Here is a 72,089-nt window from a genome sequence, read left to right on the forward strand (position 1 = left end):
GGTACATCTGCATATCAACAGGGTTCAGAGATGTAAACAAGTAGGCTTTAGTGCATTTGCATCTTTCCTCAGGGATGGAGAAGTTCATCTCCATATCAGTGGGTAATTACCTGGGCAACAGAGGGCTTATCTGTACCTGAGAGGTGAGGGGGAGGGCCAGTGTGGTTGCGGCTTAGCAGGAGAGAGAGATGGGCCAGACTACAGTTTTGTAAGCAATAAATGGGTTTTAAACTTTATTTCTCCCTTTGACTGATTTGGGTTTTTAGAGGTACTTTGCCAGGGGATTTCCTTTTCCCGGACTTACAGGTGTCATCGCCCCGATGCTCCCATTGCAAGGGATGGCTCTGAGGACTCTGAGAGACCTGGGATACTAAACTGGCAAAAGGCCCAATTAGCTTTTAAAAAGACTTATATACATCTCAAAGACACAAAGAGATTTATAATTTCAAGTCTTCGAAAAGCTAAAGACAAGGGAAGAGTGAGGAAAAGTTATTTTTCCCTTCACACCATGGGAACTTTCACATTTAAAGTTTAGATTTGTGTTCACCCTTATAATCTATGTAACATTCTTTTAAACTATTTTCTCCAACTTTTAAGCTATTTTAAATAGAACTAAAAGTGATATATTTAAAAGTGATATGTTTTGTAACAGGCAGCAGGTAGAACTCTTAAACAAGTGCTTCCTTGACTAAAGACATCTGCTGAGAATTAGTGAGAACACCTTTACAATTTACCAGAAATTATTTTTAAAATCTCACAAAATTTGTTTCTTTCAAACACAATAAAGGGAATTAGCTGTGTTAGGCAGAAAGGTAGACATAAGTGGGTGGAGAGAGAATAAGGCCAGTAAAGCCCACTAAAAGGGACTCAGAGGGTTAACCAGAAAGAACTAGAGACCAGAAGGGACTCACAGAATTAATAAGTTAATTAGTTGAAGTTCCAAAGGCCATGAGTGACTTAGAATGTTGGGATGCTCCCTAGATAAAGAGAAGTATCTGAGCACAGCCATGTCTTCATTGTATCAATCAGATTAAGCCATTGTGAAATCTACTTAGCCTGCAAAAAGACCCAGCTTATTTTTTAACTTAACCTATATGCTGTTTTTTTTTTTCCTCTTCCTCTAGTTCCCTAAGGAAGTTTGTAAGCAGAACAAGAGACAGATCTCCAAAGTGTAAATAAACCTACGTGGACAAAGAATGCTGGGATCTGGACCAACACAATCACCTAAATAACCCTGTTCTTAAGGCAAAACTTCAAAGGAATTATGAATCACCTGAATATAATATCATGCCTTATGCTGACCCTTACTCCAAAAACCTTATAAAACCCCAGAACCCTAATTCCTTAAGTGCACTTCCTCTCTGAGGTTGCCCACACTCGCCTTTCTTTAAGTGTGTCACTGTCTGTTCTACTCCAGGTAAGTAGGGAGAGGCTGCTGAGAGCTCTGATCTGGGGCTTGCAAGTTCTTGTCATACAAGTGACCCTGAAGGATCTGCAGCTAAATGATCATGCTCCTTAGCCTGCCTGAAAATCTCCTTTCCTTTGGGAAGTTCTCAGAACATAATCTCACTGCATCCAGTGCTCTGTGGCTCCCCCAAATCCTGGTATGGTAGGGGTTTAGTTCCTACATGGTGCAGATTCAAGAAGACACTGGACACTAGGTGACTCCGGCTTAAGGAGTTGGCAGGGGGTATGCCCTATGCCAAGTAGCAGTAAATGAGCTTCCCTTTCCTCCCTCTGTTTTTCCTTCCTTTCTGCTTTATTCAGGTAAACCTGCCTTTGTCTACCTTGCCTGTCCTGCTCCTCCCTTGGAGTGTATTCAAATAAAACCTTAACTCTGCATTACTACTGAAGGGCCCCCACCAGTAAGATGGTGAACTTCCGGCTTCTCTTCTGGGTCCTCAGTTCCCGACGGCACCACCTAAAGACCAATCACCTCTCTCCCCCCTCCCAATCCCAGCACCTAGCCAATAGCCACCAGCCCCATAGAAGTAACACCACAATCACGCCATGCCCCTTCCTATATAACCCAGCACCTTTCCCTAATAAAGCGGAATTCTCCGGTGAATTGCTGCTGTGTGTCGCTCCCTTCCTTTCATTGGTGCCGAAACCTGGGAGACGGGACAGCCCAACTGGGCCCCGTCTTCCCCCCGACACCAGCAGCAGCTTGCCCTCGTCCTCTTTTTCCGGTGCTGGCTCCTCACACTCACCACTCCTCTTTGGCCTTAGGTAAGTTTTCCCCCAGAGTGGGCCACTCTTCCCCGAGCTATCGCAGTGCCATTGACTGTGATCGTCCGGCAAGGCCCTGACGCTCGGGGACGAAGAAAGAACTCTCCCCGCCTCCGGCCTTCACGGCTGCTGCAGACCCTCAGGCCCCTCCTCCAACAGCCATAAACGAGGTGACTCCTTTGTGGATGAGAACGCTCCCTTTTCCACTCCTTCCTTCCGTTTTACCTGCCGAAATCCGTTCCGTCCGCCGAAAACTCCTAGTACTAGGTTCCTCGTGACTCCGGCACTCTGCCTTCTTAGAGAAGTCTGGGTGATGACCCACACTTCCTAAGAAACCGACTCGTATACGAGTTTCCACAAACCACCAAGGATCATCGGGGACGCCCTTTGTCTCCTTGCGGTCTGTTCCCAGTCCGAGGATCTCCGTTCGTCTTCCCCTGTTTGTCTCCTTCTCTGTCCTTTAGCCATGGGAGCCTCCTCATCCCTCCCTGAAAGCTCACCTCTTGAATGCCTGCTCAAGCATCTAGCCACCCTCTCCCTGACGCCTGATATAAAACCAAAACTTCTCCGCAAATACTGCTCCCAAGATTGGCCAACATAGCCCCTAAACAATAACAACCAATGGCCCGCAGGGGGAACTCTTGATCCTAACATCACTCGCAATCTCTTTAACTACTGCCAGCGCCTGAAAAACTGGAAGGAGATTCCCTATACTGAAGCTTTCCGCCTCCTCCCCCGCCTCCCCCCAAGTTCTCCTAGCCTGCAAGCCGTCTCTACCACAGAAGCCTCCTGCTCACTCCCTTCCCACTCCTCTCCTACAACAGCCCCTCCCCTTCCTCCACCACCATCTCCTCCCCCACCACACCCCCCTGCAGATCAAGCCTGAGCCTTTCAGCCCCCCTCTAACTAAGTTCCAAGAGCCTCCTCTGTCTTTGCCCCCATCACCTGTTTCTCCCCCACAGACTGAACCAGAACCCTTCAGTCCTCCTCAGACTCAGTCCCGAGGGCCTCCCAAAATTATCGCCCCCCCCCCTCTGAGAAGTAGCAAGATCCGAAGGCATCGTGCGCGTTCACGTCCCTTTCTCCTTAATAAATTTAGCCCAACTTGAGAAACGCCTAAGTTCCTTTTCCACTGATCCCACAACATATATCAGAGAGTTTCAATAGACCCTCCAGTCATACAGCCTTACACATCATGACATTTTCATGCTCCCAGCCAATACTCTCCTTCCTGAAGAGCATAGATGAGTTTGAGACTTCGCCCAAACGCACACCACCTAAACCCACAGGACTGACCCCACCTATCCTCCTGGCCCTACCGCTGTCCCCGAACAAGACCCACACTGAGATTATAACACCACTGTGAGTCTCCGCTCTCGAGATATCTTTGCCTCCTACTTAATAGCAGGTCTGAAAAAGGAAGCTCGTAAAGTAGTCAATTTTCAAAAGCTCCAAGACATAATTCAAAAAAGAGATGAAACCCCCTCCGAGTTCTTAGACAGACTCACTCAAGCCCTATTGCAGTATACCAGCCTAGACCCAGAAACGCCTGATGGAAGACATGTCCTTATGACATACTTCCTAGCTCAAAGCTACCCCAACATTAAAGCTAAACTCAAAAAGTTAGAACAGGATCCCGCTACCCCACAGACTAAGATCTTAACAGTGGCCTTTAAAGTCTTCCATAACCGGGAAGAGGAGAAGGAACGCTGTAAACAAAAGGCTGATCAGGCCAATTTCCAAATGTTAGCCCAGCTGATAAAACCACAACCTGGGCACTCTTTACAAACAAGCCCCCCACAGGAGCTTGTTTCAAGTGCGGACAAGAAGGACATTGGTCAAGGGCATGCTCCTACCCCAGATCTCCTACCACCATATGCCCCAGGTGCCACAAAAAGGGCCACTGGAGGTCTGATTGCCCAGCCACCCAAAGGGGAGGCTGGACGAACAACCCCCATCCTAAGCCCGCCGTAGTGGGACTGGCAGAAGATTGACGGGGCCTGGGAGCTTCTCACCCAACCATTTCCATCACCAAACAGGAGCCCAGGGTTACTTCAGTAATAGACGGTCGCCCCATCTCCTTCCTCCTAGATACAGGAGCCACCTTCTCAGTCTTGCAGGAATACCGGGGCCCTACCATGCCTGCCATTACTCCTATAGTTGGGGTAGGAGGTAAACAGATTTTCCCATTAAAACCCCCCCCTTTTATGCACAATCCAAGACAATCCCATACCTTTCTCCCACTCCTTCCTGGTTATGCCCCAGTGTCCCATCCCCTTACTAGGATGGGACATCCTTTCTCTCCTCCATGTTTCCATAACTATATCCACTCCCACAGCCCCCAGTACTCCCTTTCTGATGGCCCTCATAGCCGACGACCCCCCTCTACCCAATGAAAGCTCCAGTTCCGCCCTCATACACCCTGTAAATCCTAGAGTTTGGGACATTACAAGCCCCTCTGTAGCTCTATGTCCTCCTGCCTCCATCAAATTACGTGACCCCTCTCAGTATATCTGTCAGGCCCAATACCCCCTAACCACTTCAGCCCTCATAGGCTTCCAACCCATCATCCAGGATCTCTTAAACAAAAATTACCTTAGACCCACTCACTCACCATTTAATACCCCCATATTAGCTGTTAAAAAAACCAACAGATCTTTCCGCCTCGTCCAAGACCTTTGCCTCATCAACATGGCCGTTGTCCCTATCCATCCCTTAGTCCCAAATCCATACACCCTTTTATCGCTGCCCTGCCTTAGCCTCCCGAGAACCCTCCTCCCAAGATTTTTTCACCTTCACCTGGACAGACCCATACACAAGACATTCTGAACAACTCACTTGGACAGTTTTGCCACAAAGCTTCCGAGTCCACCTTATTACAATACGTGGACGATCTTCTACTCTGCAGTCCCTCATAAGAACAGTCTCAACTTGACACTGCCTCCCTACTTAACCTTCTAGCTTCCAGAATTTACAGGGTATCCCCTGTCAAAGCTCAAATCTCTTCCCCTTCTGTCACTTACCTCCGATTTCTTCTATCTCAACAAAGAAAGTCCATTACCTTAGACAGAAAACAGCTCCTCTCTGACCTGCCTGTTCCCAAAACCAAGACAGAAATCCTTTCCTTTCTAGGCTTGGCTAAGTATTTTAGAGCGTGGATCCCTAACTTCTCCCTGTTGGCAAGACCCCTGTACGACCTCAGCAAGGGCCCCCCTGAAGAACCATTATCCCCCTCACCCCGACACTCCTTCATTAAGCTCCGTCGAGCCCTTGTGGAAGCCCCAGCTCTCCATCTTCCTGATTTGTCGAAGCCCTTCTCATTATACATTCATGAGAAGTCCAGTCAAGCTCTAGGAGTCCTAGGCCAATATTATAGCCCATCCTTTGCCCCAGTAGCTTATCTTTCCAAGCAATTAGACTCCACAGTTCGGGGATGAGCCCCCTGCCTATGGGCATTAGCTGCTGGACAGGTCTTGCAGAAGGAAGCTCATAAACTGACATTCGGGGCGCCCCTTACCATTCTGTCCCCACATCACCTAAAAGATCTCTTAACCTACAAAAGTTTACAGACTTTCCCTCCCTCCAGACTCCTGACCTTACTGTCCTCTTTCCTCCAAAATCCCATTCACCCCCTTTGCCATCCATACCCGAATCATGACTTTTTCCTCCTTTACCACTCTCTTGCTTTTTCTCCTCATTCCTATTGTCTTCCCCGCCACCCCAGCCTCCTTTGTATGGCGATTCAAAGTAAGACAGACTTACACACAGCATCAAACAAAAGTTACCACCCTCATTGCCACATCAGACTGCCCTCTGAAAGACTGCTCCGAGCCTTTATACCTCCACTTTCCTCCCTCCACCGAAGTGTTCACTAGCAGCTACCTTTATTCTCCCTACCTCTACTTCCTCTATGACCAAAGACAAGCCTATTGCAGGCGATGGCCAGACACCTACAGGGGATGTCCCTACTGGTCATGCGCCATTCACTACATGAGTAACTCCCAGTACCCACAGTATTACTCCTCCAATTGTTTCATGAAATACCCCAACGGCTCATTCTCCTTATCAATCCCAGATCCCTGGGACTCTCGATGGGCTGCCGGGGTCACAGCCTCAGTTTACTATGGGGAGTCCTCGACCCCCCACGGTACCCTTCATATCTCTCGAGAGTATGTTCCCTCTCACTCCCAGATCTCTCAAGTTGCATCAGATATCGGACATTCCGAAAAAGTCATTATCCAAACTCTTGACAGCACTTCTTCATCTTCTTATTCCTCCTACTCTTAGTTACAGCTTATTCAAGACACCACCATCTTTCTCAACCACACCCTTAACACCGCCAATTGTTTCTTGTGCGCATCACTACAGCGCCCATTGCTGGCCGCCGTGCCCCTTAATATTTCCAACTACTCCTTCTATGCAGAAGGACAACCCCTCCGCCCCCTGGCAGACATACTCCTATGGGAACCAGAATACGCAGATAATCTCACCATCCACCACTGTGTAGGCCCAGCTCCACCCCCCTCCAGCGCACTTCACTGCCTCTCTATCTACACCCCTATCTCTGGCTCTAAGACTTTCACTCAACCGGGACACTTCTTTTAGTGTAATGGCAGTCTTTTCAACTCACTGCCTCCCAACTCCGATATACCCTGCATTCTCGTCACCCTAATCCCACAGCTTACACTTTATAGCATGGCAGAATTTCTTGAGCTCCAACCTCCCTTGCCCTCGCGCACAAAAAGGGCTGCTTTCCTTCCCATCAAGGTTGGTATCTCTTTGACCACCTCAGCCATTGGGGCAGGGTTTTCGGGAGGAGCCTTGGGTCACTCTCTATGGGCAATTAAAGATCTCAATGCCAAACTTGAAGGAGCCCTGACATCCACTTCCGATTCCCTGGCCTCTCTCCAAAGACAGGTCACTTTGCTAGCTAAGGTCACCCTTCAAAACCGGCGGGCCTTAGATCTGCTTACAGTCGAAAAGGGCGGCACCTGCATCTTCCTTCGAGAAGAGTGCTGCTATTACATCAATGAATGCGGCATTGTAGAAACTGACATTACCAAATTCACCGACCTTGCCTCCAGCCTCCACTTTGCTTCCAATTCCAACCCATTCTCTTCAATACTAACAAACCCCCTCCTTACCTGGCTCTGGTCCATTGCAGGCCCTATAATAATCATTCTCCTCGCCTGTCTCTTCTTACCTTGTATAGTAAAGTTTATCAAATCCCAAGTCGGTAAAATCTCTAATCAAACTTTCAACCAGCTTTAACTCAGGAACTATCAGCTTCCGGCCACAGAAGATCCCTCACCCTCATGTAACCTCCTCACCACATGCTGAGATGGACCCCTCTCTCCGCTAGAAACTCTTCCTGGAAACAATGACTGCAGACGCCTGGCTTCTAGCACCCATATCCTCTTGGCACTATTGGAATCAACAAGTCCTCGACCTATGGTTACAGGGAACCTTCATTGATTTCCAACCTGAAGAAGTCCACATCTACTCGTCCTTACTGTGGGGAGTCCTATCAACCCTTTCCCCCCAATCCTCAAGCCCTCACTCCCTTCTCTGCCCCCGTTCAGCAGGAAGCAGTCAGAAAGAAAGCAACGTCCACAACCCCATAGAGGAGAAAGGGGGGAATGAAGGGCCCCCACCAGTGAGATGGTGAACTTCCGGCTTCTCTTCCAGGTCCTCAGTTCCCGACAGCGCCACCTAAAGACCAATCACCTCTCTCCCCCCTCCCAATCCTAGCACCTAGCCAATGGCCACCAGCCCTGTAGAAGTAACACCACAATCACCCCATGCCCCTTCCTATATAACCCAGCACCTTTCCCCAATAAAGCAGAATTCTCCGGTGAATTGCTGCTGTGTGTCGCTCCCTTCCTTTCAACTACTGTGTCTCCACCCTTCAATTCTTTGTGGCAGTGAGGACAAAAACGAAGGAGAATAAACTCAACCCCCAACAGATGTATGTCTGGAATTTTGTAGTGATTTCCAATGAATGAGATTTAGTAAGTAATACTTGCAAGAAGTGTTATCTTCCATAGTACTCTATTCTAGTGGAACCCAAGCTACAGAGCTAGATTTTAAAGTCTCACTTTTATTTATGAAATGGGAAAATTCAAATGGGCATATCCCTTTCAAACTGAATCATGTTTAGAGTCCCTAAATTCATTCTTTCAGTAATTCAAAAATTATTTCTTGAATGTCAGTTGTATATAAATCACTATTCTAGGACTGGAGAAAGATTTAGTGAACAAAAGGACTAGATGTTTAAAGGTGCAAATATTGTGATCTTAGAATGTTCAAGGGGTCAGGAAGAAAACAATATTTGCATTTATATAATGGAAAGAAATATGAATTCCTTAAGAAAAAATTGTTAATAGATATTTGTGCATTTCCATATGTTAAAGTACTTCTGTTTGCAACTTTTCCATATATATCCCCCTGAGGTGATCATTTGCAATGTTGCTGAGGCATAGATTTGAATTTAAGGTGCTTCAAAATAGGAGATCTGCAACACATAAATTATTTGATAAGTGTGGGGACCCAAGGGCAGGCCGCTCCAGGATGAGCCATTGTGACAGCAGATTTTAAGCTGAAACCAATCAAGACCCAAAGGACTCAGGAAGCTAGTTTGACCTCCCCACCACTACCCCAACTGCATAAAAAGAATTTAGGTGGAGGAACTGCTTCAGGAGGAGAGCTATCACTATAGATAACTATATTATAATGTAAACTAGGTTCTGGTAGACTGGGAGGGATGTGGCTAGGGATTTACAATTCCTCTCTGTTCCCCCTCACTGTTTCTGTGTGGCCCAGCAAACATTTTGTTTACCAAACATTTGCTCTTTTTATATTCCTGTGAATTACTTCCCTTTTCCTTTGAAGTCTCAGACCCCTCATCCCCTTCTTCATTCAGGGTGATAAATATGCCTCATTCTTCCTGATTGCCTTTGAAATCCTCCTCTATGGCTTCCCTGTAGGGAGTGTTTTTTTTTCTCCTAGTAATCGGTCTCATGTCAATTTGATTCTTAAAACAGTTAGAAGAACCTTGAAGGACAGAGAAAGTTTCTTTCTTCCCAATAGAACTTAGCTAGCTGTTATGAAGCACATCACAGCTTGACTTGTAATTCTCTACTTGTGGTTAAGTATGTAGTAATAATCCTTATGGCATTATTTAGTGTTTGAATTTTTGGGCAAATTTATGTCCATTTGTTGCTCTGGAAGGAGGAGGTTCCCCTCTCTGGGCAAGTCACTATGAATTCAGTGAGACTGAATAAAGACAAGGGCAAGTTGGGAGTTAAAAGGGGTTAATACCATGTTTATATTCATGGTGGTGGCCGAGTTGTGTAGATGCGGCTGGCTCCAGTGCTGCCGCCTCCTGCTCCCCAGCACCTGGCTCTGTCCTTTCCCTCCCTAGTGCTGGGGCTGTGCAGCTGCTTTCTGCTGCTCCCAATCTTGTGCCTGCCCCACCCCCACTGCTCTCTTGCACTCTCTCCTGTTCTTCCTTCCCTGCCCCCAGCACCAGGAGGAAGTGTGTGGGTGGATCTCTATGGTGACTGGTGGATGCCAGACCAAAGTCATGTACCAGGAACTGAGGAGAGAACGGAAGGGGGCCTTTTCTCTCCACTCCTCCCTCGGGCCAGTATTTATCTGACTGACTGGTGGCTCTGTCACTGGTAAATAACCTGCTGCTCTCTTAAGTATTCAAAACAGGCTCTTTCATGTCTACAGTGGGTGATATTAAAGCCAGGTGGGAATCCTGGTCATGGTCATAAATTTCCATTTTCTCTACACCATTGTTTCCACATTTAAGAGAGTTTTAGGATATATCATTTTGTAAGCTGAGGATTTTACAATGCTTTTTGTGATTTATTGCTTCCTTTTGGTTTTCACTTAGAATTTTTAAAGCCATTTTGAAAGTTTAAATACTGGGAGCATAGGGATAAGAATGCCCATTGAAGGTTTTCTGAGATTGTTCATGGTTCAAAACTGTAAAAGCTTCGAAGAGTGAGGAGAGTGGTGAGTAACAGTTGCATGGGTGGTACTAATCAGGGTAAAGGAATCCAAACAAAAGATCTAACAGTGAAGAGGAATCATTACTTTTTGTCAACCATTCTGCTCAAAGAAAGATTATTCACTTAGAAATAAAAGAAGTGGAACTTCTGTTTTTTCTTTTGTTTCTTTCTGTTTAATTTGAGAGGGCATTTCTCATTGTAACTTCAGGGAGAGGAAATCCCGGGCAAAATACCTCTACAACTGAAATCAGTCAAAGGGAGAAATAAAGTTTAAAACCCATTTATTGCTTACAAACTGCAGTCTGGGACCATTTCTCTTTCCTGCTCCAGCAGAAGCAAGCCAGCCCTCCCCCTAAAGCTCTCAGGTTCAGATAAGCCCTAGGTGGCGCAGGTAATTACCCATTGATATGGAGATGAACCAGTCTTCACCCCTGAGGAATGTCCGTTGATATGCATATGCACTAAAGCCAGGTGAGATATTCTGGAACTATTACAATTTAACCCATACTCATAGAAAAATATGCAGGATCTTAATCATTCTAAGAAAAAAACTATATAATTTAATTTAAAATGGTTTTATTCCATTCAATGAGTTATTTGAGTTTGTATTAGGAATTGGGAGGGTTGAGTTGTCTTATTGAAATATTGGTTGTCACTCTTTGGCTTCAGACTCTTTAGTTATTTCTCACTGCATTTACAATAAAATTCAAAGTTTCCAATATGAAATTTTATAAGTTGAATTTGTTCTCCTCAGTTCTTCTCCCAGTTGTAACAAAAAATTGAAAGGCAGAGACACAATAGCAAAGCAGAGCAAAAGTTTTGTTTTGAATACACCCTAAGGGTGGAGTGGGACAGAGTCTAGATAGACAAAGGCCCCAGACTTTCAGGGGAGGGCCTATTTATCATGACCCATATGGGAGGCACTTCTTTGATTGACAGGGTGAGGACATTTGATTGACAGTTCTAGTTATACACTCCTTCCTCTTGGTGTGCATGTCTTTTTCCAAAATGCACACAAAAAAACCCATAGAGTGGGGATGAGGGTAGGGGTGGGGGAGGAGACCAAAACTGCAATTTTTTTAATGAGATAATGAAGTTCTTAGTTTTGTATGATTGTGCCTGTGTTGGGCCTCATTGGGACTGGTTTGTCCTGGTCTCAATAGGCAAGAAGTTATCTCCTGGCAAAACCTTTGCTGTCTTCATATGGGACCCTCTATTTGGGTAGAGTTTGGGCAATTTTTTCCTTGAACCTATCTCCCCTTTCCCAGCTGCTTATGTCTATCTTTCTATCTAACAGAAGGAAAGGCCTTCTGTGGGACAGCCCTTAGCAACTGCTCTTCTCAGCCTTCACCCCCCAGGCCTGCTGAAGTCACTACAGTTCTATATGACACACAGTTTCAGGCCACTGTGACTTTGCTTATTCTTTCTCCATCCTGCCCTCCTGGAAGTAAGTGAGACAGGAAAGGTTTTCTGAGTGATGTGATACCTTAGCAGAAAATTGGTTTAAACAAATGGTTCCCAAACTTTAGTATGCTTCAGACTCTCCCAGAAAGCTAGCTTGCTAAATGACAAATTCCTACATTTCCAGGGGATTTAAGATTCAGCAGGTTTGGGAGGTGAACCCCAGGGAACTGCATTTTAATAACACTCCAGGGGATTTGATGCAGATGGTTCATGATCACACTTTGAGTAAATCTGCCGTAAAAGATGAATAGCCCTTGCCTAGGCAGGAAGGAGGCTGGATAATTGAATAAGATGACATTCCAGATGTAGGCACACCCTGAGCAAAGGCACAAAGACAGTGGTGTGCTGGAGCTAGCTCAGGCTGGCTTGCAGGAGTTGGTTGTTAAATTGTAGGAATTGTATGAGCTATTTGTTCAATGCAGCCATTATTAAAATTAGATTATATAAACTTGCAATTAAATAAATTATATTAAAAGCAAATGTAATAGCATTGAAAACTCATCACTTCCTAATTATTTCACTACATTGTACTGTCATTTATGCTCTTAAGCATTATCTGTGCTCTTAGGGTTATTTATGTCTATTTTACATGTGTGGTGGAACTGCTGTGTAATTATGTGCTATTGTGTATCTCTTCTCAACTCCATGTTCAATAATACCATGTTAGTAGCTTGAAATTCACTGTGGTGGGATTATTTGCAACATAGAAGTTGGCAAATATTACAAATCAGGGCTCCCCCTATATCCTGTCCCTGGCCCAAGCCAATTTAAATCATATCACTGCATGAGGATGGGAAAAAGGTGGTTGTATCTAGTGGAATACAAGCAGTGTGATGCTTCTGGAACTTTTGCTGGAAGTAGCTAAATATGGAGCTGAAGAAATAGGTACTGGCCATACCATGGAGTGCTTTGTGGCCCGGTTTTGAGAAGCATGGACTTTATTCTTGTGATGACAGGAAACTATTGTGTCAGTTTAGACTATAGAGTGTGCTCTTCAGATTTAATTTTGGAAAGGTGGCTCTGTGGAGGATAATTTTGAAGCTGACAAAACCAAAGACAGGGACCATTCAGGAGGCCATATCCATATGGCAGATGATGAATTGGACCAAGGTAGTAGAAGTATAGATGGAGGAGAGGGAATTGGGGGAAACTTGGGAAATACTTAGAAGTTAAACTTGACAGTGGTCAGAATGGTGATGACAGAGTGAGGGGGTCATGTGTGACATAAATTTCTAACCTGGGTGACCAAGTGGGTGGTGGTGCAAGTCAATGAGATAGAGAATTCAGGAGTAAGAGCAAGTTTAGATGGGAAAAATGATGTGTACACTAGAAATTTGTTGTTATACATGTGAATCCTTATTAAGTGCTTCTCTGACTTTTTCATGTTAAGACACCCATAGAAACAAAAATGTGGCACGTAAGCTAACAGGAAGAAGCTGCTGAAGGTTAGATGCAACTAACTTCTGGTTCTAGTCACCTCAGCTGCTGCTCTTCTTGCCTCCGAGGCTGGGGAGATCAATACAGTGGCCCACGTATAACCTGCTGGAGACATAGCATTTTGGAAACTTCCAAATTACACTCACTATTCTTTTGTATCTCTAAGCACAAAAAAAAGGTTAGGGGTGGAAAAAAAAATCGTTGTACATAAAGTATACATAAATGCATCTTGTTAAAATGCTCACAGCTCAGTTAAGTAACATATTTAGTATTGATGGGTCCTATTAGAAGGTGGGAGAGCTGAGAATGAGAATTAAGAGCCTAGAATTTTCTCTCAAAATTGGAGAAATAACAGTCGCTCTGATTGAGGGCTATGTCATCACCACTGCGGTCTAGGGTTTCTCTGTTACCACTGAAAAGAAGTAGAAAACTGCAGTTAAGAATTGAGATCCTTCAAGCTAATTAGGAGTGCAAAAAGAAGCAAGTTAATGGCTTATTTTACGTAATGGGCAATTATAGGAAAAAGGAAATTGAATATTTTTAGTATAAATTGAGAGAGAAGACTGCCCGTGGTTTGGCCTATAGCCAGAAGACTTGTAACAGTAAGAAACACCTAAATTTCTATTTCTTTTTAAGGCCTGGGAAAGTTATTTTTATTTACCATAAAGTCCCACAGTATATACTTTTTTGTTTTTCAGATCTATATCCAGGTAAATCTATGTTTATATCATATTTCCTATACTAAAAATGAGGAGGTAGCATCCCTAAAATGTTATTTAGTACTTAGAGCAACAATGAGACAAACTATGTGATAAGATCATACAGAACCGTTCTAAAAAATCCAGGTTGTATAGAAACAGTACATATGTGGATATAGATTGAACATATTATGTAGACATTAAGAACTATTCTGCCTTTAGGAGCTCACAGTCATAAGAGCAGGGCCTGGAGGAGAAGACAAGCACATAGGCAGTGTGATGATACACACAAATTCTGCAGGCACTGAGTCAAAGGAGATGAACTTCACTGAACCTGGGAGGAAAGGGAGGTGGGGGCAGCCAGGAGGGAGTAATGGGAGTTGAGACCAAGTCTTTCAGGAACAGGAGGGCATGAGAGGACATTGCTCCTATGGAAGTTCAAGTAGTGCTGTATCATGACTCGGCTGGAGGAAAGGACAGGAGCTAAAGTTGGACAGTCAAGCAAGGAGCACTGTAGGAAAGCCAGGAAGTGTAGCTGAAAAGTGTAGATTTTTATCCTGAAAGGAACTGAGAGCCATTGGTGGATTTTGTAAGGGGATTAGTATAAATTGTTTTAGTAAAAAGATTCATTTGGCAAGAGAGGAGAGAGAACAAAGACTGGGGAGATGACAAGGGAAGCAGGGAGGGAGACCAGTTGAGAGACTTAATAATCCAAATGAAAATTACTATAAATCTGAGTTAAAGCAGGCAGTGTGCGTATTGTGGAAGGAATAAATTCAGACCTGTTTGGGGAAGGGAATTTGGAGACTGACTGCGGTCTGGGAAAGAGAGAGCAGGAGAAACTGAGATTCGTTTGGTCTAATCCATTGGGTGCATGTGGTACTTTTCCCTGGTAGAGGTGATAAAGAAGACTGAGCAAGTTGCAGCGCAGTATATTGATTCCCATCACTACTGATGCCTCCATTTCTAAAATATTGCCAATCTGCAATTGATGGGAAGTAAATTACTGACATCACATGACTTGAACAGTGAGAACAGAAGAAAATTTATATTTTTGATGAGAACTGAACATTTATATGAGGAAAAATATGTAAATACTTGTAATAACAAAGTTGTTACTTCATGTTATTTTTATTTATTAATTTTTTTTTTGAGAGGGCATCTCTCATATTTATTGATCAAATGGTTGTTAACAACAATAAAATTCTGTATAGGGGACTCAATGCACAATCATTAATCAACCCCAAGCCTAATTCTCAACAGTCTCCAATCTTCTGAAGCATAACAAACAAGTTCTTACATGGTGAACAAGTTCTTACATAGTGAATAAGTTCTTACATGGTGAACAGTGCAAGGGCAGTCATCACAGAAACTTTCGGTTTTGATCACGCATTATGAACTATAAACAATCAGGTCAAATATGAATATTCGTTTGAATTTTATACTTGATTTATATGTGAATCCCACATTTCTCCCTTATTATTATTATTATTTTTTTTTTAAAATAAAATGCTAAAGTGGTAGGTAGATGCAAGATAAAGGTAGAAAACATAGTTTAGTGCTGTAAGAGGGCATATGTAGATGATCAGGTGTGTGCCTATAGACTAAGTATTAATCCAAGCTAGACAAGGGCAACAAAACATCCACGGATGCAGAAGATTTTTCTCAAAACAGGGGGGGGAGGTTCTAAGCCTCACCTCTGTTGATCCCCAATTTCTCACCTGATGGCCCCCCTGTGACTGTGCCTGTCTTAGGTTCTTCCTCCCTTGAGGAATCTTACCCATCTCTGGCTAACCAGTCATCTTCCGGGGCCATACAGAGAAATGTAAAGTTGGTAAGTGAGAGAGAAGCAATATTGTTTGAAAAGGTTAGCTTTTTACTTCTTTGCAGATTTATACCCTGTGGCTTTTATGCCCAGCATTTGTCTTGAGGTATCTTTACAACTTGGAAGAATTATGGTACTCGGTAATTTCGTTATTCATGTTATTTTTATTGCTACAAATTCTTGCACTGGGAATGACCAAATAAAAAGAAATGGTACAATATCATCAGGTATTCAATAAATTAGGCCAGTTTAGTTATATGAAGAATACATGTTCAACTAAACCAATGTGCCAGAATGAGTAGGTTTAAGTTAACATAATGCAGTTGGGGGAAATAGAACTATTTTTTACTTGTTATTTTGAAATCTATATGTACTTCAATATTTTGGTATTTGTGATGTATTGGACATCTTTTGGCCATTGCTAGTGATTGCTAAAGGATGGAGAAATTAAATAAATCTTCTTAACTTTGCTGTGAAAGGTATAGCTATTAAGCTAAAAAATGGAAAAATATGTAAATAATAGATGTACTGTGGCTATAATGCCACATTATATACTGAACACATTAGGCCTATGGAACATTTCTTCAGTTTGTAATCTCATTTGAAATATGCATATGGAAATTATTAGAGTGAGCTCCTTGTTCATACTAGTAACCAATCAGTGGGGAATAAAAGCAACTTTTTCTGCTTTTATTATTTTCCTAATATCATTGCCTATCTTATTTAATGGATTTTTAAAAGTATTAGAAGTGTAAAAGAGTAAATATTCCTTTCCTAAAAATGATCATGTTTACTTTTAATTTTGGACCCAGAGTGTATTTTTTTCTTTTGAAAATATTAGGTTAGAAACTAGGATGGATAGTCTTCATTATCTCTGAGAAAAATATCAGAAATGCTTTATTTTAAAAATCAGCAGTCTGTAGTTGTGATTGCCAAGGTCAATGCAAATACATAAGGAAGATTAACAAGAAAAAATCACACTAAAAACTTACACAGGAGCTGTGAAAACCTGAAGCCTAATGATATGTCAGCCTGCCCTTGTAACAAACCAGCACAGAATGCCTTTAAAGCAGTGGGTTGTTGGTATGAAGTAATTACTGAGAAGCAAGTTGTGGTGTTAAGTTTGATATATTGTGGTCTTTTCTAGCTGTTCCAATTTGCCTCCATGGTAACTGTTGCTACTTCCCCAGCCTGACTACAATCCAGCTTTCAGCATTTCTTTTAATGAGAGACATTCTTTTGTTGGATGCAATTTCATTTACCACCCGTTAGTTGAGTTTTTAAGAGCAACAATTCACCAGTTAATTATATAAATTATCGATCTTTGGAGTACTGATCTACAAAGAAGTTCACATTTAGATTTGAATTTCTGGCCCCTCTCACTTTAATTTACTGGAATATTAATTCAGTTAAAAAAATTCCACAATAGCTTTGAACACTTCCGCGAAACCAACTTCCTAATGGTCATGCCATCGGCAGTACGAGTCACTGGTTCCAAGTTTTGCCTTCGGAAAGCTAGGGAAAAGAGCCATGAAGAATATTCAGTTAATTTTTCATCAACCTACTCGATGCTTTCCTTCTTTAATAATGTATCAATAAAGTGTTCTTAAGGTTAATGAAGAATCTTCAGTTATAATTTTTCTTTCATGCATTCCCCAGATACTGAAAAGTAATTAGCATGCTCATTTTTTGTGAGAAGAGCCTGGACTTTGCAGGCAGAGTAGGGTGTGAGCCTTGCTTCGGTGACTCTGGTTTAGTTACCCCGCCTCTCTGGTTTTCACCTTCTTGTCTGCACCGCTTGGGATGCTGAGTCGGGTGAGATGTGTGACAGTACCTAGCACTTCCTCAGTAAGAACTGAGGACCAATTACACAAAGTGTAGCTCTACTTTTGTTCAACGGACAGGGAACAAAGTTATGATTTTACAATGTTCTTAAAAAATCATGCATTACCTCCCATTTCATATTTTCACTGAATTTTGTGTCACACATGTTATGTGTCAGTACTTATGAACACATTACAAAAGTGACAGATATTTTTAAAAATATCAGCTAGGGATAATTTTAGTTTTACTTTCAAGGTCTTTCATGAAATTCAGAAAAAGTATTCGGTGGCACAGTTCAGCAGCAAATAAAATATAATAGAGTGGTGCATGCAATATTCAATACTGAAAAGATATTTTTTCTCTTAGAAGATATAAAATCATGAATTTGAGAATTTTATTAGCACTACTAAAAGTAAAACATGTGCTACATGATGCAAAAAAGACAAGAACACTTATTGCCTTTGTTTGTAGTACTGAAAGAGAAATGATATTTAAATCAAGATCAGTGACAAGGGAATTTCAGTTCTGTACAAGTCAAGAAGGAAAGTCTTTTCCACTAGCTCAAAAGCTCAACAGAGGAAACTTAGAAATTCTGATTCCATTTTTTTTCACAGTAATTGAATGGCCATGTAATTTCAGTTTCACCCTATAACTAACTATACAAGTGAACCTTGGTTATGGGGTGGAAAAAGTTGAAACTATTTAAGCTTCATTTCTATCCATTTTCTGCTTCCACAGACACTTATATCAAATGTATTTTTATGTTACTATATAAGAAAGTACAATATTAAGATTTTGAAATATTAAAATTTAGTTGTTATTCAATGCAATAGTGTGTGCAAAACTTCTGTTAATTTAATTAAAATAGAAAACATTTTATGTAGACTGTATAACAAAATTCTTAAGGGGATTGGAAAGTGAAGGAGTAAAGCCTATTAATTAAATAACATTTATTAGTAAAAATATTTTAGGTGACAGAACAGAGGGAATAAATATATTGAAGTCTGCTCTTGCATATATCTTAGAATGATTAAGGAGTCCCATATACTGTGTTCTTCATCTTCTCTACAAAAATCCATTTTTTCTTTTTAAAATGGAAACACATCAGGTTGTCTGCTTAAACCAGAAATCTGTTAAGTCACCTTAACCCCTTTCTCTCACCTCTCATACCTTATTAATCAAGTTGTTTATTCTACTAAGTTTCCCAAGCCCCATCTGTTTCTCTCCATATCCATTGCCTGCTCTAATTCAGTTCCATCTTTTTGCTATTACGCATAATGCTGTTATGAACATTCGTGGACACATTTTTGCATGGATGTATGTTTTCATTTCTTTTTGGCATATACCTATTTTTTTAGAATAGAATTCCTTTGCCATATGGTAACTCTATGTTGAATATTTTAAGAAACTGTCCCTATTTACTTAAAAGATTGTACCATTTTACATTTCTACCAGCAATATATGAAGATTCCAATTTCTTTACATCCTTATCAACACTTGGTATTGTCTGTTTTTTTTAAAATTATATCTATCCTTGTAGGTGTGCAGTGGTATCTCTGTGACTTTGACTTCTGTTTCTCTAATGACTAATGATGTTAAGTATCTTTCCATGTGCATATTGGACATTTGTATATCTTCTTTGGAGAAATGTCTATATAGGGCTTAATTCTTAGATAATGAACATTCAGTCAGGATCTGTTGGAACAGAGGAAGCCTAATCCACAAGAATTGAGATAAGCATGTAGAAAAATGGCCCTAGGAAAACAGTCCAAATTCAAGAGAAAAATAAGAAAACTCATTCTGATCAACAATCTTAGAGATGTGAGATTTCCTGTAGTCACAGATGATGCTCTGGAAAGGAAGTTAGAGCAGCAAAGATTGTAGAATGTGTAGCCCTAAAACGTCAGATGGGAGAGAAGAGCTCCGAAACATTTAGCTGGATGTGGGAGAGGCTCAGGACCTCCTGGCTGCTGGATTGGACCAAAAAACATGTGCTTTCCAATAAATGTGTGTCTTAGGGCAAAGAGTTAAGAAACTGGTTGTGAATAGCTTGCAGGTGAGATGACAGCAGGGATCAGCCTGTATTTTGGGATTTTTCCTTTGCTGGATGTGGTTATAATTTTCCAGTTTGAAATATAGAACTACATCTTACATTAATGTCAGATAGTCAGATAATAAGCATATTTTGATTTTAAATGTAACATTTATAAAAGCAAATTTTTTACTGATCTCACATTGTATAAAAAGCTTAAACAGTAAAGGAGTCCTCAGCATTTTATGTAATAGCTTGATGGAGAGGGACTGGTGAAAATTCAGCCTTTCTGTGGGACATTAACTTGTTTTGTCTAGTGCAGTACCTAGCTGTAAAGTCATTTTCTTTCCAGATTTCATCAGTTGGGGATGATCAGAGCACTTTCTAATGTAAATCAAAAGTCTTAACAGTTTTTCAAGGTTGACACTGTTCATGTATGTTCTTACCCCCAGGGTTATCTTTGACTACATCTTATAAATTAATTGTGTGTTGTAACTTAAGAAAGGATTCTACTCTTCTGTTCTGCCAGTGCTAATTAATATAATGCATTAGCCAGAGTTGTTAGTCTTAGTACCATGGCAGGGATAAGTTGATTCTTTTTTAAAACAAACATTGATGAGAAAACTTTAAAAGTACAGCCAAGGATGTTTCTAGTCTACTCTTACAATGTAACCTTGACAAAACTATAAGGCTGCTGTAGGGAATGGAACCAAAACTTCAAGGAGGCCGTTTTGAGCACCTCCAAATGCATTTTATACAATTGCCTTCAGCGATGAGAGACAATGTTTTGGTTATTGTATGTTATTATCAGATGGATCAAAGTTTCCCCTTGTTGGAAAGCCACAGTTTTTTTTCTTTCTTAAATTAAGGTATCATTGATATACAAGCTTATGAAGGTTTCACATGAACAATATTGTGGCTTCAGCATTCACCCATATTAGCAATCTTCATCTCCCCACCCCATTGCAGTCACTGTCAGTGTAGTAAGATGCTATAGAGTCATTACTTGTCTTCTCTGTGGAAAGCCACAGTTTTAACAGTGGAAAAAATATTGCTCCGTCTTATGCTTACCATATGGAGAATGCCTACCTACCTCTCTAGGGATTGTGAGACTCATAAAGAGCTTCAGCTGTTTTGACCTTAGAGTCTTCCTTCTTGACCTTAGTTGTCAGCCCTAAGACAATTAAATATACTTCAGGGTCATGCAGATGTCTCCACATGAGCTTGTGACAGATCTCCTGAGACTGGCCATCTTAGTTTTCATGGTAGATTTTACCCTATTCTGTATGGACATGGCTACATACTGATAAGATAATTCAGAATTATTGTTAACACAAGGGAAACAAAAAATATTTATAACTGAAATAAAAATCAGAGTTCTATATGTTAGTATTTATGGGGCACTGTTAAAATGATGCTTACAGGTAAATTTAGAACCTCAATTGCATTTAATAAAAAGCAGGAGAAGTTAAGAATCTAGGAAAGAATAACAAACACTAAAAAAGGATAAGTAAAGCAAAATAAAGATAGGAGTAGAAAAATTTAAATAGAAATATTAGAAATAATAAGTTAACAAAACTGGAAGCTGGTTATTGGAAAAAAATGTGTATAGATCCTTAGGAAGAGTGACCACAGAGTGAAGAGGGAAAGCACAAATGATCATAGTCACACCACAAAAAGGCAACATGATGTGAAATGTATTAAGAATAAAAAAAAACCTTAGGAGAAATCTGTGAACAATTTTATGCCAATACTTTTCAGAGCTCGAGTAAAATAGATACTTTCATAGTAAATGTAAATGAAGAAATTTGAACAAAAAATAGCAACCCAACTAAACCAAAAAAATTAGTCAGTAATCAAATCTCACTTAACAGTAAGACACTAACCATACTTTGATAGTCTTCCAGATAAATTTTATCGAACTTTCCAGATATATTTCTTTTATATATATACATATGTGTGTGTGTGTGTGTTTTCTTATGAAGATATCATTGACATAGGAAGAAATACAGATGGACAACAGGCACATAAAAAGATGCTCCGTGTTGATAATCATCAGGGAAATGCAAATCAAAACCACAATGAAATGTCACCTCACACCATTTAGAATGGCCACTATCCAAAAGACAAGAAATAACAAGTGTTGGTCAGGATGTGGAGAAAAGGGCACCCTCCCACACTGTTGGTGGGAATGTAAATTGGTGTAGCCACTGTGGAAAGCAGTGTGGAGGTTCCTCAAAAACTAGAAATGGAAATACTACATGACCCATAATTCCACTTGTAGGAATTTACCCAAAGAAAACAAAATCCCTGATTCAAAAAGATATCTGCGTCCCTATGTTTATTGCTGCATTATTTACAAGAGCCAAGTTACAGAAACAGCCTAAGTGTCCATCAATAGATGAATGGATAAAGAAGATGTAGTATATATACACAATGGAATATCATTCAGCTATAAAAAAAAGAAATCCTGCCTTTTGTGACAGTGTGGATGGATCTAGAGGGCATTATGCTAAGTGAAATAAGTTAGGCCTAAAAAGGCAAATACCATAATGATTTCACTTATTTGTGGAATCTATAAACAAAACAAAATGAAATGAACAAAACAGTAGTAGACTCATAGACACTGAGAAATGATTAGTGGCTAACATGGGGAAGTGGTTGGGGTGGGTGAGTGGAGACAGTGAGGGGGATGAAGGGGCACAACAATTCTCAATCATAATATAAGTTGGTCATGGGGATGAAAGTATATTATGGAGAATATAGCCAATGATACTGTAACATCTTCCTATGTTGACAGATGGTAACCATGCTAGTGGGGGTGAGGATTTAATAATATGGATAACTGTAGAACCACTGTGTTGTATACTTTAGGCAAATATAAGATTATACATCAATGATACTTCAATAAAAAGCAATTTATCAGTTTATAATATAATCCTTTTTTTACCAATAAATTACAATTTACTTGCATTTAACATGTTTTCTATAATGAATGTGTATATCTTTTGTACTAAGAAATAAATTATTTTTCTGTAAAAGCCAAAAAATATATATAATTGACATATGACACTGTAAGTTTAAGGTATACAGTGTGTTGATTTGATACTCTTATATACTGCAATATAATTATCACTATATCATTAGCTAACACCTCCATCCAATCACCTAACCACTTCTTTTTGTGGTGAGAACATTTATGATCCACTCTCAGTAATTTTCAGGTATATAATATGGTATTATTAACAATTACAATGCTGTGTATTAGATCCCCAAAACTTATTCATGTTCTAACTGCAAGTTTGTAAAAGGTATTTCTAATATTTTTATTATGAATATATACATATATAGATGTATATATTCTTTTCAGAGAGTAGAAACAGAAAAAGGTATTTAAGTGATTTTATGAGGTTATTTTTACACAAAGCCTGAATAACTATGTTGCAAGAAAATAGAATGTAGAACAATCTCATTTATGAACTGAAATAGATTCTAAGTTATATACTCACAAATCAAGTTCAGCATTATGTAAAAATCAGTATGTCTCAACCCAGTGATACATACCAGAAATGCAAGAAATTTTCAACATCAATAGATTGATGAGGGTGAGGGACCACTTTTGTAGATGCAGAAAAAGGAATTGTAAATTTACTGTTCATCAGAATAAAAACCATTAGCAAATCAAGAAAGGAAAGGAAATTTACTTACCTGAAAAAGTAAGTTCAGGGGGCCTGGCTGCACCACTGTCGGCAAAGTGGTTTGGCTGCTGGCACCTCCTGGTCCCCAGTGCCTCCTAGTCCCCCGGTGCCTCCAGGCCTTTGGATGCCCAAGCCATCGTGGGGCACAAGGTGTAGCCCTGGTTGAGCCTCCCTGGAGCTGATGGATTGCCCCGTGCCCTCGGGCCGCCCCACCTTCAGAAATGAGTGGTGGATTGGCCCCAAGTAAAAGCACAGTGTATGTATCCAACTTGCCCTTTTCCCTGACCAACAATGACTTACACCGGATATTTACCAAGTATGGAAAAGTTGTAAAGGTTACTATAATGGAAGATAAAGATACCAGGAAGAGTAAAGGGGTTGCATTTATTTTATTTTTGGATAAACTCTCTGCGCAAAACTGTACCAAAACAAACAGCTGTTCGGCAGAGTGATCCGCGCAAGCATCGCCATCGACACCGGAAGAGCCGCCGAGGTCATCCGGCACCACAGCTACTTCAACAAATCCCAGTGCTGCGAATGCGGGAAAAGTGGTCACTTAAGTTATGCCTGTCCTAAAAATATGCTTGGAGAACGAGAGCCTCCAAAGAAGAAAGAGAAAAAGAAAAAGAAGAAAATTCCTAAACCAGAAGAAGTAGAAGAAGTAGAAGAAAGTGAAGAAGAAGGGGAAGATCCTGCTCTTGGGAGCCTCAGTCAGGCCATAGCTTTCCAGCAAGCCAGAATTGAAGAAGAACAAAAAAAAATGGAAATGCAGTCCAGGGAGGTCCTTCAACATCAGATGATTCAAGACACCCAAGGATAAAGAAAAGCACATATTTCAGTGATGAGGAAGAAGTGAGTGATTAAAATTTTATTTATTATGTAAATATCATTAAACATTTTTTTTTAAATCTTGGAATATCAAGTTCAGTTGGGATTAAAGGTTACTCTTAGAACTTGAGCATAAGAACACTTAGTACCAAGTAGTTTTTCACTAAAAAATAGTTCATAGGGAATTGAAAAAAAATTTTAAAGCATCATGTTTCTATCTTGCTTTAGCAGAGTAATAAAAAAATAAAGATTTGCCAATAACCATTAATATTGAAAACAGTTCATTTGACTATAAAAGATAACTTAATACCATTATAATGCTATTGTTATCCCAAGAAAAAAGGTATTAAAGAGACTTGCTTGAGAAAAAAAAAAATGTATGTTCAAAAATTTTAGATATCAAGCATACCAATGATGAAACTGTACAGCATTCTCATTAAAGCAAGAGTGAGACAAAATGCTATTATTACTTCATTGTTGTAATAGGGGTCCTAATCAATGCAGTAAAGAAGGAAGTAGTCTAATGTTGGAACAGAAAATGTGTCCACATCTTTTATTCAGGTGCTAATTATCTATATATAAAACCCTAAACAATCTGTTAGGCCTATGACTTTAGCAATTGTCTGAAGACAAGAACCACATCATCGATAACATCCCTATAAACCAGAAATTGCTAACCAGAATATATACCATGGAGACAAATACTATTTAAAATAACGTAAAATTTGTAAGTTATCTAAGGCTATATCTAACAGTGTTCAAGACTTATATGGAGAAACTTATAAAATCATATTCAAAGGTATAATTAAGTAAGAGTAAGAAATGCTTACCAATAGTTCAAATAATTTATTCTTTCCCAATTTATAATCAAATCAGTTGCAATAAAGTTTCTCCATGAAGGGTGACAAGCTGTTATAATTAACATGGAAGGGAAAAGGGGCAAGAGTAGACAAATGATTCTTGAGATGACTGAAGTCAGAAATCTTTCCCTATGAATTATTAAGGCATTTTAAAACTATAGAAATTAAAATATGTGTTGTTGGAAGAATAGTCATAAAAACCCAATAGAGACAAGAATCAAAATTATGCATAAATGTGTATAAATAGATATAGATATGGACAGAGAAATGGATATAATGGCATACTGGGAACTATTAATGAGTGGAAAGAAGATAATGTAATCATTATTTGGTGCTGGGATAATTTATCATTCATGTTAAAAAAATGATGCAGTTATCTCAAGCTATAATAAAGGGATTTCCAGATGGATTAAAGATCTTCATGTGAATATTTTTTCTTCAAAGATTTAAAGGAAAATATAGGTGAATACTTTTCTAATATCAAATTCTGGAGTGGTTACCTTTGAGGTAAATGGATGCAAAGATTTATGTGGAGAAGCATACAGATTTCAACTAAGTTAATATTAATACTCTTTTATTCTTTCAAAACATTTTAAGGTGATATAATAACTAACATTTAGTTATAGATCAAACTATGATAAATTTTCCATTATGTTGTTTACATTTAAAATAACAAAATAAAGAATGGACCAATTTGGGTTTGCTTCCTGGATGAGGAGAATAATTTTACTGTTTTTGCAGTTGGGTAGTTCTTTTTTATCAGTGAGGTATATTTAAGACTAAAGGTGAACAATTTGGAGGAAACTGGCATTAAAATATTTTTATTTTTACAGAGCTAATAGGTATGTATTGTATAATAGCAGCTTTAAGGAAATTATAGCATTGCTCTGTTATCTATCTTTCATTTAAAATATAACCTTTTTATTATATACTGGATAAACACAAAAAATATTGAAAATAAGAAAAAGGTGAGTGTTTTGAAAGAAATTATAATAGATAAAATTGAAATATGAAAAGTGTTTTACAATTCAGAGGTTATAAATTATGTAAAATGATGTTAGCTTATCAGTTGTAACTCCATGAATACATAAATGTCTCTGCTGTCTTTTCACTCAGAAATTTAAGATGAAATAATATTTTGTTTAGTGTAAATTATATGTACATAACAAGGGTGTTAATTTTCTTTCCAACCTTTCCCTTTGAATTGGATCCTAAAATCTACCTTATGAATTTTCTCTTTAAAATGTATTTCTCTAGATCAAAAGAATTTAATCCAAAAATGTAGATATTAGATATCTCAGATTAAACCTATTCAAAGAACATTTTATCATGCATATTTTTGATGCAATTTTAAATATTTTTGATATTTATAGGTAAAATATTGGTAAGGATAATAAAAGAAATCAAATTTAGGGTAATGTTACATATTCCAAGGATGGTGATAGTTATTGTATTACTTTGTGTCTTCAAATTGGAGGTGCCAGATAAAAATTTTTATACATATAAATATATACATTTCAGAATTTACTTTTCACCTTTTGTGTAAACACCTATAAGATAGGTTCTGGTTTACATTCATTTACTATTGCTTTGTAACAGATTGCCACATGCTTATTGGTTTAACACAACACAAATTTACTATCTCACATTCTCTGTGGGTCAGAAATCCAGCATGGTTTCACTGAGTTCTCTGCTCTAGGCTGAAATGAAGGTGTTGGCTGGGACTCACTGGAACTCAAGATCATCTTCCAAGCTCATTCAGGTTATTGACAGAATTCAACTCATTACAGTTGTTGGATGCCTGGGAACTTGTTTCTTCAACGATAGCAGGAGAATTCTGAGTGCTGTCTTTTCAGGCAACTTGTAGGTAGCCTTGCCAAAGCATCAAGTATCCTATTTATATTCACAAGTTCCACCCATGCTCAAGGGAATGGGATAATGCAGGGCTTGTACACCAGGGGCAGGAATCTTGGGAACAACTTATAATTCTGTCTACCACTGGGCAATTTATGTTCTGATCTTTACTTTAATGTAAAAACAGACAAAAACTATCCATCTTCTTTCTCCTCTTTTTGGATTGCTGTTCCTGAGCAATTCAAAGGACTATTCTGGTAATAACTTGCATGGTTAGTGATAGGTTTGTTTTTGAATTAAATTTGGAGAAGCAGATAGCTGTAGTTTATCTCATGTTGTTTAAAGATTGTGAAAGAGTTTCTTCAGTTAGAAGTGGATGAAATGCTGTGATTGTCCTCTGTCAACAATAATACATCATTTGGTAGGAACTAGTATTTTTTGAAGTAGTTAGAACTTGAACTTTTAAATAAAATTGTTGGTGATTATATTTGAGGAGCAAAATTAGTAGAATAAAACAGTATGTTGTCTTGGAGATCTATAAAAATGGACTGTAAAATTTTATGGAATATTACAGTGAAAAACTTGCAGGAAATTCTTATTGTTGGACTAGATGCCACAAAACTTTAAGTTTCTCTTGTTTTCTTCTTAAGTGATATCAACTTTGGTGGTTAAAAAATAATGATTGTGAAATCATTTGATACTTTTCTTTCTCTGCCTGGCTTATTTCACTGAGCATAATGCCCTCTAGCTTCATAGCACACATAATTAGTGGGGGGGTATGGGAAGGCAGTATAGCACAGAGAAACAAGTAGTGATTCTGTAGCATCTTACTCTGCTGATGGACAATGACTGTAATGGGGTATGTGGTGGGGACTTGATAATGGGGGGAGTCTAGTAACCACAATGTTGCTCATGTAAGTGTATATTAATGATGCCAAAAAAAATGATTGTGAATTAGATTAGTCATGGAAACATAATACCTATGTCGTTTTTCTCTTTTATTTTGAAGAGCAGAGAACTGCTTTTTGTTTTCTAAACTAGAATTATTTTAACCAATGGTGAAATTAGTTGATATCACAAAATAGAAATGGTAAATAAAAATTATGTATTTTGTGTCATTGGCCAGTTGCAGGACCTGGTAAATTAATGGGGGGAGACATAAAAAAAAAGACCATTAAAAAATTCAAGTAATAGACATAATCCTGTTATAGGATAGAAGTACTGTCAGAAGAAACAGATTAAAGAGAGGAACAAATGTTTGGATTTACTTCTGAGGGCCAGGGAACCTAGGTACCACCTCTGGTGAGATTATTAATTTATGTCACATTATTGGCCCTGAGCAAAGTGAAGCGTGTGAAGCCTTTACACCTCAAACCTTCACACTCTCCCCCTTTCACTTCCAGGAGGGGTTCAAAAGAGAAGTTCAGACAAGGAATTGTAGATGTAGTTCTACTGTCCTTTAATATCTGCTTCAACTGCTAGATTTTGCAGTTAGTCTTGGCAGGTTTCTTCAAGTATGAGGAAAATGAATAACAATTCCCAAGTGTTGTTAAAGGTAACATTAAGAAGTTTAAGTAATAATTACAGAGCTGGTTTTCTGGAATTTTCCAAATTATATTTCTGTCAGAGAAAATTTAACACATGAAAAATATATGTGGACTTTTACAATTTGAGGCAGTTATAATTGATTATATTAATCACGAATCCCATAGTGCTGACCCTATTGCATTTTATGGTCTCTACTCTTATGTAAATTATAATTTTGATGTAAATACTTCTCCTTTTTGACTAGCATTTCTGCCTAAGTTGACATGATTTTACAAAAGTTTTAGATTTACCTAGCTTCCAAATTTTATAGTTTAATTTTTGTAAGCAATATAAGAAACATGCTTTACCAGTATATGGCACAGAAAAGGGACAGTACCTGAAGGGGCAATGGATAATTCTACCCAAATAAATTATCAAGAGTCCAAGAAATGCTTACATTCTAATAAGATAGGAAATGTTGATGTTCTTACTTTAACACTTTATTTTTATTTATTTTTTATGCAGGTATCATTGGTATACAACCTTATGCACAGGTTTCACTGAGCAACATTGTGGTTACTAGATTCCCCCCATTACCAAGTCCCCATGACATACCCCAGTACAGTCACTGTCCATCAGCATAGTAAGATGCTATTGAGTCACTATGTGTCTTCTCTGTGCTATATGGCCTTCCCCGTACCCCCCCACATTATGTGTGCTAATCATAATGCTCCTTAATCCCCTCATCCCTCCCTTTCCACCCACCCTCCCCAGCCCCTTCTTTTAACACTTTTTATAATGGATGTTATATATTTAGTATGGTCCATTTTTTTCTTTCATAAGGATTTAGATATATTAGAGACATATGGTGGCTATTAATGTTTTCACGTTTCATCATACAGAATCTGAATCAGAACGTTACTTTGGTATGTTAGTATAGTTCTGTTTGGTACATCATTACAGTGAAATGTTTTAGTTAATATGTAATATAGAACCAAGTATAAACATATTTAAAATCATCTTGGTGAAATAAAGATTAAGTCAAAGATTATAAAAAAAATCTTATCACTCACCTCTTGCGTTATGTTGAAATGACATTCAAGCCATTTAACAGAATATAGTCAGCAGGTATTATTTATAGACTTCATCAACTGTAAGCAAGTGGGTTTAGTTTTTGTAGCAATGCCATTTGGCAAGTGTATCATATATTTCAGAAATTAAAAATAACTTCTTACAAGTAATGACTCTATAGCATCTTACTACACTGATAGTGACTGCAGTGGGGGGTGGACTGAATGTGGAAACTACAATATTGTTCATGTGAAACTTTTGTAAGATTATATATCAATGATATTTTAATAATAATAAAAAATAATGTCTTAAAGCAAATTCTTTTGCAATATACCATGCTAACAAGGAGACAGGGAATTAATGTTTGAAATAAAATGAACATATTAAAATGTGCAAGACTGAGTTTCAATAAAAATTAGAAAAAAGGGAGTAATAAGGTTACAACAAAGCAACTATTTTTCTACATATTGAATAATATCTTCAGGAACCAAACCTAATTGGTCTAAATAAAAAATGAGCTAATAATAATCTTTAAAGATAGAATATAGGAATGCAGGTAATTGCTTGTGTTCCTTTGAAATACTAAGTGGTATTCTTTTTCATCTTCATTTCTAAAAGGAAATATTCAAGCTATTTATGTCTAATGAATTAATCTGAACTCAAAATTAAGCTTTTTATTTCCTTCTCAGCATATTCATTTGTTAAATATAAATGACAAGTCAATTCTTAACACCCCTGAAATTAAAATGGGGGAAGTGGAGGAGTATCAATGATAGTGCTGTTGACTTTGGGGCAAAACTTTAGCAATGTCCTGAATTAAGTATTATAAGTGGAATGTTTATATTAGCAAGCTATAATCATTCAGAAACATGAACTCCAGCAAAGTTAAGATGTAATCTAGTTTGTAATCCAGCAATACAAATTATTTATGTCTTCATTCTGCATCCCACTGCTGGCTCTGTTATAGTTGACCTTGCTTAATCCTCTAAAGCCATTTAGGTTCCACTTTTCCCATCTTTATTTTATATTATTATGGGATATCGATTGTCAAAGAAGATACATTCCAATTTTGATTTTAGAAATTTTATCACGACGAACAGGTCTATTTCTGATTCTGCCACTTACCAGCTATGAGATGTTCAGAATCACCACTGAGATAACATCTGAGCTGAGACCTGAATAGTGAAAAGGAGCCAGTTCTACAGAATTCAGGAGGAACTAATTATGTGTAGAGGGAACTAATTAAATGCAAAGTTGAGAATGAATTTAGAGTGTTGAAGAACAGAGAGAAGGTCTGTTTGGCTGGAGTGTAGTATGTTTGGGAGAGACCAGGATGGGATAAAAGTGAAGAGGAGGCAGTGGGTGGATCATGTTGGCTTTAGTGCATCACAGTTCGGATTCTGAATTTTATTCTTAGGATAATGAGAAAGGCAACCACTGAAGATTTAGCATATTTTTTCATTGTGAAATAGATCATATACATCAAAGAGTGTACATCTACCCCTCAGCTTGAGAAACAGAATGTTGTCTATCCTACCAAACAATGCTAAAGCCTACCCACTCCCTTCCTAATAGGGTTCTCCTCCCTCCCTCCCCAACAGCCTCAATTTTATCATTTGCATTCCCTAGATGTTCTTTCTAGTTATTTCATGTGCTACAAATCCATAGTTTAGTTTTCCCTTTTTGAACTATAAATATTGGATTCACACTGTATATATTCTTCTGTCACTTGCTTTTTTTTTTACTCTCTAGAGAATTGTTGGATGTGCATTTCCACCTTTAGAAGGAAATAGCAAGTTTTCCCAAGTGACTGCATCATTTTACATGTGCACCAGCAGAGGATGAGTCTATTTCTTCATTTCCTCTCTAACACTTGGTATTGTCAAATTTTAACTTTTTGAAACCAAATGGATTTCTCTAGATGTCAATTAGGTTAAGCGTATTTTTATACTTTTTTGGGGGTCTTTTTTGGGGATTTTTTGTCTTTCCTTATTTGTAGATGTGTTTGGTTTTAAGACATATTCTAAATATGAGCCTTTTTCGTTTTATTTGTTGTAGATGTTCATCATATGGCTTTTCTTTTGATTATCTCGATAATGTCTTTTGGAGAACATACATTCTTAATTTAATGTAGTCTAATTATGAACCATTACTTTTATGATTTATGCTTATATAATCTTGTTTAAAAGACTTTTAATACCCCAAGCCATGAACTTTTTTCTCCTGTATTATCTTCTAAAAGTTTTATTATATTGCCTTTTACATATATGTACAATTACTATGAATCCATTTTAGTGTTTAGTCTGAGATCAACTTTCTTTTTTTCCTCATATGTAGCTTCGGCTAACTCTGACTCATAATTGATTAATTACTTACATGTTTAGCAATATGTTTAATTGAAAAAACTTATCCCTTAATCAGTCCTCTGTTTTGCTGTACTTACTATAAATCAAGAGTCCACACGTGTGTATGCGCACACATACACATACATTAATTGACTCCCCTTTGTCATTAATCTTTCTTTTTTCTCTTATTTTTCAGCCTTTACTTTTTTGAATTTTTATTTTAATATATTAGATGTGTTGCCTGTTCTCTTTTAGAGGGAGACTTGGTGTGCATTTTCTGAAAATCAGAAATGGTTTATTATTTCAATTCTGGACAACTCTTGGTTATTAACTCTTTACCTATTACTTTTCACTCACTCTGTCTATTATCTCCTCTGGATCTCTAGTGATAGGTATGTTGGTTGGACAATTTCACTTTATCTTCCATCTCTTCTAACCTGTTTTAAAATTTTTCAACTTTTTCTCTCAGTCGATTTATTAAAATTTGTATTTCAGGTTAGTAGTTTTCTCTTCAAATATGACCAACCTGATTAATCCAAGCATTGAGCTTGTAACATCCAGTATTGTTTAAATTTCTAGATATATACAAACGGTTATTTTCCTAATCTGCCTGGAATATATGGGTAATCTTTTATTTTTGTCTTCCTTTCAACCCCTTCTTTTTGTTTCTTTAAACATATTAGGCATGTATGTTTTCTATTGTTTTTCTCATAATTCCATTATGTCCAGTAATTGTGAATCATTATTATTCTGTACCCTGTGGCCTTTGCTAACTATTATTCATGATTTCTTGTTTCCTTCTGAGTTCAGTGATTCTTTACTGTGAGTTTGACAGAGTATTATGACCTTCAAAGATATGTATGTCCTAATCCCCGAACCTGTGGATATGTTACTCTGTGTGGCAAAGGGACTTTGCAGATGTGATTAACATTATGGACCTCAAAATGGGGAGATTATCCTAGTATATTTGGGTTGGGCCAAGGCAAATTACATTAAATTTATAAGCTGAAGAGAAAGGAAGAAGAGAAAGCTGGAGAGACGACACATGAGAAGGGAGAGACCCACCATTACTGTCCTTGAAGATGAAGGGAAACAGAGCCAAGGAATGCCAGCAGCCTCCAGAAGCTGAGAATGAGCATCAGCTGACAGCAGCAAAGGATGAGGTCCTTGGTCCCAAAAGGATGAACACTATCCTGATTTGGAGTTTATATTTGCTTTGGTTTTAACAGTATATACTTATCATATACTGTATTAAAGGTAAACTATTTTCTTTTAAATTTTTTAGAGAAGGTTGTCAGACTTGCAGTTTCTGCTCTGACTTGGAAGTTACCACTTCCATCCTCACAATAGGAAAAACACTGAACAAATTGAAAAATCAACAAGTCTTCTTAGATTCATTAGAGAAATTAGGTTAAATGGCAAATTTTTGCCCTAATAAAATGGAGAAATAGGTTAACACAGAAGATCACACCTTATGGGGAGTCGAAACCACAAGAACTGGTAACTGATAGGAATTTATGATAGTGATTAGCAAATTTCTGGAAACTGAACACAGGCCTTCTTAGACTTAGAAACTACTGGGGCCTAGTCTTAGAGGGGACTGCCACAGTTTTGTGAGTTTCACGTCAAGGGTCTCCATCAAGTGCTCATGGTGAAGATTTGAGAAAAATTCTTCCTGCGTATGGCAGATTGAGGTGAAAAGTAACCATTTTGAAATATGCCCAGAAAGTTCTGTTCTTTGTAACAAAGTCCTGTCCTCAATGGAAAATGTTTTTACCAGAATCTAACTGACCTGGAGAAGGGGAAATAGTGAACTCCAGCCCCATCTAGTGTTCCTGACTCAGCTTGAATAAATGAGAAGCACTTGTAAAGGTTACAGTCCAAGGGTCCAGGACCATTAAAAGGATGAGCCTATAGAACACAGCCCTTCTCACCACACCTGACAAGCATATCAATAGGGCTTCTGTGCAGTGGGATTACAGCTGAAAGAACTGCAAAACTCAGACTCTATTTAAGACTAATATATATAATCCTCTCAAGCACCTATGGAGCTTTCACCAAGATAGGCTACATTCTACACCATAAAACACACCTAGCAAACTTAAGAGAGTAGAGACTATCCAAAGCGTGTTCTCAGATCACAATGGAACTAAACTAGAAATAGGGAAAAAAAGACAACTGGACAATCCAAAAATGTTTGGAGATTAAATAATACACTTCTAAATAATAAATGGGCCAAAAACGTCTCAAGAAATTTAAAAATATTTTGAACTAGATGAAAATGAAAATACAACTTATCAAGTTGTTGGGTGTAGTGAGAACAGTGTTCAGAAAGAAATTTATAGCACTGAATGTATGTATTTAAAAAAAAGAAAATCTAGAAGTTACTCACCTAAGCTTATACTTTAGAAACTAGAAACAAAAAGAACAAATTAAGTTCAAGCAGAAGATGAGAAATAATACAAATTAGAGCAGAAATCAGTGAATTTAAAGAGGAAGTCAATAGAGAAAAGTCAATGAAACCAAAACCTGGTTCTATGAAAAGATCATAAAACTGATAAACCTCTGGCTCAGTTAATTAAAAACAAAGAATATACCAATTACAAATATCAGATATGAAAGAGGAGCCATCACTAATAATCCCACGGACATTAAAATGATAATAAAGGAATATAGTAGACAATTCTGTGCCTATTAATTTCATGACTCAGATGAAAAGGACAAGCAATTCCTTGAAAGATGCAATATAACAAAACTCATAGAAGGAGAATTAGATAACCTGAATAGGTGGTATTTGTTAAATGAATCAAATTAATAATGAATAACGTTAAACAAAGAAAGTAACAGGCAGAGATGGTTTCACTGGTGAATTCTACAAAACGTTTATGGATGAAGTGATACCGATTCTGTACAATCATCTTCTGGAAAAGAGAAGTACAGAGAACACTTCATAAATAATTCTACGAGGACAGCATTATTCTAATACTATGATAAAATGAGTTATAAGAAATATATATTTGGTCATTCATATGACCAAATATATATTTTCCAGGTATATTTGGTCTTCATCCACAGTTCCTGAAAATATAGCAGTCTTAAAAGTGAAACAGGTTTTGTCATGTTAATGAGAGACTTTGGATCCCCCACCCAAGGGCAGGGGCAGGAGGCTAAATCAGCCAAAGGCCAATAATTTAGTCAGTCATTACTATGCAGTGAAGCCCTCACAAAATCCATGAGAAGAGCTCACTCTCTGTGCCCTGCTTTGCCTGCTTTGCTTGGCTGGATCCTGCCTGTTGGTCAGAGAGCATCTGTGCTTGGGGAACCAGAACGCCTCCACGTGCCACTGAGCTGTGCCCCAAGCCCCATGAAGACAGAAGCTCCTTTATTTGAGACCTTGTCCTGTGTCTCTCTTCATCTGACTGTTAACTTGTATCCTTTACGGTATCCTTTATTAAACTGATAAATGTAAGTGTTCTCCTGAGCTCTGTGAGCCGCTCTAGCAAATTAATTGAACCTCCCATCAGTAGCCAGTAGGTCAGAAGCACAGGTAACTAACTGCCTGGGGCTTGCAACCAGCATCTGGAGTTGGGGGTCCAGGGCAGTCCTGTAGGATGGGGCCCTCAACGTGGGAATCTGGTGCTGTCTGTGGACAGATAGCATTGGAATTGAGTTTAGTTCTCAAAACCCTGCTGGTGTTTGAGAGTTGCTTGGTGTAAGTATGTGTGGGAAGACCCCCTCCTGCATACTTACACACATTGGAAATGGGACCAGCTACCCAAATGAAGTTATATAACTACTACTGCTGTGTGTAATATTATTGTTATACATATATGTGGGGAAAAAATACACGATTGCATTTGGTTTTGGAAGAGTGGAACTCGCAAATACCAAACCATATAAAGACATTACAAGAAAGAAAAACTACAGAACAGTATCTTTCATGAATGTAGCTGTAAAAATCCTCACCAAAATATTAGCAAATTGAACCCAATAATGTAAAAATAGATCCTAAGTAGGATTTATCCCAGGTATGCAAAACTGGTTCAATATTTAAGAATCAGTTAATGTAATTCATCACATTAACAGGCTAAGAAAAAAATCATATCGTATTAATAAATGCAAGAAAGCCAAAACAAAATCGAATTCTCATTCTTGGTAAAAACCTAAGACATTGGAAATAGAGGAAACTTCTTCATTTTGATTAAAAAAGACATTTGTGAAACCCTAGAGCTAACATCACATATAATGGTGAGAAACTATATACTCTCCACCTAAAACCATGAACCAAGACAATGGTGTCTCCTCTCACCATTCATATTCACCATTGTACTGAATTTTGTAGCTAAAGAGACCAAGAAAAGTCAATAAAAGATATACAGATTGTGAGGGAAGGAATAGCACTTTGTGCACACGTGGTATGATTTTCAGGTAAAAATCCTCAAAAATCCTGGAATTAGTAAGTGATTATAGCAAGGTTACAGGGTGCAAAGTTGTTAATATATAAAAAAAATTGATTTTGTATATAGCATCTATGAACAATGTGAATTTGAAATTAAAAACACATTACAATTTATAGTAGCACCAAAGTAAAATACTTCAGTATATATCTGACATATACAAGGTCAATATGAGGAAAACCTCAAAAATCTGACAAAAGAAATCTAAGAAGTTCTAAGTAAGTGCAGTGATAGTCCATGTCAATGGATAGAAAGACTTAATATCATTAAGATGTTAGTTATTCCCAACTTAAGGAATAGATTCAGTGAAATCCCAATCAAAATTGCAGCAGATGATTTTGTGGATATTGGAAACTGATACTATCATTTGCCTGGAGTGGCAAAAGACCCAGAATAGCCAACACAGTATTGAAGGACAAGGATGGAGTTGAAGTACTGACAAGGCCTGACTTCAAAATTTCCTATAAAGCTCCAGTAATTGAGACAATGTAGCACTGAAGAAAGAATAGACTAATAGATCAATGGAGCAGAATAGAGAGCCCAAAAATAGACCCACACAAATAGAATTAACTGATTTTTGACAAAGGAGCCAGGGCAGTTCAATGAAGAAAGGATAATTTTTAAAATATATGCTATGCTGGAAGAACCATAGTCGACATGCAAAAAAAAAAAAAAAAAAAATCTGGACACAGTCCTTATACCTTTACAAAAATTAACTCAAAATGGGTCATGGCTTTCAATGCAAAAAAAAAACTATAAAACTTCTAGAAAATGACTGGAGAAAATCTATGTAACTGGGTTTGGTGATGAATTATTAAGCACAACACTAACAGCAAGATCTATGAAAGAAAAATTGTTTAGTTGAACTTCATTAGAATAAAAAACTCTATGAAAGACAGGAGAATGAAAAGACAAGCCTTAGACTTGGGGAAAGTATTTACAAAATACTTATCTGATATACAAGTGTACAAAGAACTCTTAAAACTCAACAAGAAAATAATCCAATTTAAAAATAATTTTCCAGGACTTGATAATAAGGGTGAATGTAGTAACCACATTGTTTTTCTTGTGAAACCTTCATAAGAGTGTATTTCAATGATACCTTAATAAAAAAAAAGATTGTTAAAAATAAAAATTTGCCAAAGATATAAACCTCACCAAAGAAGACATAATGTTAATAAAGAAGTACATGAATATGTGCTGAACATCATTTGTCATTAGGGAATCACACATATAAGCAACAAAAAGATAACATAACATATCTATTGTGAAGGTTGAAAAGCCAAAAAGCTGATAGTACAAAATACTGGCAAGCATGTGATACAACAGGAACCCTCATTCATTGCTGGTAAAGATGCAAAATTGTACAGCTACTTTGGAAGACAGTTTTGCAGTTTCTTCCATGTTAAACATAGTCTTACCATATGATCTAGCAGTTGTACTCTTAGGTATATACACAAATGAAAACTTATGTCAATGCACAAGTTTGCATATGAATGCTTGTGGAAATTTTATTCATAATTTTCAAGTGCCAAAAGCAACCAAGATGTCCTTCTATCGGTGAATGGGTTAGAAAGCTTTCATAATCACTGCAATGGAATATTATACAATTGCAATAAAAAGATATGAGCTATCAAGCTATGAAAAGATATGAAGGAACCATAAATGCATACCGTTAAGTGAAAGATGCCAGTCTGGAAAGGCTACATATTGTATTATTCCAACAATGTGACATTCTGGAAAAGGAAAAACTATAGAGATGGTAAAAAGATCAGTAGTTGTTGGGAGTTGGAGAGGAAAAAGAGAGAGGGAGAGAGGGACAAATAAGTTGAGCAAGGGAATTTTTAGGGTGGAAAAGCTATTCTGTATGGTACTCTAGTGGTGGATATATGACATTATATTTGTCAAGACCACAGAAGTGTACAACACAAAGAGTAAACCTTAATGTAGTCTTGGACTTCAGTTAATAGCAATATATCAATATTGATCCATCACTTGTAACAAATATATCACACTAAGGCATGATATTAATAACAGGGAAACCTGTGCACATGGGTGAGGAGGGGGTATGTGGGAACTCTGCACAATTTCCTTGATTTTACTCTAAATTTAAAACTGCTCTATGAAATAAAGTCTATTAATAAAAGGAAGAAGAAAGGTATATAATCTACAGATAATTTTTACTCCATGTTTCACAAATGAAAAAATTCATTTTTTGACTATTACATTATATTTCATTTATGATTACATCATTTATTCATGCTCTGTCAGTGTTCCTTGGGATTGTTTTGAATTGTTTCAAGGCTTTTATTATGCATAGTGCTGCTATGAACATTCTTAGATCCCCAGGCCTATATTGGTAAGGGTTACTCTTATGTATATATATCTAAGGGTTGACTTTCTGTAGTACTATTCTAATTTATACTTCCACCAGCAAGTATAAGACATATTATCTTCAGTACCTATAATATCAGGCATCTTAATTTTTGCCAGTCAAGTAATAAAAATATTTTTCTTTGTTGTATTTCCCTAGTGAAAGTAATAATCTATATGTACATTTATCAACAAATTCTTTTACTACAGTGCCTTCATTATTATAACTTTTTCCTCTTCTGTGAAATGCCTGTTTGTGTCTTCTTTTATTTTTAACTGTTATCCTTCTATTACTTTGTTCTTAATATGTCCTTAATACTGTTTTTTATTTGTTGTGAATATCTTTTCTGTTTTAAAAGTGTCTTCAAATTAATAGTCCTTAATTTAAAATAGTTCAATTTAGATATTTCTTTTACAGTCAGCACTCCTTCTCACATGTTTAAGAAATACTTCCGTGCCACCAGAGAGATATGTACCTGTGTTTTTTGCTAAAAGTTTTTTTTAAAACCATTTTATGGGGTCAATAAACCCCTGATGGCTTTTATTTACATTAAGGTATCATTAACATACACTCTCATATTGGTTTCAAATGCACATCATAGTGGTTCAACAGTCCCTGTGATCCCATAGTGGATCAACTTATATTGTGACTGCAAATTATCCTTTATCCCCCTTCTCTTCCCCCTGGACCCACACCCACCCCTACCCCTTGGTAACCACCAGTCACTTCTCAGTGTCTATGAGTCTACTGCTGTTTGGTTCCTTCTGTTTTGCTTTGTTTTTATATTCCACAAATAAGTGAAATCATATGGTGTTTGTCTTTCTCCACCTCACTCATTTCACTGAGCATAATATTCTCTAGATTCATCCATGTTATTGCAAATGGCAGGATTTCTTTTCTTTTTATGGCTGGATAATATTCCATTATGTATATGTACTACATCTTCTTTATCCATTCATCTACTGATGGACACTTAGGTTGCTTCCATATCTTGGCCATTACAAATAGTGTGGTGATAAACATAGAGGTGCATATATATTTTTGAATCAGGGATTTTATTTCCCTTGGGTAAATTCCTATGAGTGGAATTACTCAGTCAAATGGTATTTCTGTTTTTAGTTTTTTGAGGAACCTCTATACTGTTTGCCACAGCAGTTGCACCAATTTACATTCCCACCAACAGTGTGGGAGGGTTCCTATTTCTCTGCATCCTTTATCAGCATTTGCTGTTTCTTGTCTTTTAGATAGTGGCTGTTCTAACTGGTGTGAAGTGATATCTCATTGTGGTTTTAATTTGCATTTCCCTGTTGATTAGTGATGTGGAGCATCTTTTCATCTGCCTGTTTGCATTTGTATTGCTTTAGAGAAGCGTCTTTTGAGGTCCTCCATCCGTTTTTGAATTGGGTTATTTGTTTTTTGGGTGTTGAGGCATGTGAGTTCTTTATACATTTTGGATGTTAACCCCTCATCAGATGAGTTGTTTATGAATATATTCTCCCATACTGTAGGATCTTTTTTTTTTGCTGATGGTGTCCTTTGCTGTACAGAAGCTCTTTAGTTTGATGTAGTCCCAGTTGTTCATTTTTGCTTTTGTTTCTCTTGCCTGAGGAGATATGTCCAGGAAAAAGTTGCTCATGTTTATATTTAAGGGATTTTTGCCTATGTTTTCTTATAAGAGTTTTATGATTTCATGACTTCCATTCAGGTCTTTGATCCATTTTGAGTTTACTTTTGTGTATGGGGTAAAACAATAATCCAGTTTGATTCTCTTACATGTATCTGCTAAAAGTTTTAAGGTTTTGTTTTGACATACAAATAATTGATTCATTCTGGAGTTTTTTTGTGTATACTATAAGTTAGGAATACAGTTTCAGTCTTTTCTTATTTAGATAACTGTTTTTAATCTTATGTATTTAAAAGATCCTTCTTTCTCTGCTCATCTGGTAGACTGTCATAGTTATATACCAAAGTTACATATATGCATATATATATATGTATATATATATATATTTCTTTATTATATTTTTCAATTTGCCTATGCCTAAAATAGTACTACAGTGCCTCAATTACTTAGCTTTAAAAGAAAGATGGAAATTCTAGTAGGGTGATTCCCCCTTTTCTCTTATTCAAAAATATTTTGCTTTCCTTGTCTTTTTTCATGTCTCTCTAAGTTACAATCGTTTTATCATATCCAGATTAAAAAAAAATACCCTGTTAGGATTCAGACTGGACCTACTTGTGGCTATGGATTAGTCTGGGGAGAATTGACAAATTTATAACATTAAGTCTTTCCATCCATGAAGGCTGTATAGCTTTCTTTAATTTTTTCCCACAGAGCTTGTAAACATCTGTTAGACTTATTCATCAGTATTTATTCTTATTGTAAATCATATTTTATTTTTATTGTATTCTAGATGATTCTTGCTTGTATAGAGCTGCAATTAACTTTTATGTTTTGATCATATTTCTAGCCACTTTGCTAAATTTTATATGCACTATATTATGTTTAAGTATAAAGGAAAAATTTTGCACAGAATGGGAAGCACAGTAGAGGGAACTCAGTTTTCTTGAAAAGGATACTTCTGGGGTGAGACTTTTGAAAACATTTTTAAATACTAAAAAGAAAAGACAAGCTTATAAAAATTCAAAATATAGAGGGCCACATAAAGAAAAGGGACTCTATTCTGCCACCTCACTCTATGGAAGTAACGCAGGGAACCCTTCTAAGCAGATTTCTTACTACTCCTTTTGTGTATCTATAGGTTGTTACTAAACAGGGATAAAAATTTACATATTATTTTACTTCAAATAGCTATTTTGGATGTTAAAATGTCAAATTGTACATTTTTATTACAATCTATAGTCCATTCTCTTATTTAAAAGCACTGCAGTTTAAAAATCATAAGTTTCATTATTATCTATAATGTTATTCATAATAAGTCTTAGATTTCTACGTACCATATAAAAAGAGAGAATGCTTTGAACAACAGCACTAATCTCCTTGTCTGAGCTAATATGTTCGACATAGCTCACCACAATTTATGAGCCAGTTTATTTCATGGCAAACATTTTTTCTGATGTTAGGTTCAGAGACTAACCTTATCAAAATAACAGAGAATTAGATTTACCTTCATGCCAGCCTTAGGCCTTACCAAACATGCCTTCTGGTGCTAGTAATTCCCACTGCATTTATCTCTCACCTGATGTGCATCTACCATGACTAAACTGCATTGTGGTAGCCTGGTAGTGTTTGCTCTTCACTAATATTTTCTCTTTCAGAACTAGATTCATCTCATTCTAGCATTTCTATTTCCCACTATTATATATTTCATATCTGTACTTTTCGTGCTTCAGTCTTTTCTTCCAATCTGGTTTGAGTATTTTATTTTGCTTTGCTTATGATCATCTGATAAAATCTAGTCTGAAATTGTCTGCTTTTGTTCAAAATGATGTACATTTTAAAGATCTTTGAATATGAAACACCAAATATATTATTCTAGTTATTCCCAAATTACCATGATAATGAAATCTCCCAAATTGGTTTTCAAATATAGAACATTAAAAATATTAATTATGGAATGATATTCAAATTTCTTCTGCACTGAGGCACTGAGATAGGAAGATTGTACTTTCTTTCTTTTCATTAAAGAGGAGATCTTTAACCAGGATACTTGTGTTTGTATTTAGAAATATATGTAGGTATTTATTAAAAAGGACATTAAAGTTTCCTTTTTCCTGGCAAATGTCAAGAAGAACATTGAGGAATTTAGAGATGAGTTATTTATTCATGTGAGATATTTAATTTATTTTTGTTTTAGTGATATTTTTCAGTTCCTGGTTTATCAGAGACTTTAATGACTTTTTTATTAGATAATAACCAATTAAGTCCAGAAGTCACGAGTTCAGGTCAAATGCTTTCATAATCATAATAGGGTGTAATCTACTTTTGAAGAGCTCCCGTTAGTACATTATTTCTTTTATGAGTTCTACTTTGATATACATTTACTATTTTAGTTTTCTCATCCTCTTCAGAACTAGACATGATTAATGTATACACTTGTAATATTTGAATGTATATTGTTCATGACCAGTTAATACATTTTCATGACTTTACTTTTCTTATAAATGTAGACATGACTCATTTAGAAGGTGGTTCTTTTTAACTTTACCTTAATTATATGACATATTTGATAGATGATGCTCCTTTATTCTTATCACAGTCAAGGTGTGACTTTATAAAAGTTTAATATACCTTCATTTTTTCCTACTTTTTACAAATTAAATATGTATTTGTGAAATATTTTAAAGTCAGAAAATATATTTTATATGAATTAACATACCAACTTTTTCTGAGCTACGTGTTCAATTAGATAACATCAGTAACATCCCCCAACTCAGGGGCCTCAAACGGTGCTGACTGTCAGTGCTGTGCAATCACTGTGCTTCTGGTTGCAAGTGGGTAAATCAGCCCGCGAAGCTCCGCTCCAAATGTCTTTTGGTTCCCAGAGTGGAGGGAAGTGGCTCCCTGGGGACATTCTGTGTGTGTATGTGTGTTTGTGTAGGGTTAATGGGAGGGGATGGAAAGTTCCCAGGGTGAGCAGTTATCTCTTAAACTCTGGGCTTAAAACTGACACTCTGTCACTTCTGCCTGCATTCCTATGGGCAGAGCAAGTCATATGGCCAAGTCCAATATCAGTGAGGTGGGAAACCTGCTTCTTCCAATAAGGTATGGAGTAAGCAGTAAATATTTGCTGAACATCATCTAATCTGTCACCCTGCCCTTCTGTTATTAGTTAATAAGTATATTACTTACAATAAATTGGTATGCTTTTGTGACCAATAAATATTTAAATTCAGGAAACAATCCAATTATATATTCACAAAGAATACTTTGACCTGTATTTCTTAGAGTTGATACTTGGAAAAAATATTTTGCTTTTTCTGAAATAAAATTCACCAGGATTTTCTCACTAAAATGTATACCACATGTTTTTAAGCTCAAACAATATTTATAAAGTTGATTATCCCATGTGAATATCTTGTAAGCAACTCAAACTCAACATATTAAAACTTGTTTTTTATATTTCTTGGTTAAACACTGTTCTTTAAAAATTCTATTTTTTTAATGGCATTGATGCTTGCTTTGTCTCTTAAGCATGAAGCTTTGTTGGTCTGGAAATAAACAGCCGGGCCACATCTGAACTTTGAGAATAGAATATCTCCTCTCCCTACTATCAGTACTTACTAACCTAACCACTCTGTGATTTGGTTAATTCCCTCATAAATCCAACTATCTTTAGTCATCAGTGAGTAAGCCTCTCTTTTTCCTAAGCCTTCTGTTCTAGTTAACTACTGATGTGTACAAATGAGCTCACAACTCAATGGCAAAAAACAATACTATATTATTATGGCTCAGTCTCCTGTGAGTTGATGGGTTCAGCTGGGCAGTTCTTGGATATTCTCATGCAGCTCCAGTCAGATTTTAGATTGGACTGAAGTCATCCGAAGATTGACTGGGGCAGACATTCAGAATGGCTCAGTCACATGGTAGACAGCTGATGTTCAGCTGGGGCTCTTCAGAGCTCATGCATGTGGCCTGTCCAGGTAATTGGACTTCTCACAGCTCGGCAGTTGAGTTCTGACAGGAGGGTTCCACAAGAGGACTTCACGGGAAATAGGAAGCTAGTGCCCCGGGGCAGGAAGGGCTACTGCTGCAAGTGACAAAGCACCATTTCCGCCAGACCGTTTTGGCCAAGGCAGTCAGAAGATGGTGGAAATAGAAGCTCTGCTCCTCAGTACAAGCAAGCTCACCTTGAGGAAGAACGTAGGAGATGTGAGATATCTTTGCAGCCATCTTTGGGAGAGTTACAAATCTTAGATGCTAGAGGAATTTATCAGAGGCTTAGTTGTTGAAAAGTCAGTTCACCAGATGATCTGTATTTTATTTTACCACAGTTACCAGTTTACCTAAAACTTATTTCCTTAAATGATTTTTAGATTTTATAGTAATACCTGAGAGATCACTGGTAGGTTTGGAAATCCAGGGTTCTGGAGCCTTCAGAGTCTTCCCCCAGAACCCGGTCTTACCTTTGTAGGCCCTCCTCTTCCAACCTCCACTGGCCTCCATTTCTACTTCACTTTCTTCATCTCCTAACTCTTCTGCTTATGTGTCTCATCTCTCTGTCTGCCTCTGTCTGCTCTTCCTTGTGGCTGCAGCTCAAGCCTGTTCTCTGTGTTTTGTTGTTTCACTTTTCTCCCAGCAGCTACATTTACTCATTTTTAAAATATGGCACTCCAAGAGTGCTTGTCATACTGCTTGTTTATATTTACTTTTTTATGTCCTTTACTAGACAGAGGTATTGGAGGTCAAACTCAGTGTCTTGTCCACCTTTATAGCTCCATTACCAGGCTTGATTTGGAGTAGGCCATCAAGAGACCTTGCCTATTGAAATACTCATGTTTCAGAAACATCTTTGATAGCTTTTAGTGCATTTCCAGAAACAAAAGTATGATATTTAACAGAGTGAGTATAAATTTCATTATTTAGTCTCAAATGGTTTGCTTTAGTGCATGTGTGAATGACACTGCTTGTTGGCAGTTCATGTGAAAAAATTCTCATATATTTTGTTAAATTCAATTCTAATATTAGTGATGCATAAAAAATACAGTACAGAGTTAGTTTTGATGAAGTCCCTAGAAATAATTTCATTAAGGAAATATAAAAAGGAGTGAAAATGTATGTCTTGCAGAGGACATTAGAAATACACTTTTTTTCAACACTTGATAGGCTAGCCTTTGGGGGTTCTGCCAGCAGTCCTAATTATTCATTCTGGAACTGGAGAAATAACCCTGGTTGGGTTCAGTCCCACTGAGTCCACTTTGAGATGGACCTGAGCTGAAAGTTTGTTGATCACCTGATCTCTATTGGCCTGCACTCTGCTTAGTGGGCCGCAGTGATGTTCTGGCTTTTCTGAAGTTAGTTCAGAGTTGGTGTCCAGTAGTGTCCCTGAATATTCTGATTATTTCCTTTCCTCCGAAGTACAGTTACTCTGGTAAAAGGCTGTAGGTTCTTTTGGGGAAGACTGGGAGAAAGATTAACAGCATACATTTTTGGTGGACTAGTGTTCTTCCTCAAAGGGAAATAGCCTCCACTTCATTCAAGTCTATATTATGGGTCTACAAACTGGCTCAAGTCTGGGAATTGACTGAGAGGTCATGAATCTCTGGTTTTATGATTCAAGTTAGATTTTGGTTCACTTGACCTAGAACTTTTCTGCTTCTACAGATCAAGAATTTAGTGGGCTTCCTATTGATTTTACTGCTTGAAACACTATGATCAACTAGCCAACCCTGTAGGTCTGTGAAAATCAGACAATTCTTAATGGTGCTCTGACTGCTATTATTGTAACAATGCCCACCTTACCATTGTTTGAGTGCTACCGTTTGGTCCTGGGACCCAGTTGCTCCCCTTGCATTTAGTTTCTCAGTACAGTGACTGTAGTTCACTCTGTGAGGTCTGATTTACAGAGAAGAATGACCACAGAACTCTTCAAGATGCCAGGACTCTTCTCACAAATTTATTCCTCACAGTAGTGGTGAAAGGTATGATGTCTCCTTGACCTTCCCAGTGTTGTTGAATAGGTCTTAAATGACAAATCTGCTTCAACCCTCCAATTTCCTTAAGCCTCTGAATCTCTTCTTCTACATTAAACCAAAGCAAGTCTGGTATTTTCAACTCATTCACTGTGCACAACTTTCGGTCCTTGTTTCAGCCAATCAATCAAACAAATTATTTGAGACATTTCTAACTCTCCAAGCTGCAATATTAAATGGAACATCTGTGCTTAATAAGCCCATTATCAATAAATTCAGCCTGATCTAACTTTATGTTCCTTCTCTACCATCCCACACCCCAAATCTCCATTCCCACATATGTTCCCTATATTCCCTTCTGTACAAATCAAAGACTCAAGCAGTTCTTTCAGAATGTGGCACACCTCTTTGGTCACTCTTTGTACCTCTGGAGAACCAAGTGTGGTTCTAGTGTGAATGCCAGCAAGCCTAAGACCCAGGGAGAGTCCATGTTTCAGGTCAAGCCTGAAGGCAGTGAAGAAGTGCACTGATTCAGTGCTGGAAAGATGTGAAGGGTAGAGGTGGAAGAGAGGCAAATTTGAGTCTAGTGTTTGGGAAAACTCATGGAGACTTGGAGTTGTTTGAACACAGTGTATTTCTTTAAGATTAAATTAGTTAACTCATTTCCATAGAAAATATTCAGAGGATGAAGACAAGTGCCTGGGATTTTTTGGGATGGATGCCTGTGTTGCGCTAGTCATTGTTTCCTCTAACGAATACTTATCCAGGAATATGCAAGACACACATTATAAAAAAAACAGTGTGTTTTGTATCATTATTGCTCCTTGTAGGTTTGAATATCATAGTCTAGAGAATCAGTAAAACTGGTTGTATGGTAAGTAATTTCAAAAAGTCAAGAACAGAGGTAGACCAACAGTAGCTCTGTATTTGAGGATCTCTGAGATTTGTTGAATTCTAAAGGACTGTGGTTCTTAATGATACGGGAATGCACACAAGTTTGTTCTTTTTAATGTCTTTGGTTCATTTCTTTTGTATAAGTTGACACTGTAAGAAATATTTATTCACTTCTGTGAATAAATAAGACATTTATTTACTTATGAATTATAGAAGTATGTTGCATTTATAAAGATCCTTAATCATTTAGGCATACTTTTGGGGCATCTTAGAGGATTCATATATTATCTATTCAAGACAAAAGTATTTATCAGACTTTTGATTTCTTTCAGTTTAATAATTAAAAAAAAATTAACTGAGAAAACTGGCCTTGGAGGTAATTGACCCTAAAAAGATGTGTTTATTTCTTTATAACATTGAGTAATTTTAATACGGCTATATCATCTTAAAATGGAAGGGTAATATTCAAATGTTTTGTATTTTTTAGGAGTTAGAGCTGGCCAGTCAGATAGCAGTCTATAAACTAAGCCTGGGGATTAGATTCTGTGATATCAGTGATTGGAAATATCAAACTTCCAGGTTAGGACTGTAGTAAAATAAAGAGCTGATTTGCTTTTCTTAGCCTGTGAATGTAAGATTAGTAATGACAAAGAAAAGTAAAATCTACATGAGCTCTGGAAAAAATGGGGGTAAGAGTTTACAAGAAAGACAGGAAGTGATGATCTCATGCTCTTTATAATTGATGAAGATGTCTTAAGAAACATGATTAAAACTCCATCGTCTGATTTCCTGGAAAATAGTTGAGAGTGTCTGTAACCATCTCCATAGCATTAGCTGACAGATAAAGAATCTACGTAACAGGGAGAGCATTAAAAGGGAGAACTCAACGATTGAAAGTCATGATATGAAAAGGCTTGTGGTAAGAGAAATTTTAAAGTGGAAATACTATCACAGAATTGAATGCACATTCTAGGACTTATTATCAAAAAGGAAGATCATGTTTTAAAAAGTAATAGTAAAATAATACTTTGAGTCTGTATTCCCCAAATTAGTCAATAGGAAGAGGAGGAGATGAAGCACTAAAACTTCCTCTTGTCTCTCAAATGTGTGGTGTCAACAAGAGTAACTGCTTCATTTTTGGCTTTATACTTACAGGACATAGACTAATGTGTTTCTAAATGCATACCAAGGGTTAGTTTTTCCCACTCTTTCAAGAATTATATCCTAATGGCATGTACCAGACTGTTGAGTCTTTTATCTGTCTACCTTGTCCACTTTTTAGTTTTCCTTATGGCACCACACTCTTTCCTATTCCTCATCTCATTATGGATGCCCATGCTATTTGGTGCTGGTTCCTGGAAATTCATGGTCACAGATACCCCAGCTACTCTATATTCCTTTATGCTATGTTAAATACAGTTGGCCATGGAACAACATGGTTTGAACTGTGTGGGTTCACTTATATGCAGATTTTTTTCAATAAATATATCAAAAAAATTTTTGGAGATTTGCAACAATTTGAAAAAATTTTCTTTTCTCTAGCTTACTTTGCTGCAAGAATACAGCATATGACACATAACATACCAAAATATGTGTTAGTCAAATGTTTGTGTTATCAGTAAGGCTTCCAGTCAACAGTATGCTATTAGTAGTTAAGTCTTTGGGGAGTCAAAAGTTATATGGGGATTTTCATTTGTGTGGGGGTGTCGATACTCCTAACCTCTGTGTTGTTCAAGAGTCGACTGTATTTATTCTCAGTAATAGCCCAGAAGAGTTTGGGTTATTAAAGAAAATTATAAGGTAAGAGGGGAAAATTAAATCTGAATGTTAAATGTGACTAATCTTTGGGAAAAGCACTCAAAAAGTAGGGCCCCTTCTTGGAGATTCCCATTGGTCTGCTTCACTTCCTTATCTCAGTCTTTGCTTAGATCTGGGCTTCACTGAGAACAAGAAAAGAATCTCAAATTTGTTTTCCAATGATTGCTAAATATAGTGTCTACAAAATATAAACAAAGTTTGAAATAAAATAACTAGGCAAATCTGAGTCAAGAAAACGGGGGTTGAAAACTTTATTTCAGACAAAATAGAATTTGTAACCAAAACATCATACAGGATACAAAAATCTATAATTTAGTTGTGAACGTATTTGCAGCCAGCAATCACCCTTAACATAAATAATGCAAAAACTGACAGAACTGTGGAAATAAGTTAAAATAGTTGACAACAATTGTAGGTGGAAATGTTAACATAGTCCTTTGAGGTCTGGATACCAAGAAAGAAAGAAGCAAAACATTTGAATTATACAGGTAATATGATTTTGGTTATATATAAATTTACGCCCACAAGGAGAGAGAGAAATGTTCCTTCCAAGCACATGTGAGATATTTATAAAACTTGAAAATAAACTAGTTGGCAAAGAAAGATTCACTTAATCTCCCTAGTCAATTCCATAGATTTTATACTGTCTCATCAAGTACTAAGCAAACTCTGCTTTCAAAAGTAGCTGAGAAAGAGTTACAAAATTCTTAGAAGACCAAGTCAAAGTTCAATATTAGGATTTTTGCACTTTCTGTGTACGTGTGATACTTCAGTAAATATTTATTTAAGGAACTGTAGATCACCCACATTTAAAAAAGTAAAATAAAGTCCTGCTTAAGTTTTGATTGGAATTGCATTAAACCTTACAAATAGTTTGGAAAGGATGAACAGCTTTAAAAATGAGAACTTAATTTTATTTTGAAAAATATCTTTTGACAGAAAATAGCTATTCTCAAACACATAGTGTATAGAACCTATTTTAGAATGGCATTCCTGGTTAGCAGTTCAGTTTATTTTGAGTTTTGTTGGTACTGGATCATTTCAAGGCTGTTTTGGTTATTGCAAATATTCACTAGATTATGGTACAGAACAATTCAATGTTACAGCTTCTGTTGCTCCATTCGAACTCATAAATTATATGAATGGCAAGTTAATATTAGCATTTTATTTGCTTAATGTATTTGAGTAAAGTTAATAGACTGCACACATTGTGTCTAAAGACAAAACTTATTTTATATTTTCTGCTCTTCTACATGGCACAAGATTGACTTTGTTGTCAACCAGATAATAGACCATAACTTTACAGTTTGCTTATTTTATTACTGTATACCTGAAGAACATCGTGAATTTTGAAAAATTCATAGGCGCATCTGTTGCATGAGGTTTATTTCTCTACATAAAGAATATTTTTGAAAACAAGGCTAGAAATCTGAGTAATAAAACAATAACAATACCAGAAACAAATAGCATCACTTTTATAGATTAAGGAAGTGAATCAGTTGTTTATCTGTCACTCTTGAGAGTATAATTTTTTATGAATTCAGAAATATATTCAGCATATAATACTGATTGTAATAGTTTATTCCTATTCATCATAATAGTTTATAATTTAAAAGGTGATTACACGTTATTTATATATAGCTTGTTTCTTTGGTCAAATTCAATTTGTAACTTCAGATAACATAAATGCCTTAATTTCTAAATACAAAGAAGAATGTATATTCTTTAAAGAGCCATATTCTTTAATATATTTTCTAGCATTAAAAATATTCATGGTCTGTTCTTCACAAATATCAATTTCCACTTACAGTAACAAGATTGTGAAGAGCTGTTATTACCAAGAGAGATACTAGCTTTTCCAAATGAAAGGGTAAGTATAATCAGTACAACTTTAATAACAAGTCTCTCTTGTGTATTGTTATTTAAGCCACTTTAAACATATATTTTTCTTAAGATTAAATTCTCTTTTAAAAATGTGTGACTGGAACTTATACTACTCAATATTGCATTGCATTCATGACTGATGAAACAATGTTAATTCAACTTCTCTTCATTTTTTATTCCTCTACTTTTACATGTAGTTGTTGATATGAAATTAAATTTGCTTCAGTCTTAAGAAAATCACCTTATAATTCACCTTTCCTCTATTGTCTAAGAAATCACCTTAGAAGTCACCTTTCCTCTATTGTCTTGAAAAATAGGTTAAATATAAATATGTTAGATGCAGCTGCCCAATGCCTCTCCATCCTTGTGGAAGGGGTTAGGACTGAGTCCCTGAGGTTGCTCTCACTGGAAGCAGTCTAGAGCCAGCGCTGCTCTGAGCAGCTGGCTGCACTAGGAGTTAATGGTGAAATGAGAGGCTTGCGCTGAGCAGTGACCTTTGGGCATCTTCAGGGGACCATGGTGCTGTGCACAGAGGTAGACCCTTATGAAAAAAGTCAAAGAGGAAAGGACTCTCATTAATGTTAGGCATTTCCTTGTCCCAGATTCCCCAAATATCATTCCTCATTCACTAAAAATAGCCTGAAAATAGCATCTTGTTTAACTTAAGCTTTTTTTTCTTTGAGTTTTCCTCAGGTGTCAGTGAACTTTCTAAACAATGAAATTTCCATAGAACATGCTTAAAGCTAGTCTTGTTAATTGTGTCAAGTGAATTTTTAAGGTCAATTAATTTTACATTCAACCTGTCTCAAATTTATTTTGAAGAAATAAGTATTTGCTTTTCTATTATGTTTTCTTCTAGAAAACTTAAATTGGAATTTAGATGGCATAAATTTAAAGATGAGGTCTTCTGATTCAGGATATTTCATACAGTATCTTTATGAAAAGGGGGCATGTTTGATGAGTGTCCAGAAAAGCAGTGGACATGGAATGAAAGCATTGTTCCAAACACCAATATTTCAGCCAACCAGAAGATGTCACTATTGTGTATAGAATGTGTAAAAGAAGGTAGAAAAAAAAAGCCAATAACTTTTGTGTACTTCCATTGTGTTTCTCCTAATCTTGCTAAATTTCCTCTATAGCTTTTTGAGAGAAAACTCTGGGGTGAAACATTGTCTTCAAGCTGACAGGCACTGAAGAATTACTACATTCATTGGACGGGCATGCCACTCAGTCATACTCCTACACCGTTTCATTTGAAAAAAGAAATTAAAGTACATTGGCAGAACAATTCCACCTCAATTAATAATTTTGTACGGTGCTAGCTGGGAATTAATAACCACATAGTATATTTGTTTTACCTCTAGCAAAAAAGCGTGTCTGTCATAAGGAAATTTAGCAGACATTAATTAAGGAAAATCAAACTGTTTTGAAATGCCTGTGATTAAAGTAATAGCTCATTTAAAGCAGAGAAATAAGCTGCCAAAACATACATTTTAATTTAAGATTAATGAATGTCACTAATAGAACACATGCTTAAATAATACTTTAGTCTGTTGAAGAGTTTTCTAAAATGAAAATAATTTTGATATCATTGTATGTAGTGCTATGAGAGATATTATGAGAGAAGTTTACTTCAGTCCTTGCAAAGTTATTTTCCTGTTTAGACAAGGAACCAAGATTTGTGAAGGAACTTGTTTGTAGGTGAAGAACTTTCCTGGGCATATTTAATTTAGGAGCAGACTGTGGGGGAAGGCAGACATACATGAACTGGATCTTGGTTGCCTGAAAGGTTTGTTCGCAAGGTGATCTGGTCTGAACAGCTGAACTTAGTTTGGGTTACTGGCTGGTTTGACAAGCAGGATATGGAAGGTAAGGCAATTAGGCAACATCAGGAATGTTTCCCACTGAGTTATTTATTTATTTTAAAATATTTTATATTTATTATTTCATGTTGTTATTAATTCCCAGCTAGCACCATACAAAATTATTAATTGAGGTGGAATTGTTCTGCCAATGTACTTTAATTCCTTTTTTCAAATGAAACGGTGTAGGAGTATGAATGACTGGCATGCCCGTCCAATGAATGTAGTAATTTTTCAGTGCCATCTCTTCATCTACCCCAGTGTGAAATCTACCTTTAGTTCATGCACGTATGCATTGAGCCAGAATGACTTGTATTTTAAAATTTTAAATGTGTTCTCTTTTCTGGCTTATTTACTGAATGCAATCTTCATTTTTTTAAAAGATAAAGATATAACATTTTAATTTATAGATAATTTATATTTAGCTGATGCTTATCAACTGCATACATGTATCAAGTATTATTCCATGGAGTACCTCCTCTTAACAAATCTTTGAGGTAGGTTCTGCTATTTTTGAAACAGAGAGGATTATTAAGTTATCTAGGTTACTATGCTAAAGAAAGGCAGAGTTGGTGCTCAAACCCAGACAGTCTGGTGTTAAAGACCAGTTTAAATCCCACTATTCCATATTGTTTCTCTGAAATATATGAAATACACCATTTAGAGGGAGTTACCTCTCTATTGTAAAATTTATTCTTGCAATTTTCTTGCTGAGAGTCAAACAATTGAAAGGTTTCCACAAATCTAGGCACAGTTTTTATTTTTTCTATTCCTCTTAACCTATCTGGAATGTTTAGAAGAGCCATGGAACATTTACTTTTCCTTCAGTATATAATTTTTTATTTTGAAGAAAGATGTAAACTTTTAGTGAGAGATTATTAGAACCCAAAAGTCTTTGAATTGTGATTTCATTATTTAAGATGGGAAGGAATTTGAGCTATTATCTTTTCTAGCTTTAAGAACATTTGGGAGACTAGGATTAGGGTGAATATATTTGCCCCACTTTTATTAATATTTTAGCCCATTTAGAAAATTGCAAAATTTATTGACCCCTGTATGGCTGCAGTATATAACCTAGGACATAACAGAACAAATACCTACTGCATCAGTTTAAAGCTGAACTTAAAATAATGCATTCTAAACATGTATTTCTAAAAAGAATTTTTGTTATAAAAGAGAAGAAAAACACCTTAAGATAAATCTCTGTGATATTTTTTTATGGCTTATTGATTCTACCAACGACCTGAGAGTCTTTTGAGATTTCTTAATTGAGTTTAGAGTTGATGAATTATTTAGGACCTTGAGACCAAAAGGGTGCAATGGATTTTGTATGGACATGTATAATAGAGATTTCCAGATTATAAGATCACTAGGCATTTCACTTGAGCCACTTGCTTTATTTATTTTTTATTTTTATGTTTTTGAGATATACTTGTCATATAACATCGTGTAAGTTTAAGGTATACAGCAAGTTGATATGATACTTTTATAAATTGCAATATGACTACCACTGTGGAGGTAGCTAACACTTCTATCATGTCACATAATTCTTTCTTTTTTTGTGGCAGGCACATTTAAGATTTAGTCTAAATAACTAGGAAGTATATAATGCAGTACTGTAGACCGTAATCACTACGCAGTGCATTAGATCTCCAGAACTTACTCATCTTTTTCCAAGGTTGTAACCTTTAACAACATCTCTAATTCCTCTGCCTCCCAGTCCCTGATAACCACCCCTCGACTCTTGATGTCTATGAATTTGGTTTTTTTTTAGATTCCACGTATAGGTGATGTCATGTAGTTGTCTTTCACTGTCTGACTTATTTCATTTAGCATAATGCCATCAAGTTCCATTAGTTCATGGTGTTGCAAAGAGCAGGATTTCCTTGGTTCATGTGGCTGAATAAGGTTCTGTTATTTTTATGAGTTTTATGCCACATCTTTATCCATTCACCTGTTGATGAACACTTAGGTTTTTCCCATATCTTGGCTATTGTGAATAATGCTGCAGTGAACATGGGAAGGCAGATATCTTTTTGAGACCTTGTTTTCATTTCCTTTAAATATGTATCCAGAAGCGAGATTATTGGATCACATGGTAGTGCAGTTTTTAATTTTTTGAGGACCTTCTGCATTTTTTTCCATAGTGGTTGAACCAATTTTCATTCCCACCAACTGAATACAAGCGTTGCCTTTTCTCCACATCCTTGCTAACATCTGTTATCTGTTGTCCTCTTGATGATGGCCATTCTAACAGGAGTGGAATGATAACTGATTTTCATTTCACTGATCATTAGCTCTGTAGAGTGCACATCCTATCCGTGAAACTATGCTGGTAACTTAATTTTATGTGTGTGCTTCAGTATTTCTGGGATTAAATTTGTGACAAAATTTGCTCTGAAATAGAATTCACTAGAATGATCATGGCTTAGGAATTGATAAGGCTAATGCTCTTTCTTCTGATCAAGGGTACTGTTTGAACAGTTCATCCTGTAACTGGAGGAGATATTAGAGTACACAGTGTAAAGACATTTATGAAGTTTTGCTGAAAATGGGATTAACCTGTGTAAGAATGAGAATAAGTTAGCATAAGAGTAGCCATTTTAAGGGCCTAGAAGCAGTTTTCTGAGGTTGTGACTTAAAAGAAAAAAAAATGGAACTGGGTAAGGCCTTGGAAAACAAGTTAATCATGAACACCGGGATGGGGGCAGCTGTGGCCTTCGGTCAGCTAACCTTGGTCAGCTAATCTTACATACCAAGCTTATTGTGCAGAACCTCCCTAACAATTGAGGAGTGGTCTTATCTTGCTCTCGCTTAACCCCAGGATGTATGTCTTGCAAAGATAACGTGCAGCTGTGGAAAATTACTATGAGTTAAGTGTTTTGAAAATGCTATATAAACCCTTGGCTTTGAGTGCTCGGGGTCCTTGGTGAAACCCGCTGTGCCGGGCAGACACTTGGACCCTAGCTAGCTGGAATAATAAACCTCTTGCTTGTTGCATTGATCTGCCGTGGCCTTTGTCTCCTCACTGGGGGGGAAGCACAGACCAGAATAAGGCCGTTGGGTCTTACACCTGCTGCCGTCTCTTAAATACTATAACAACAAAATAACATCATTCTCTGAATGAGGAAGCAGTCTTGTTATAAAAATGGAGTTAATATAAGAAGTAGAAAACAAGTTTTCAACTCTAACTTGAAATTTGGTATTTATCTAACTTTCTGTCCTAGGTAACAGTTCCAATTTTGTTTTATAACTACATAATTTATAATGTATATGGTGGAAATCATTTTGATAAAATAGTGCTTGTTTCAGTTCATTTGCATAGGCTAAATATTAACTAAATTTTGAGAGCAGTTGATAAATTGAATGATAAAATAGGTGATTATATTATATTACAATAAAGGTTTTTGTCAAGCTAGTTGCAAGAATTGAGAATGAATTTTTTTTTTGATGTAATAAAATTTCATCTGGATCTCAAAAGCAGATGTTAACACACTATTTCTCTTTTAAGGTACTCAGTAAAATTTAGTTACATAGATGCTTAGATGAAGGCTGGTATGAATATTACACAAAATGCCACATTTTGAAAATTGGATAGTTTATTCCTATATTATTACAGGCAAGCATGGTTTTAAATATATTTTTTCTTAGCTAAATATTGATAAAAATTTAAATATTCAAAAATTTTTAACCACATTCAGTCAGGAAGTTATTCTTAAAATCATACTTAGCTTTAAAGTAGTTGCTGTGATAAGTCACAGAACCAGTTCTGTGAAATTATATTCCACTTAGAGCATTTTGATGGCCATTAAACATTAGCAATTGTGGTACTTACAGAAATTTTCCTTTGGTGTTTCAGAGACTATTACAGTCCTTGACGTTCAACAGTCGCATAAACAGAGAATTTGTATGACTGCAAATGAAAATGAGATAATTTACTCTCTGTTGGAAAAATAGAAAAAGAGTTATTAGAAATCTTGTCTATTTGATAGTATTACAGGCTTAAGCAAGCACACCCTCAGTATAAACACAGTAGCCATTCTTCTCAAGTGTAGAGTATTCTGTTTTTTACTGAAATCTCTAATTTGAATGTATGGTTTCTATCTGTTCTCATATTTAATTATTTTCCTTCATCATATGACTCTTTTCTCATGCCCATAATCTATAGGAGATTCAATGAAAGCTACTGAATTTACTTTGTGTCAATAGTTCCCTTGGAGAACAAAAACATATACACAAGCATACAAATATTTCCTTACTTTATGAAATGGTTTACTGATTTTTAACTAAAAATTAAAAGTTAAAACCACTTTAATCTTGGTAGAAGTTGACATTTCCTAGGAATTTTCCCAGTATTCAAATAGGAATTATGAAACACACATCTGTGTAAGTGGAAACCTCCATATTCTGGCCTCTTGTTTCCATGCTGAAGGACTTGATGGAGTCATGCTCCAGTTTCTTTCTCCACACCTCATTTCTCTGAGAGAGTGACTCAACTTGGTGGATTTGGGAGAAGGAACTGAGCAACTTTTTTCTCTTTCTCCCTCTGCCTCTTGCATTATTCAGCCTGACAGCTGAAAATTTGAATTTAGTTCCCTTTCTGCCAGCCTTTGGGTGGAAGCCTGAAGCAGTCCCATATGGCCTTTGCCTCAAGATATGTCTCTCTCATTCAGGGTAAAGTACTAATATGCCTGGCAGAATTGCAGGTTTAAAACCATATTCTCCAGTCTGTTTTATTAGAAATAAAGGTAATATTTGGTGTGAAACTTGAGTCTTTCTCTGAATTGTTTTCAAACCTAGTTGGGAAGCAAGAATGATTTATTTGACTGCTTACATCCCCGATAACTATGACATACCCTTTTCTTGTTTTATTTCATATAATAACCATTCAAGTTCTTATTTTCAACTCACTGGGGGAAATGTTTTGTTCTCTCACCACTTTTTCCCTGTTTTTAAATGATAAATTTAACTTAGTAGAAATGAAGTACTATTAAAAATCTCTAATATTTTACCTTGGAAGATGAAGCAGTTGCAAAGAATCACATTTGAGGTTTGTTCATCATGAAGTGAACGAAGAATGACTTTTCAAAAGTGATTTAAATCTTTTAGGATGTTATATCTTTTTTGCTTAAATTTTTTTAATTGAAGTGTAGATGATATACAATATTATATTGGTTTTAGCTATACAGCATAGTAGTTTAACAATGACACACATTATTAAATCGCTACCCCAACTAGTGCAGTTACTATCTGTCAGCCTAGAAGTATGTTACACAACTATTGGCTATATTCTCCATGCTTCAGTGCTACCCTGTGACCAACTTATTTTATGGTTGAGATGTTTGTGCCCTTTTATCCCCCTCACACTCCCCACATACCCACACACCCCAGCCTCTTCCTCATGTTTACCACCAGTCACTTCTCAGTGTCTCTTGAGCCTACTGAAGTCTTGTTCATTTTGTTTTGTTTATATATTCCACAAATAAGTGAAATCATGTGGTATTTGTCTTTCTCTGCCTGGCTTATTTCACTTAGCATAATACCCTCCAGGTCTACCTATGTTGTCACAAATGGCAGGATTTCTTTCTTTTTTATGGCAGAATGGTATTACATTGTGTATATGTACCACATCTTCTTCATCCATTCATCTATTGATTGACACGTGGGTTGCTTCCATATCTTGGCTATTGTAAATAATACGGTGATAAACAAAGGGGTACATATATCTTTCATTTTTATTAAGGTATCATTGATACACAATCTTATGCTCAGATATTACATGAGCAACATTGTGGTTACTTCATTCTCCCTATTATCAAGTCCCCACCATATACCCCATTACAGTCACTGTCTATCAGAGTAGTAAGATGCTATAGAGTCACTACTTGTCTTCTGTGTTATATTTCCTTACCTCTGTGCTGCCCTTATGTGTGCTAATCATAATGCCCCTTAATCCCCTTATCCCTCCCTTCCCACCCACCCTCCTTAGTCCCTTTCCCTTTGGTAACTGTTAGTCCATTCTTGGGTTCTGTGAGTCTGCTGCTGTCTTGTTCGTTCAATTTTTGCTTTGTTCTTATACTCTACAGATGAGTGAAATCATTTGATACTTGCCTTTCTCTGCCTAGCTTATTTCACTGAGCATAGTATCCTCTAGCTTCATCCATGTTGTAGCAAATGGTAGGATTTGTTTTCTTCTTATGGCTGAATAAAATCCCATTGTGTATATGTACCACATCTTCTTTATCCATTCATCTACTGATGGACACTTAGGTTGCTTCCATTTCTTGGCTATTGTAAATAGTGCTGTGATAAATATAGGGATGCGTATGACTTTTTTCAAACTGGGCTCCTGCATTCTTAGGGTAAATTCCTAGGAGTGGAATTCCTGGGTCAAATGGTATTTCTATTTTCAGTTTTTTGGGGAACCTCCATACTGCTTTCCACAAAGGTTGAACTAATTTACATTCCCACCAGCAGTGTAGGAGAGTTCCCCTTTCTCCACATCCTCGCCAACATTTGTTGTTCTTTGTCTTTTGGATGTAGGCCATTCTAACTGGTGTGAGGTGATATCTCATTGTGGTTTTAATTTGCATTTCTCTGAAGATTAGCGATGTGGAGCAACTTTTCATGTACCTGTTGGCCATCTGAATTTCTTCTTTGGAGAAGTGTCTGTTCAGAGCCTCTGTCCATTTTTTAATTGGATTATTTGCCTTTTGTTTATTGAGATGTGTGAGCTCTTTATATATTTTGGGCATCAACCCCTTATTGGATGTCATTTATGAATATATTCTCCCATACTGTAGGATGTCTTTTTGTTCTATTGATGGTATCCTTTGCTGTACAGAAGCTTTTCAGTTTGATGTAGTCCCACTTGTTCATTTTTGCTTTTGTTTCCCTTGTCCAGGAAGTATGTTCATGAAGAAGTTGCTCATGTTTATGTCCAAGAGATTTTTGCCTATGTTTTCTTCTAAGAGTTTTATGGTTTCATGATTTTCATTCAGGTCTTTGATGCATTTTGAGCTTACTTTTGTGCATGGGGTTAGACAGTGATCCAGTTTCATTCTCTTACATGTAGCTGTCCAGTTTTGCCAACAGCAGCTGTTGAAGAGGTTGTCATTTCCACATTCTATGCCCATGGCTCCTTTATCATATATTAATTGGCCATGTATGTGGGCTCTCTATTTTGTTTCATTGATCTATGGGTCTGTTCTTGTGCCAGTACCAAATTGTCTTGATTGCTGTGGTTTTGTAGTAGAACTCAAAGTTGGGGAGGTGTTATCCCCCTTGCTTTACTCATCCTTCTCAGGATTGCTTTGACTATTCGGGGTCCTTTGTGGTTCTGTATGAATTTTAGAACTATTTGTTGCAGTTCATTGTAGAATGCTGTTGGTATTTTGATAGGGATTGCATTGAATCTGTATATTGCTTTAGGCAGGATGACCATTTTGACAATATTAATTCTTCCTATTCATGAGCATGGGATGTGTTCCCATTTATTGGTTTCTTCTATAATTTCTCTCATGAGTGTCTTGTAGTTTTCAGGGTATAGGTCTTTCACTTCCTTGGTTAGGTTTATTCCTAGGTATTTTATTCTTTTTGATGCAATTGTGAATGGAATTGTTTTCCTGATTTCTCTTTCTGTTAGTTCATCATTAGTGTACAGGAGAGCAAAAGATTTCTTGTATTAATTTTGTTTCCTGCAATTTTGCTGAATTCAGACATTAGATCTAGTAGTTTTGGAGTGGAGTCTTTAGGGTTTTTTATGTACAATATCATGTCATCTGCAAACATGGAGAGTTTAATTGCTTCCTTACCAATCTGGATGCCTTTTATTCTTTGTGTTGTCTGATTGCCATGGCTAGGACCACCATTACTATGTTGAATAAAAGATGGAGAGTGAGCATCCTTGTCTTGTTCTAGATCTTAGAGGAAAAACTTTCACCGTTTTGCTGTTAAATATAATGTCAACTGTGGGTTTGTCATATATGGCCTTTATTATGTTGAGGTACTTGCCCTCTACACATTTTTTTGAAAGGTTTTATCATGAATGGGTGTTGAATTTTGTCAGATGCTTTTTCAGCATATATGGAGATGATCATGTGGTTTTTGTCCTTCTTTATTGATGTAGTGGATGATGTTGATGGGTTTTTGAATGTTGTACCATCCTTGCATCTCTGGGATGAATCCCACTTGATCGTGATGTATGATCATCTTGATGTATTTTTGAATTTGGTTTGCTAATATTTCATTGAGTATTTCTGCATCTATGTTCATCAGGGATATTGATTTTTAATTTTCTTTTTTTGTGTTGTCTTTGCCTGGTTTTGGTACTATAGTGATTCTGTCTTCATAAAATGAGTTAGAAGTATTTTCTCTCTTCTACTTTTTGAAGAACTTTAAGGAGAATTGTTATTCGGTCTTCTTTAAATTTCTGATAAAATTCAGTGGTGAAGCCATGTGTTCCGGGAATTTTGTTCTTGGGTAGTTTTTTGATTACAAATTCAGTTTCATTCCTGGTAGTTGGTCTGTTCAGATTTTCTGTTTCTTCCTGGGTCAGTCTTGGAAGTTTGCAGTTTTTTAGGAAGTTGTCCATTTCTTCTAGGTTGTCCAATTTGTTAGCATATAATTTTTTATATTATTCTCTAATAATTCTTTGTATTTTGGTGGTATCTTTAGTGATTTTTATTTTCTCATTTCTGATTCTGTTTATGTGTGTAGACTCTCTTTTTTTCTTGATAAGTCTGGCCAGGGGTTTATCTCAAAGAACCAGCTCTTTGTTTCATTAATTCTTTCTGTTTTACTCTTCTCGATTTTATTTATTTCTTCTCTGATCTTTATTATGTCCCTCCTTCTACTGACTTTGGGCCTCATTTGTTCTTCTTTTTCCAGTTTTAATAATTGTGAATTTAGACTGTTTATTTGGGATTGTTCTTCCTTATTTAAATAGGCCTGGGTTGCTATATACTTTCCTCTTAGAACTGGCTTCGCTGAATTCCACTGAAGTTGGGGCTTTGCGCTGTTGTTTTCACTTGTCTCCATATATTGCTTGGTCTCTGTTTTAATTTGGTCATTGATGCATTGATCATTTAGGAGCCGTTGTTAAGCCTCCATGTGTTTGTGAGCTGTCTTGTTTTCTTTGTACTATTTATTTCTAGTTTTATATCTTTGTAATCTGAGAAGTTGCTTGGTACAATACAATCATTCTGAATTTGCTGAGGCTCTTTCTGTGGCCTAGTATGTGATCTCTTTCTGAAAATATTCATGTGCACTTGAGAAGAATGTGTATCCTGCTGCTTTTGGGTGGAATGTTCTATAGACGTCTTTAGGTCCATCTGTTCTAATGTGTTGTTCAGTGCCTCTGTCTCCTTACTTATTTTCTTTCTGGTTGACCTGTCCTTTGGAGTGAGAGATGTGTCAAAGTCTCCTAAAATGAATGCATTGCATTGTATTTCTGCCTTTATTTGTATTAGTATTTGTTGTGCATATTTGGGTGCTCCTGCATTGGGTGCATAGGTATTTATGATGGTTATATCTTCTTGTTGAACTGACCCCATTATCATTATATAATGTTCTTCTTTGTCTCTTGTCACTTTCTTTTTTGAAGTCAATTTTATAAGATACAAATATTGCAACTCCTGCTTTTTTCTCCCTATTGTTTGCATGAAATATCATTTTCCTTTCCTTCACTTTTAGTCTGTGTATGTCTTTGGGTTTGAAGTGAGTCTCTTGTGGGCAGCATATAGATGGATTTTGCTTTTTTTATCCATTCTGTAACTCTGTGTCTTTTGATTGATGCATTCAGACCATTTACATTTAGGGTGATTATCTATAGATGTATACTTATTCTCATTGCAGGCTTTGGATTCATGGTTACCAAAGGTTCAAGGGCAGCTTCTTTACTATCTAGCAGTCTACCTTAACTCACTTATTATTTTATTATAAATACAATCTGAAGATTCTTTTTTTTCCCTTTCTCCTTCCTTTATCTCTCTCCTCTTCTCTTTATATGTTAGTTGTCATATTTTGTACTCTTTGTGTATCTCTTGACTGACTTTGCGGGTAGCTGATTTAATATAGCATTTTGTTAGTATTTAATTAGTCTACTTCCTTTGTTATGGTTTTATTTTCTGTGGTGACAGCTATTTAGCTTTAGGCCCACTTCCATCTCTACATCAGTCCCTTTCAAATACCGTGTAGAGACAGTTTGTGGGATGTAAATTCCCTCAACTTTGCTTATCTGGGAATTGTTTAATCCCTTCGTCAAATTTAAATGTTAATCTTGCCAGTAGAGTATTCTTGGTTTAAGGCCCTTCTGTTTCATTGCATTGAATATATCATGCCACTTCCTTCTGGCCTGTAAGGTTTCTGCTGAGAAGTCTGATGATAGCTTGATGGGTTTTCCTCTGTAGGTGATCTTTTTTCTCTCCCTGGCTGCTTTTAGTACTCTGTCCTTTTCCTTGATCTTTGCTATTTTAATTATTATATGTCTTGGTGTTGTCCTCCTTGGGGCCCTGCGTTGGGAGATCTGTGGACTTCCACAGATTGAGAGACTGTTTCCTTCCCCAGATTGGGGAAGTTTTAAGTAATTATTTCTTCTAAGACATTCTATCTCCTAAGACAGTTCTCAGACTCTCTTCTCCTGGTCCCCATATAAGGTGAATATTGTTCCATTTGGATTGGTCACACAATTCTCTTAATATTCTTTCATTTCTAGAGATCCTTTTTTCTCTTTGTGTGTCAGCTTCATTGTATTCTTGTTTTGTAATTTCTATTTCATTTAGTCTCCTCTACTCATTCATATGCTTTTAAATCCCTCCATTGTTCATTTCATTTCAGTTACTGTATTTTTAAGGTGTCTGTCTTCCTCCTGAATTCATCCCTTAGCTCTTGAATATTTTTCTGTAGCCCCATTAGCATGCTTATGACCTTTATTTTAAATTCTTTTCCAGGAAGATTGGTGATTTCAATCTCACCAAGCCCTCTTTCTGGTGTTTGAGGGATTTTGGATTGAACAAGTTTCTTCTGCCTTTTCATAGTTCTGGAGCGATCTGAGGGTGCACAAGCATGCGGTGTGGGTGTCATGTGGGAGGACAAAATCCCTTCCTGCTTCCCTGTCACAGTGCCTTTCTCCACTGTCTGGGCTGGTTAGCTGAGTGCTGGGAGTAGCCTCTGGCTTGATCCCCTAAGCTCCTGTTCGTGGGTGGCCCTTGGGATGTCCTAGGGCATTGGTGGGTGTCGCATGCAAACAGTGTGGTTGTTTTCAGGAAGGGCAAAGTCCTTTCATTCTTTTCGGTTGCTGTGCCTGTTTTTGGTGTCTGGGCCGTTTAGCCCCTTGCAGGGAGAAGCCTCTGCATTAAGCTGTGTAGTTGCTTTAGGCAGGGCTGCCCTCTAGCTGCTCTGCCGCATTGGTGCAGAAAGCAGGTTTGTGCACATGTACCGGCAGGGAGGGAGGAGTGGCAAGCTGCTTATCATGGTGGGGAACCTCGGTGCTATGTTTCCAGCCAGGGGAATGGGGCGCTTGAAGCTCCTGAAAGTTCCCAACCTGCTGGACTGAGTGTACAGGGCAGATTTTGTCCACCTGTTCCTTCTACACCTTTGCCCCTTTAGCAGCCTTCTGACTGTTGGGAAGTCTTTTAAAGCGCCTGCTTTTCTTTTGCCCCAGGGCAGCAGGTTGTGGGAACCTGTTCACAGTCTTAGTCTCTGACTTTGGTTTTCAGCCCCTCTAATCACTAGAGCACCATACAGTGTAGGTCAGCGCTTTGGGGTAGGTTTCTAGGGCTGGGTATTTAGCAGGCCTGTGCTTCCACTCTTTCCCCACTCTGATTCTCTTTCTCCCTCTGGTGAGCTGGGTTTGGGGGACTGCTCATGTCCTGCCGGGTCACGACTTTTTTACTTAACCCTTTTCCATGAGATGTTGACTTCTCCCAGATGGAGACTGGCTGGTACTCTTATCTCTGGTCACTCATTTAGGAATAGTTGTACTTGCCATATTTTCAAAATAAATGTGGCTTTTGGAGGAGATTTCCACCACACTTCTCACACCACCATCTTTTTTCCTTCCCTGCGTGTATGTTTTTGAATCAGGGATTTTATTTTTGGGGGTAAATTCCTAGAAGTGGAATTACTGGGTCATATGGCATTTCAATTTTACATTTTTTGAGTAGTCTCCATACTGCTCTCCATAGTGGCTCACCAATTTACATTCCCACTAACAGTGTAGGAGGGTTCCTGTCCCTCCACATCCTCACCAACACTAGTTTTTTCTTGTTTTTTGGATAGTGGCCATTCTGACTGGGATGAGGTGATATCTCTTTGTGATTTTAATTTGCATTTTTCTGATGACTGACAATGTGGAGCAGCTTTTTATGTGCCTGTTGGCCATTTATTAGTTCAACTCACAAATCATAGCAAAGAGTGTGCATGTATTTTACAAAAAGATTTGGCCCTTAAACACATTGAAATGTGACTGTGAAGAATTAAAATATTTTCTATGCCTTTATAACTACTTCCCATTTTTCTTTCTACATATCTACCTACTTGTCTTATGGCTAGAGGTTTCAGGAATGTCCTTGTGCTCAAAAAATGTGTGAGCAAGGAACAATGACTATCACTTATTTGAATTTGCCAGGTGTAGCCTGGGTTGTTTTTTAGATAGTGGACATGTTTGTTTCCTCAATGTACTTCCTAACAACCCTCCTCTTTGCTCTGAAAATGTCCTAGTTAGGACACTGTGTTATCTGATCATCCCAAGAAGAAATACATAGTTAGTGGTATTTGTGTGTGGAATTATACTTTTGTGTGCTTTAATGTTACTTGTTTCATGAATTTATCTTCAGAAAAGTTTCTGTTAGCTCAAACTCAAATTTGTTGTTGTGTTTCAGTTTAGTTTTTTTTTTTTAGATAATTATTTTTTATTGAAGGGTAGTTGACACACAGTATTACATTACATTAGTTTCAGGTGTACAACACAGTGATTCAACATTTATATACATGATAATTCTAAGTACCAGCTATCACCATACCAAGTTGTTACAATATTTTGACTATATTCCTTATGCTATACATTACATCCCGGTTGCTTATTTATTTTACAATTGGAAGTGTGTACTTTTTCTTGGTTGTTGTTGTTAGGGCATCTCTCATATTTATTGATCAAATGGTTGTTAACAACAATAAAATTCTGTATAGGGGAGTCAATGCTCAATGCACAATCATTAATCCACCCCAAGCCTAATTTTCGTCAGTCTCCAATCTTCTGAAGCATAACGAACAAGTTCTTACATGGAGAACAAATTCTTACATAGTGAATAAGTTACATGGTGAACAGTACAAGGGCAGTCATCACAGAAACTTTTGGTTTTGCTCATGCATTATGAACTATAAACAGTCAGTTCAAATATGAATACACATTTGATTTTTATACTTGATTTATATGTGGATACCACATTTCTCTCTTTATTATTTTTAATAAGATGCTGAAGTGGTAGGTAGATACAACATAAAGGTAGAAAACATAGTTTAGTGTTGTAAGAGAGCAAATGTAGATGATCAGGTGTGTGCCTGTAGACTATGTGTTAATCCAAGCTAGACAAGGGCAATAAAACATCCACATATGCAGAAGATTTCTCTCAGAACAGGGGGGGTGAGGTTCTAAGCCTCACCTCTGTTGATCCCCAATTTCTCACCTGATGACCCCCCTGCGACTGTGCCTGTCTTAGGTTGTTCCTCCCTTGAGGAATCTTACCCGTCTCTGGCTAACCAGTCATCTTCCGGGGCCATACAGGGAAATGTTAAGTTGGTAAGTGAGAGAGAAGCCTTATTGTTTGAAATGGTTAGCTTTTTATTTCTTTGCATAATTATGCCCTGTGGCTTCTATGCCCAGCATTTGTCTTGAGGTATCTTTACCACTTGGAGGAGTTATGATACTTGGTAAATTTGATATGAGGCACGAATTCTATTTAAGAATTCGTTGTAATTAGGAAGGAAGAAGAAAAGCTATAGAAGTAGCAGGCGGGAGAAAACATGGGAAGATTGATTATTTCTTTGACATATCTTCTTGTAGAGTAACTTCAGCATGTATAGATTTTAAGCTACTACTTAAATTGCGCACACACATTAACATAATAGGAGTATAGTTACATAACCAAAGCATACCTGTAATTACCAGCCATCTCCAGTGAAACCAAGAAAACCAGTTAGGCACCCTAGGCATTTGTGAAAACTTATCAATGATATGATGGTTATTATCTAACTGAATTTGAATAGTTTGAGAAAAATCAGACAAATTAAAACAACCCATTCCTGGGCACTGTTCACATCCCATATGTTCTTTTAACAGTAAATAGTCTGTAGTTGTAAGATTTTGGAGCGCTACAATTTGCACTTCTCCTAATTCTTGGTTGAGTTCCAACAGTATAGATCCAGTCAAATTTGTTGTTTTACTGTATGCACAGGCCAGCTTAGATATCTCCTTCATTCCCATGGCAAGTCCAGGAGCTGGTGGGATGAGTGCATCTACAGTTGTAGCAGTGCGTGGATCTTTGTTGGGGTTTTTTGATGATCATCTTCTGGCATGAGTCTTCCCGAGAGTGCTGATGTTGGAAGTTCTCTTTCATATCGTTTCTTAGTTCATTTTCGGGGTAGCCAAATTAGGCTTTGATCCTCTGTATAAACACAAACAGACCCTTTGCCTACACTTTTATATGTCCTTTATATCATTGTGTAGAACTCATTAGAGGTCACCACATAGGAACTGCATTTTTTTTTTTAATCATTAATCTACACTTACATGACGAATACTTTGTTTACTAGGCTCTCCCCTATACCAGGTCCCCCCTATATACTCCTTTACAGTCACTGTCCATCAGCGTAGCAACCTGTTGTGGAATCACTACTTGTCTTCTCTGTGTTGTACAGCCCTCCCCTTTCTCCCACCCCGCTATGGATGCTAATCTTAATACCCCCCTACTTCTCCCCCCCTTATCCCTCCCTACCCACCCATCCTCCCCAGTCCCTTTCCCTTTGGTACCTGTTAGTCCACTCTTGAGTTCTGTGATTCTGCTGCTGTTTTGTTCCTTCAGTTTTTCCTTTGTTCTTATATTCCACAGATGAGTGAAATCATTTGGTATTTCTCTTTCTCTGCTTGGCTTGTTTCACTGAGCAAAATACCCTCCAGCTCCATCCATGTTGCTGCAAATGGTTGGATTTGCCCTTTTCTTATGGCTGAGTAGTATTCCATTGTGTATATGTACCACATCTTCTTTATCCATTCATCTATCGATGGACATTTAGGTTGCTTCCAATTCTTGGCTATTGTAAATAGTGCTGCGATAAACATAGGGGTGCACTGATCTTTCTCATACTTGATTGCTGCATTCTTAGGGTAAATTCCTAGGAGTGCAATTCCTGGGTCATATGGTAAGTCTGTTTCGAGCATTTTGATGTACCTCCATACTGCTTTCCACAATGGTTGAACAAGTTTACATTCCCTCCAGCAGTGTAGGAGGGTTCCCCTTTCTCCACAGCCTCTCCAACATTTGTTGTTGTTTGTCTTTTGGATGGCAGCCATCCTTACTGGTGTGAGGTGATACCTCATTGTAGTTTTAATTTGCATTTCTCTGATAATTAGCGATGTGGAGCATCTTTTCATGTGTCTGTTGGCCATCTGTATTTCTTTTTTGGAGAACCGTCTGTTCAGTTCCTTTGCCCATTTTTTAATTGGGTTATTTGTTTTTTGTTTGTTGAGGTGTGTGAGCTCTTTATATATTCTGGACGTCAAGCCTTTATCGGATGTGTCATTTTCAAAGATATTCTCCCATACTGTAGGGTTTCTTTTTGTTCTATTGATGGTGTCTTTTGCTGTACAGAAGCTTTTCAGCTTAATATAGTCCCACTTGTTCATTTTTGCTGTTGTTTTCCTTGCCCGGGGAGATATGTTCAAGAAGAGGTCACTCATGTTTATGTCTAAGAGGTTTGTGCCTATGTTTTCTTCCAAGAGTTTAATGGTTTCATGACTTACATTCAGGTCTTTGATCCATTTTGAGTTTACTTTTGTATATGGGGTTAGACGGTGGTCCAGTTTCATTCTCCTACATGTAGCTGTCCAGTTTTGCCAGCACCATCTGTTGAAGAGACTGTCATTTCGCCATTGTATGTCCATTGCTCCTTTATCAAATACTAATTGACCATATATGTCTGAGTTAATGTCTGGATTCTCTAGTCTGTTCCATTGGTCTGTGGCTCTGTTCTTGTGCCAGTACCAAATTGTCTTGATTACTATGGCTTTATAATAGAGCTTGAAGTTGGGGAGTGAGATCCCCCCTACTTTATTCTTCTTTCTCAGGATTGCTTTGGCTATTCGGGGTCTTTGGTGGTTCCATATGAATTTTTGAATTATTTGATCCAGTTCATTGAAGAATGTTGCTGGTAGTTTCATAGGGATTGCATCAAATCTGTATATTGCTTTGGGCAGGATGGCCATTTTGACGATATTAATTCTTCCTAGCCATGAGCATGGGATGCGTTTCCATCTGTTAGTGTCCCCTTTAATTTCTTTTAAGAGTGACTTGTAGTTTTCAGAATATAAGTCTTTCACTTCTTTGGTTAGGTTTATTCCTAGGTATTTTATTTTTTTTGATGCAATTGTGAATGGAGTTGTTTTCCTGATTTCTCTTTCTGTTGGTTCATTGTTGGTATATAGGAAAGCCACAGATTTCTGTGTGTTGATTTTGTATCCTGCAACTTTGCTGTATTCCGATATCAGTTCTAGTAGTTCTGGGGTGGAGTCTTTAGGGTTTTTTATGTACAGTATCATGTCATCTGCAAATAGTGACAGTTTGACTTCTTCTTTGCCAATCTGGATTCCTTGTATTTTTTTTGTTTTGTCTGATTGCTGTGGCTAGGACCTCTAGTACAATGTTAAATAACAGTGGGGAGAGTGGGCATCCCTGTCTAGTTCCCGATCTCAGCGGAAATGCTTTCAGCTTCTCGCTATTCAATATAATGTTGGCTGTGGGTTTTTCATAGATGGCCTTTATTATGTTGAGGTACTTGCCCTCTATTCCCATTTTGCTGAGAGTTTTTATCATGAATGGATGTTGAACTTTGTCAAATGCTTTTTCAGCATCTATGGAGATGATCATGTGGTTTTTGTCTTTCTTTTTGTTGATGTGGTGGATGATGTTGATGGATTTTCGAATGTTGTGCCATCCTTGCATCCCTGGGATGAATCCCACTTGGTCATGGTGTACGATGGTTTTGATGTATTTTTGAATTCGGTTTGCTAAAATTTTGTTGAGTATTTTTGCGTCTACGTTCATCAGGGATATTGGTCTGTAGTTTTCTTTTTTGGTGGTGTCTTTGCCTGGTTTTGGTATTAGGGTGATGTTAGCTTCATAGAATGAGTTTGGGAGTATCCCCTCCTCTTCTATTTCTTGGAAAACTTTAAGGAGAATGGGTATTATGTCTTCCCTGTATGTCTGATAAAATTCCGAGGTAAATCCATCTGGCCCGGGGGTTTTGTTCTTTGGTAGTTTTTTGATTACCGCTTCAATTTCGTTGCTGGTAATTGGTCTGTTTAGATTTTCTGTTTCTTTTTGGGTCAGTCTTGGAAGGTTGTATTTTTCTAGGAAGTTGTCCATTTCTCCTAGGTTTCCCAGCATGTTAGCATATAGGTTTTCATAGTAGTCTCTAATAATTCTTTGTATTTCTGCGGGATCTGTTGTGATTTTTCCTTTCTCATTTCTGATACTGTTGATTTGTGTTGACTCTCTTTTCCTCTTAATAAGTCTGGCTAGAGGCTTATCTATTTTGTTTATTTTCTCGAAGAACCAGCTCTTGGTTTCATTGATTTTTGCTATTGTTTTATTCTTCTCAATTTTATTTATTTCTTCTCTGATCTTTATTATGTCCCTCCTTCTGCTGACCTTAGGCCTCATTTGTTCTTCTTTTTCCAATTTTGATAGTTGTGACATTAGACCGTTCATTTGGGATTGCTCTTCCTTTTTTAAATATGCTTGGAGTGCTATATACTTTCCTCTTAAGACTGCTTTTGCTGCGTCCCACAGAAGTTGGGGCTTAGTGTTGTTGTTGTCATTTGTTTCCATATATTGCTGGATCTCCATTTTGATTTGGTCATTGATCCATTGATTATTTAGGAGCGTGTTGTTTAGCCTCCATGTGTTTGTGAGCCTTTTTGCTTTCTTTGAACAGTTTATTTCTAGTTTAATGCCTTTGTGGTCTGAAAAGTTGGTTGGTAGGATTTCAATCTTTTGGAATTTACTGAGGCTCTTTTTGTGTCCTAGTATGTGGGCTATTCTGGAGAATGTTCCATGTGCACTTGAGAAGAACGTGTATCCTGTTGCTTTTGGATGTAGAGTTCTGTAGATGTCTATTAGGTCCATCTGTTCTAGTGTATTGTTCAGTGCCTCTGTGTCCTTACTTATTTTCTGTCTGGTGGATCTGTCCTTTGGAGTGAGTGGTGTGTTGAAGTCTCCTAGAATGAATGCATTGCATTCTATTTCCTCCTTTAGTTCTGTTAATATTTGTTTCAGGTATGTTGGTGCTCCTGTATTGGGTGCATATATATTTATAATGGTTATATCCTCTTGATGGACTGAGCCCTTTATCATTATGTAATGTCCTTCTTTGTCTTTTGTTACTTTCTTTATTTTGAAGTCTGTTTTGTCTGATACCAGAATTGCAACACCTGCTTTCTTCTCTCTGTTGTTTGCTTGAAATATCTTTTTCCATCCCTTGACTTTAAGTCTGTGCGCGTCTTTGGGTTTGAGGTGAGTCTCTTGTAAGCAGCATATGGATGGATCTTGCTTTTTTATCCATTCTATTACTCTGTGTCTTTTGATTGGTGCATTCAGTCCATTTACATTTAGGGTGATTATTGAAAGGTATGAATTTATTGCCATTGCAGGCTTTAAGTTTGTGGTTACCAAAGGTTTAGGGTTAGCTTCTTTACTGTCTTACTGTCTAACTTAACTCGCTTGTTGAGCTATTATAAACACAATCTGATGATTCTTTATTTCTCTCCCTTCTTATTCCTCCTCCTCCCTTCTTCATATGTTGGGTGTTTTGTTGTGTGCTCTTTTTAGGAGTGCTCCCATCTAGAGCAGTCCCTGTAGGATGCCCTGTAGAGGTGGTTTGTGGGAGGCAAATTCCCTCAACTTTTGCTTGTCTGGGAATTGTTTAATCGCTCCTTCATATTTAAATGATATTCGTGCTGGATACAGTAGTCTTGGTTCGAGGCCCTTCTGTTTCATTGCATTAAGTATATCATGCCATTCTCTTCTGGCCTGTAGGGTTTCTGTTGAGAAGTCTGATGATAGGCTGATGGGTTTTCTTTTGTAGGTAACCTTTTTTTTCTCTCTGGCTGCTTGTAATACTTTGTCCTTGTCTTTGATCTTTGCCATTTTAATTATTATGTGTCTTGGTGTTGCCCTCCTTGGATCCCTTGTCATGGGAGTTCTGTGTACCTCTGTGGTC

General features: G+C 37.2%; 1 pseudogene; it reads left to right on the plus strand.

Annotated features, from left to right (window-relative positions):
- Nucleotides 1-23,383: 23,383 nt before the first annotated feature.
- Nucleotides 23,384-24,092, plus strand: LOC118931940 (zinc finger CCHC-type and RNA-binding motif-containing protein 1-like; annotated as a pseudogene).
- The last annotated feature ends 47,997 nt before the right edge of the window (nt 24,093-72,089 follow it).

The sequence above is a fragment of the Manis pentadactyla genome, chromosome 6 (genome assembly GCF_030020395.1).
Source record: "Manis pentadactyla isolate mManPen7 chromosome 6, mManPen7.hap1, whole genome shotgun sequence".
Taxonomy (NCBI): Eukaryota; Metazoa; Chordata; class Mammalia; order Pholidota; family Manidae; genus Manis; species Manis pentadactyla.